Source organism: Antennarius striatus, chromosome 15 (assembly GCF_040054535.1).
Source record: "Antennarius striatus isolate MH-2024 chromosome 15, ASM4005453v1, whole genome shotgun sequence".
Taxonomy (NCBI): domain Eukaryota; kingdom Metazoa; phylum Chordata; class Actinopteri; order Lophiiformes; family Antennariidae; genus Antennarius; species Antennarius striatus.
Window position 1 is genome coordinate 19,299,482 of NC_090790.1, and position 69,146 is coordinate 19,368,627.

Genomic DNA, 69,146 nt, shown 5'->3' on the forward strand with positions numbered 1-69,146 from the left:
CACTGATACACACTGATACACACACTGATACACACTGATACACACTGATACACACACTGATACACACTGATACACACCTACACACACCGATACACACTGATACACACCTACACACACTGATACACACCTACACACACTGATACACACTGATACACACCTACACACACTGATACACACCTACACACACTGATACACACCTACACACACTGATACACACACTGATACACACTGATACACACACTGATACACACTGATACACACCTGCACACACTGATACACACCTACACACTCTGATACACACCTACACACACTGATACACACCTACACACACTGATACACACCTACACACACTGATACACACACTGATACACACTGATACACACACTGATACACACTGATACACACCTGCACACACTGATACACACTGATACACACCTGCACACTGATACACACACTGATACACACTGATACACACACTGATACACACCTACACACACTGATACACACACTGATACACACTGATACACACACTGATACACACTGATACACACCTACACACACTGATACACACCTACACACACTGATACACACTGATACACACCTACACACACTGATACACACCTGCACACACTGATACACACCACGTGACGACCTACAGCCACAGACCTGCTTGCAGACTGTTGTTTTGCGCGCCATCCCTTTAATGAGGTGACTGTTGCGCTGCAGGTGAAACACACTCTACAGATTGATGATGACACACAGTTGCCACGGCAACCACAGAATGTTGTCATGTGAACAGAGAGAGCAGAACGTTTGTCTGCAGCTGGAAGGCTTTCAGCTGAGCTCGGAGATAAATCGCTGACACGGCGAGAATCAAGCAGGAGGGGGGGGGGCTGGGAGTGTGTGTGTGTGTGTGTGTGTGTGTGTGTGTGTGTGTGTGTGTGTGTGTGTGTGTGTGAGTAACTGGGGGGGTCAGGATGTCCTGCTGGTGTTGACCTTTCCTCAGAGGAGATGATTCTTGACACCAGTGACAGGAAGTCAGTGTGACTTTCAAACGTGCTGGCAGGAAGTGTCCCTTCAAAATAAAACAACGAGCTGCTATCTCAGTTCTGATTGGTTCACAGGTATAAACAACCCCTCCTTCAACCCCCCCCCCCCATGTTTTCATTTGTCTGTTTCTGAGCCGGATGACACAAAACTGCACATCCATTTCCTAGAACTCAGTGTGTGTGTGTGTGTTTGTGCGTGTGTGTGTGTTGGGCGGAAGAGGGGGGGTCTCGACAGCTTCAGGTCACATGATCATTTCTCTCTTCTGAAGCAGTTTAGAAATAATGACTGTGTGTCTGCTTGGTGTTCATTAAGGAAACTTTTGTGTCCTATTTCTGTGTTTGAATCCAAACGAAGCTCAAATGAAGCAGCTTTAAATGTGTGTGACAAGACTAATGAGTAATCCAGCCAGTCACACACACACACACACACACACACACACACACACACACACACACACACACACACACACACACGCACCAAACTCGACAAACAGAGCATAGCCAATTAAGTGAGATGGGCGAAGCTTGGGGTTACTGGAAGCACACAAAAGGCTTTTGTAGAAGAGTCCAAAACAGACACACACAGGCTGAATGTATGGGAATAGATGCACACACACACACACACACACACACACACACACACACACACACACACACACACACACACACTGTTAACACTAGGGACCGGTCCACGCTCAACACAGCATGTTGTAAAATAAAAAAAAAAGTACAGAAATAATGAGGAAAATGTCTGAAAAAGTCTCACATTAAGGGAGGAAAAGGAGTTTCTGTAAGGATGAAGGGAGGGGGGAGGATGAGAGGTGGGGGGGGCAGACAGAGAGAGAGAAGGATAGACAAAGACTGACTCCTCCACACAAAAAAAAAATCATTGTTCAAGCAGAGAAGCATCATTACCTGAAACAAAGGAGAGGAAGAGGAAGGAAGAGGAAGGAGGGAGGAGGCCGTCTGTCCTCCAGGCCGACGAAGATGACGATGAAGAATAAATAAAGGAAGTCAGACATTAGCCGTTTGCTCCTATAACCTTCAGCTCACAGTTTTGAGTTGATCAGTGTAAGAATCGATTGATCGATCAGAACCAGAAGGGTTCCTTCGTTTTCTCTTCTTCTTCACTTTGTTTTCTCGGGTTTTATTAAATTATTATTTATTTATCTATTAACTCTGCTGCTCTTTCTTACATCCGACCTGGACAGACTTCACGAATCCATGAAGGACGGGAGCTGATCAAGATAATGGATCTAATATATGAGAGGGAAAATAATCAATATTCCCTTCATTAAATTATTAGAAACTTCTTCCAACACATTTTGTCAGATTTATTGGGTTTGTCTGTTGGCTCGTTTTATTTTATTGATCATGTCTGGAGACCAAAAGCAGCTCCATGTGGATACATATTTATACACACACATATATACAGGATGTGTGTGTGTGTGTGTATAAAATGTGTGTATGCACACACACAAGGCCAACAGGCAAACCACATAAAGGTCCAGAAAACACTTAATAAATTAATCTGCAGGTTTTATTACTCACTTTATATATTCAAACGTTAGCATGCTGGCTAAGCGCAAGCGAGACGGAACCCAGAACTTCCTGTTCCTCCAACTGCTTCCTCAGCGCAGCGGGTCATTAAAGGTCATCAAGGTCATTAAAGGTCAAGAAGAAGAAGAAGAAGATGATGATGAAGAAGAAGATCTGCTCATCTGTCAGCACAGATTCCCAAAAAATGCCCCCCCATCACTTTACGACCGTGGGGACAAATGCAGCCGTGAGTTCAGATTGATGACGGTTATTAATCACATGTGTTATTATTATAATACGGTGTAGTATTATTATCATTATTCTAAGGTGTATTATTATTATAATCCACGCTCACACGGGGGGCAGCTGTCGTTGTTCACAGAGTAAATCTGTCATTATTCTTCCTCTACGCCTCGCCCTGTGTAATTATTAATCATCCTGTTTTAATTGGCTGTCATAAACTCCGCCTCTTCCCTGTGTCTGATAATACCTGGGGGAGAGCAGGTGCTGCCTGCGCCGGCTGGTCATGTGATCTCCTGGTAGACAGCGGATGGCTTGATCGCCACCTGAGAGCTTCATCAGATCCGACTGGGGCGGAAAGGAGGCACCTAGAGGTCACGTGACTCTATTTGTTTGGGGAGGGGGGCAGAGGGGGTTGTTCACCATGACAACACGACAACATGTCAACAGATACACAACATGTCAGAGGTGAGAGGGCGAGCAGAAGTGACTAAACAAGAACAAGATCAGCGGAGACCAGACAGGAAGTGTGAAAGAGGAACTGGGACTATCAAAATAAAAGTATCAGGACCGGTTTAAGGTTAACCTCCATTCCTCCTCCATCCCTCCTTCATCTCACCTCCACCCCTCCTCCATCCCTCCTTCATCCCTCTGTCTGCCCTGGGGCAGGTGTTCGGGTGCAACAGAGGTCAATTTATCCTCCTTCCAACTCCTCTGGGACCGACGTCTCCATCTCCGTTTGATACCATTAAAAAGCAATTGTGATTAATGCACACACACACACACACACACACACACACACACACACACACACACACACACACACACACTGACACACACAATGCATAATGCCTTAAATCTTGTTTGTTAAACCAATTATATTTTACGGACGTTCCAAACAGTTTCACTTTGTTGTTATCTAATGATAATTCTGAGTGCTCGACAGTAATATGCAGATGACACCCTCCCAATGGGGGTGGGGGGGGCTCAGAACCATCACCCTGAACCAGAGACTCATCATTAACAATCTGTTTTTATTCCACAAAAACAGATAGTCTTTCTATCTTGCTCCACTTCTCTGCGCTGGAATAACCCAACATATTGATTTCCTCTGACGTTTCTGCAGCAGCAGCTTCATATTCTGATTCAGCCGTTTGCTGCAGACCCTATGGACCACATGAATATTTTATATGATCCCACTGTCTGACTCAAAAATCTTTCCTTCTGGTTTCTCTGCTCATAACCGGGCTGAACCCAGATCCTTTGACTCTGGTTCTGGTTCAACACACTCCTGTCAGTCCGCTTCCTGCAACCCGACCTGACTTTAGCTAACCTGTGTGGAATTTCAAGGTTTAGTTCTCGGCTTGTGTTTGAGGAGCTCGGATATGAGATGTTTCACATTCCTCCAACTGCTGCCTTGAGCGGGTCTAATACTATTGGAGTCAACAACTCCATTAGTATTAGTATAAAGATGAACCCTGGTTCCTCTATGAGAAGATCTGGTCATAATGTCAGAGCCTCCTGACCTCTTGGAGGTCACCAGGGGCTGTGGGCGGAGCAACGGGGTGTGATTGGTCTCCATCCGGCTCCGTCCCGTATAGGCTGAGGTTGGAGCGACACCTCATCCTTTGTTCAGACGGGCGTTTCACTCGTGACAGGAAGTGCATGAAAACAAGTCGAAGAGGGTTGTTGTTCAACCGCCAGCAGCTAATTAAAGCGACGCCTCCGCGTCTTTACGGCGACCTGAGGGCGACACGGTGGTCAGAAAGATCACAGCGACGTGCTAACTGCATCATTCACACGCTCAGGCCTTTTAGAACCAGTGGCATTGTGGGACGTTTTATTCCATCCCTCGAACCCACGAACCCATGAACCCCCTGCTGGCGTCCTGCTATGATAGCTGAGGGTCAGCTGACCTGAGTAGCTGTCGGCTAATGTGTCTGGCAGATGTGTGTGTGTGTGTGTGTGTGTGTGTGTGTGTGTGCGTCTGTGAAAACCATCCCGTGTGTGTGTGTGTGTTAAGTATTTGAGCAGAGCAGCAACACAATCCCAGGTCAGAGTGGGTGCGAGGTATTAGCATTAGCATAAGCAGCATGTGTTCAGGTCTGTCGTGACCTTTAACCCCTAATACAGTCTGGACCCAAAGGGGCGCGGCCCCGTCTGTAGGTTATGATTGAACCACCCCCCCCCCCGGTATCTCCTACTGTCGTCTGGGTGACTTCATGGAAAACTGCATCATTCCCTCCATCTCCATAAACAAATGATGAGTGTGTGTGTGTGTGTGTGTGTGTGTGTGTGTGTGTGTGTGTGTGTGTGTGTGTGTGTGTGTGTGTGTGTGTGTCATAATCCCAGGTGAACCTGCAGGGACAGGTAAAGGAATGCAATGATGGAGGAAATATCGTCATCTGACACCGTGTAGACGATAGAAAGTAAACAGGGTGGGTTTTATGAGTGTGTGTGTGTGTGTGTGTGTGTGTGTGTGTGTGTGTGTGTGTGTGTGTGTGTGTGTGTGTGTGTGTGTGTGTGTGTGTGCGTGTGTGTGCGTGTGTGTGTGTGTGCATGCGTTATCTTTGCATTCCTGACCACACTAACTCCTCTACACGACTGCCATGGCAACCCAGGAGGGGAAAGCTCTAAATCTCACCCCCCCCCCCCCCCCCCCCTTTTGACTCTCACATTAGTTCCTGGCTCTCAGAGGCATACGGTTACCGAAGGGTGGGGGGTGGGGGGCAGAGTTAGTGTGTGTGTGTGTGTGTGTTGGGGGGGGGTTACCTTTGAATGCTCAGGTTTTAAGAGGGGGCGACCCGCAGAGAAGAAAGTGCCTCCTGAGGGGGGTGGGTTGGAGTGGGGAGGAGGGGGTCCGTTCAGACAGACGTTTCCTGCATTCATCCGACGCCGGCTGAACCCCCCCACCCAGAAGAGGAGTTTCACTATCAGGAGGGCTTGATTTCAACATCTCCAGCTGACTCAGAGTGTTCCTCACGGGCAGACAAAGGCCTTCTGGTGGGGCCACAGCAGATCCTTTATGCCCCCCGCGGGGGGGGGGGCAGGGGGGTGGTGGGGCATAAAGGAACCCGAGACGCCGGTTAGATCAGCCCAAACAAACTTCTCCTCTGATGACGACGAGGTGCGTTCGATGGGCGTCGACCTGCGTGGTCCTGTTCAGGCGTGTCCCAATTAAGACTGACGAGGAGGGCGGGGTCGTCTAGGCCACGCCCCCTCACCTCCATCACTCTGGACCCCCATACAGGTAAGGAGTTTACATGAACGAGCCAGAATGAAATCCCAATCCTGAACCCGACTTCTGACCCCCGGAGACGTCTGGGTCGGACAGCCTCACCCGTCGTCGTCGTCCTCCAAGCGTTCCTGGTCCAACAGGTGGTCCACGTTCTTCTGGAGGTCCTCGTGTGGCGTTCAGGGACCTGCTGGAGTAACATGGAGGGTTGTGCTCCATCTGAACATCATGAATGGAGGAGGAGGAAGAAGATTAGGGTGGGGGGGGGGGTTGCATTTGTTTATTTAGGTTTAATGTTGTTGTTTTTTACATTTCCTCCTCCTCCTCCTCCTCTTCCTCCTCCTCCTCCTCCTCCTCCTCCTCTTTGTGGCTCCATGACAAACAGAACAGCAAACATCACAAATAGAAAAAATATCTAAACGCAGCAGTTTCTCCGGGGGGGGGGGGGGTCGTGAGGCGTTCAGGGACAATCCGATCAAGCCGATGAAGGATCATTAAATGAGAATCTGTTAATGTGGCCGAAAGCCAGAACGCGTGATTGCCGGGGAGCTCCTCCCACCTCCTCCCGTGCGTCTCCCCACGCCGCAGCAGAGGGCTCCTCCTGCGCGCCTCCCCACTCCACCTCTGCACCGCTCCGCCAGCAGCTGCAGCAGGAGCAGCGGCGGGACCCGTTTCTCCCGGTTTATCACCTGTCACCCGTGGAAAAAAACGAGAGGTTAGGAAGTCCGGACCTCCTTCTGCGGGAGTCACGTTGGTTTTCCGTGGGGGGGTTTTTTTTGTTGTTGTTGTTGCCACGCAGGAGAGTCCCGCAGGTAAGCCGCCAGGCGCTGCGTAACCTTGGCTGTTTTACGCGTGTGCGCGCTGAGCCTGTGTCCGTTATAACGTGTCAGTTCAGCGACATAGATGGAACCAGGTGGTTGTTTTTGGGGTCCTGTTTGAGTGTAGGTGACGGGATTAGAACCCGGATCGATGCGTGATCGATCCCCCCCTGATTGGGTTCTGATACAATAACCTCCCGTTACGCAAACTTGGAGGCTGGCGAGACGGAGTGAAAGCAAATTGTCGTTTGTCACGTCTGAAAATGGAGCTTTAGCCGAAACACGCGGTGTGTGTGTGTGTGTGTGTGTGTGTGTGTGTGTGTGTGTGTGTGTGTGTGTGTGTGTGTGTGTGTGTGTTTGTAAAACATCCGTTTCAAGGTGTGGGTTTTGAGATATTTGCGAAAAGTTTTCAAGTTTTTGGCGGAAATCCCACAACCAGAACAGGTTGAGACCCCCCCCCCTCCAATGAATGGGCGGAGGGGGTGTTGGGGGGGGGTAGGCGTGACAAATGTTGGTGAAAGAATTTCTATTCAGAGTGTGTGACCACAAACCGACCCGGTTTTCGGACCGTTACACGCGCTGCGCGGATGATGAAGGATTGGACCGAGTTCCGTTTGGTGCATTTATGAAAGGTACAAAAGTAATAGTGTGTGTGTGTGTGTGTGTGTGTGTGTGTGTGTGTGTGTGTGTGTGTGTGTGTGTGTGTGTGTGTGTGTGTGTGTGTGTGTGTGTGTGTGTGTGTGTGAAATGTTGGACCTTGAGCTTGAGGAGGTGTGGGGAATGTAGACACCAGGGTCCATCTCTGTTCAAACAAATTGAACCTGACAGAACATTTAGAGACAAGGTTTAACTTTATAGACAAGCCCAATATTGTTATTATTATTAATATTATTATTATTACTATTATTATTAATATTATTATTATTATTACTATTATTATTATTATTAGTAGTAGTAGGAGTAGTAGTAGTAGTTGTTGTAATAGTAGTTGCATATGATTATTAACAATAATACTATAATTCTTATTTTTGCTATTATTGTTAGTAGTAGTAGTAATATTAGTTTTAATAATAGTTGAATATTATTAATATTAGTGGTATTACATTTATATTATTATCAATATTATTATTATCTCAGTTTGATAAAACTGAGATAAAAGTCTGTCTGTATATATACATATATATGTGTGTGTGTATACATATACATATATATAAATATATATTATATGATATATATATATATATTTTATAGGATATACATATATATCTGAATTGAAAAGCCGAAAGGAAAAGAAGACTACTACTAATAATATAATATGATATTATTATTAGTAGTAGTATTAGCATTATTACAAGTACTAATTTTATTTTTATTAGTATTATTAATATTAGTATTAATATTTGCATTATTGTATTGTTAATATTATTGTTATTATTGTTAGTAGCAGTAGTGTTAATATTAATATTATTAGTATTATTATATTATTAATAGTAGTGGTATAATCAGATTATTATTTGTAAGCCCAGGGTACCTCTCGTCTACTAACGTCTCGCTAATCCGTCATCACGTCATGTGAGTCACGCTCGACGCCATAAGATGTTGCAAGGTTCCGTTTCCTGCGTTTCCTGTGCTGCAGGAAGTCTTAAGCAAACAGGCTGTCGGGGGTTTCCTGCCCAAACTGAGTCAGACAGAACAAAGAACCGTGCAAACAGGCATTATCTGTGCCAACAGCAAAACTGTTCAACGGAATGTGAGGTAGGAACACCTGAGAGGTGTGAGCCGGGTTCCTCCGTTCCTCACCTGTCAGGTATTTAACTCATATATAATTAAAGTTAGCTGAAGATTAATTAGTGGCTTAAAGTGACTATCATAACAATATTTAGACTGTCTGCATGCATTTGTGAAACCATCGTTCATCCTTTGTCCCTCATCATGAGTTTGGATGGGGCGGGGGGCGGTGGGGGGGTCGTGTGTCGTTGCGTCACCTTGTTGAGAGGCAGTTAAACGTGTAAAGGACATAAAGAAGTGACACCAACACGGTGTTGGTTCTCGCTGTCAGTCCAGTTAAACAGGTCACAGAAGGTTGGGTTTGGGGGGGGGGGGTCTGTTTGTGAGGGGAGGAGGGTAGACGTGTGGGTTGGAAGGTTTGTCTCTCTGGAGGGGGGAAGGGAGGGTGTGAGATTCACCCTGGTTCCTTTAAACATTCCTGACATTCCGACCTCCGGGATGTTTGAGGCTCCTCCGTGGTCGTTTTGCTGGTTGGGGGGGCTGCCGAGGACTTTTATGTGGGGGGGAGCTCACACCGGCGGGCCTTTGGTGGAGGAGAAACCACATGCCCTCTAATTTAGGAGGCCATGGGAACAAGTAGAAGAGCAGACGGGTCTCCTTAAGTTACATCTCCAGAAGTCTTCAATGAGACACTTGTTGGGTCGGACCCTCTCAGGTCCACCATCCTGTAGGTGTGGCTCATTAGAACCAAACCCAATCAGCTTGAAGTCAGGGAGCAATTTTCAGTTGAGTCACTGACCCGCATGTGTTAGCATTGAAGCTATATCTCATGTGGATCTGTCTCTTCATGGGTCTTCAAGGTGTCCAGGATGGACAGCTCGATGATAAGTTCGATCTTAACAGGTGCATCATGACTTCATGGTTCTAACACTGTACCTTGTTCTTCTCTCCCTCCTTGCTGTCGGGTCATCATCGTCTTGTGACGGCGCTACCTTTCTGTGGACCAGACATCATGGTTCATCTCATATCTGTGACATCAACCAACACCCACCTCTGACCAAAACCCAATTTAGCAAATCAAAGATGTCAGCCTGCAGCGACTTTGCTGAACACGTGTGGAAACCTGGCTCCTGTAAGAACTGCTTCCACCCACTCAGCGCCCACCGCAGGACAGTCGGCAGTGCGGGTGGCAGCGAGCCAACCGCTTGTTCGAAGAGCGGCCCGGGCGGCGATGAAGAAGCTGGGCTAACGGCGCCTTTGCCCTACAGCAAGCCAACCATCGCCGTCAAACCCACAATGATGAGCCTCGACACCAACGAGTCAGTGGCCGACGTCAACATGAACATCGAGCAGGTGGTTCTCACTGTCGCAATCCTTAAGGTTTAGTAGCTCTCAGAATGATGCCTTGTTTAATTTGCCCTTCTGTTTGTCTGACAGGAGAACACGAAGAGCCCAGCTGACCATCTGGGTCTGAAGCTTTTGAATCTTTCATCACTCTACATTGACGGCAATGGCTGCAACAAGATAGGCGGTCCTCAAGAGGCGGTCCTCAAGAGCCCCGAAACCAAGACGGACTACAACAACTGCTTCTCTCTGACTTCTTTATCCCCAAACATCCAGCCTAAAGACTCCATGGTCATCAGTAATATCTTTGTCACCCAGGAGGAAGGTAGAGGGTCTCATAGTTTAAAGAAGAATGCCACTGGTATGCAACGGGACACAAGAACCAAGATCATTTGTAATGGACCCAGTGTTACTGCCAGGCTAAATGGTCAGGGTTCTGTAGGCAAACCTTTTCCTGTGGGGGTTGTCCCTTCCAGTCCTGCCAGAGTTCACAGTAACAGTAGGAGCAGTGGGAGTTCTCCAGATGTCACAACTAAGACACCCAACACTCTTTCCAACTCGGCTTCAAGTCCTGACACATCCAACCACAATCCCCCGACATCCCTGAACTCACCCCCCCTGTCTAAACAGACCAGCCTGTCAGACTCGTCCTGTTCTTTCCGGAGTAGTACAGATTCTCTTCCTGGGGAAGAAGGGTTGGGACAAACACAAGTTGGATCAAGAAGTCTCCAAAGCCCAACAGCCTTATTGAGTTCGCAGTCAATCCCGAACTCTCCCAGTGGACGGCCAGATGTAGAACCCATCTATGCTGAGAGCACCAAGAAAAAGCGCCCGCCGCAAGGACATGGGGTTCAGTCCAAACCCGAACCTCTAAACCCGCCTAAGACCTCACCCCAGTGTTCTGAGCATCAGCATTCGGGAGACGGTCAGTGGACCACCATCACGGTAATGGCTGCTCACACAGAGGCTGATAACAAGACCTTCTACCTAAGCAGTCCAGATTCATCCATCAGCACTCAAAGCCACTTCAGCCCCACAGGGCGCAAAGACCCCAGCAGCCCGGCGTTCCGCTGGCCCGCCCCCAACACGCCGTCTTTGGTCTCTGAAGCTAGCCTTACCCCACCTCTGCACCCCAAACCTCAGTCCAGCCCCCCAGTTCCACCCAAAAGGACCAACCGTTCTCCCAAACTGGGTACCTCAAGTCTCTTGCCGTGCATGTCTTCTCCTGTACCTCTTCCCAATCTCCCGAAACTGGATACCCCCACCCTGTCACCGTCCATATCATCTCCCGTACCTCTTCCCGATCTCCCCAAACTGGGTACCCCCACCCTGTCACCGTCCGTATCATCTCCCATACCTCTTCCCGATCTCCCCAAACTGGGAACCCTCACTCTGTCACCGTCCGTATCATCTCCCGTCCCTCTCCCCGAACCTCCCATGCTTTTCCTAGTCTCTGCTAAAGAAGGCCACTTCAAGGTTCATACAGACAACCATACCGCGGTGTCAGAACGCTGGCACAAACCCCCCCACCACAGCCCTGGCTGGAACTGTCGCATTGAGGAAGAGGAGGAGGATGAGGAAAGGGAGAGAAAAGAGGGGGAGAAGAAGAAGAAACTGCCCCACAGCACGGGGACAACTTATAGTTTGACAAGCCTGGTCAATGGTGCCTCTGTCTGGAAGGAGAGCAGGGACGTGAAGGCCCACAGAAGCCCCCCTCCAATGACAGAGCCAGGCACGACCCCCCCGGCCCCCCACAACAATGGTGCCTGTCAGGGGGAGTCTAAGGACTCTGGTGGACAGGAGGAGGGCCAGCATAATGGGAGCATGCCGGCCAGGCAACGGCTGCATGGTCGCTCGTCGGAGCCGCTGGCAGCGGGGAAGGGGTCCGCCACCAACGAACCCAATCCACCTCCCCCACCACCAAAGAAACTGCACAGGTAAGAACCACCAGAACCAGACTCCAGATCCAGGTACTGACCCTCAAACCGGGTCAGACACCTGTCACCAATCAGGACTCTCGTTCGTGTTTTTATTCCTACTATTATCCAAACGTGTTGTTCGACCCCCGACCCCGGGGTCACGCGTCGGTGGGTTCTGATTGTCGCCGTGTGACCCCAGATGATGAAGACGAGGATGACCTTCTGTAAACTTCACGCAGAACGGGGGAAGGCCTTTGATAGAAAGGCGGAGCTTAAAGCTTGTTTCTGGTAGCGATGCGTTCGAGTCTAACGGACGTTTCATTACCGACTTTTTGTGCACTCGCTGCGATTTGAATGAAGCGACCATCAAACTACAGCTCGTGTTCGAGGCTCGCATCACAATTCCTGCAGCTGTAATCCAGATTAATTCAGTTTAACGCCGGGCGTGATGTCGAAATAACGTGTTCCGCGTCCATCTGCAGCTGTTAGCCGTGTCCGGCATTTATCAGCCTCCATTCGCTCGCCTATTATGGGATGTCCATTAATACGTGCCTTGTTCTATTCACGCGTCTTCTCCTCATTAACACAGAGCGCTCTGTGAAGTAACCTCGCCGCGTCACATGACCGCTGAGTCGTCTTAGCGGAACAGAAGACGAAACTGTTTGCTGATGTCACCACGGAGACAAAGACGATTAGCGGAGGCTCCGAGGCGTCTTTACAGGTTTTACTGGATGTTTGCATGTTGATGCTGAAGTCCCGGTAACGGTCTAGTTCCTGGTCCTGGCACCTGACACCCCCCCCCCCCCAGCCAACACAGCCACTTATTGGCAGCATATGCTTTAACCTGAGTGTGCTCCAGGCTAAGAATACACTCCTCTGAGCGTCAGAGCAGAAATAGAGCCGCGGCCTTGTGTTGCAGCGACTCCTGCATCAAGTGGCCTAAAAATAACGATTGTATTGTCTGGGACGGCGTGACGTGGCGTTGTTTCCTCAGCAGATGTTCGACCATCTTGAGCCGCCGGAGAGCAAAAAAGTCGACTGAGATTGTTCAACTGTCAAAAACACAAACTGGCGCTCGGATTTCAGGAGCCCTTATGTTTGTGGTAACTCTAGAGAGGACGCGTTACGACACCGCCGACATTCTGAACCGATAAAAATACACGCAGAGGGGGAGCACGCTCGGACGCAAACGGAGACCGTCACGGCTTCCCAAGTTTATCAAACTTTTTTTTAATTTTTTTTTTAAAGTCAAGGACAGAACCCTCAGGAGGAGCGGCGACATTGTTTGGAACGAGGGCAGGATATCGTTTCAGCATCAGCGTCGTCTCCTCTCCAGCCTGAGGCCGTTCAAACGCGTCGGTCCACTTCTGTTGCTGCTCCGCACCAAAGAAACTCTCATGGTTCTCGTTTTTCACCACCGATCAACATGAGAAGTCCCTCAGAGCATCGTTTCGTTCAGCAGAAATACATTCTGGGATATTTAACCCTTTAAAGCCTGAAATATTTTTTAAAAAATAGCCAGAATATATATATATATATATATATATATATATATATATATATATATATATATATATATATATATATATATATATATATATATATATATATATATATATATATATAAAGCCTGAAATATTTTTAAAAAATACCCAGAAAAAAAAAAAAAAAAAAAAGTATATATAATAAAAGATGCGTATAGCCAAAGGAATAAAGTTAAAGTTTTGCATCGCTCACGACGTTTCTGTGTGAGAGAACATTTGAAAGAGAAACGACGCTGCGTACATTTATCAGTGGAACCACACCAAAGTGTATGGACACACACACACACACACACACACACACACACACGTAGAGCCAGCCCGCCAAGTTAGTTTCAACTGAACCAAATCCGTGAAGAGCGAACGCTCCCTGAAGGCGTCGCATGAATGAGCGTTAATAAACATCACCATAACTGCATCGTCAGCTTTTCCCAGCATGACGCAGCTTTTTTTTTTCAAACGCCATTAACCTCATCCTGCAGAGAAACATTTTGATGCTGAATCATTTAAAGACCACAGATGGCTCCAAAAAAAAATAAAAAATCTGCCCCCGGAGCTCAAGTGTAAAAAAAAAAAAGTGTGTGTGTGTGTGTGTGTGTGTGTGTATCTGGAAGGTGTGTCAACTGGTCATTGAAGGCTGCCAAAGGGAGGGGCTTCAGCGAACAGATTGTTGCCCCCGGCAACTCCCAAACTGGCCCCAGCCTGACAGTCGGTTGCTACCAATAGCAGCAGAATTTATAGCTCAGCCATGTGGATTCAGGGGTTAGAACACACACACACACACACACACACACACACACACACACACACACACACACCCCGTCAGATCCATCCCGCTCCCCCCTGAGCAGCCAGTCAGCATCCTGTAGCCGCTATAAAGCGAGCTGCCGGATGCTAAGTGTGAGCTAACGGCGCGTTCCTTCTTCCTGCTGAGACTCTGAACACACACACACACAGCTGGTGTGTGTGTGTGTTCCAGTTCTACGCGTGACTGGGTGTGAACGAGCCAACCGTCTGATCTGGGGGCGCCGTTTGACCCCCCCTGCCGCTTTGCCCCACGCCCAGCGCTGGCGTCCAACTGTCCAGCATGAGGTAGGCACCTGATGACAGGTGATGACACACGGAAGCTGAGGAGGATGTGATGCCTTCGCTGGTCGCTGTTTCCTGTGCTGTGTATCCGTGGTAACCATGGAAACAACAGGCGGCGTCGGACTCTGAGAGTAAACACCTGTAAGGCGGCGTCCAGGGCAATAAAACCGTCCTGTGAGTTCAGACCGACGCTCCTCCGAGGTTGTGGATTCGTCACCGGATCGCGTTACATCATAACGCCTGAGTCAGTGTGTGTGTGTGTGTGTGTGTCTGTGGGTCTGTGTGTGTGTGTGTGTGTGTGTGTGTGTGTGTGTGTGTGTGTCTGTGGGTCTGTGTGTTTGTGTGTGTGTGTGTGTGTGTGAGCTTGTAATAGACGTGTGGTGTTTCATCTCTTGTGTATTTACAGACTGTACGAACCATGATCAGAAATTAGTTGTGAATTCGATCCACAGCAACAACAAAAACAGCAACAACAACAAAAACAACAACAACAACAAAAACAGCAACAACAACAAAAACAGCAACAAAAACAACAACAAAAACAACAACAACAACAGAAACAACAACAGCCCAGCGGCTCTCGTCCCGTCTCACACACACGGATCCATCGCTTGACTCTCTGGGGTGGGATCGTGGCTCTTTATATCAAGACTGTTGTTGTTTGTTGTTGTTTATTTTTGTCTATTGTGGGCTGATTTCAGTAGATTAATCATGTTGGGTTTTTTTAAGCAAAAGGACACAAATCAGTGTTTTGTGAGGAATGGAGTCATCAGGATGTGGAGTCTAAAGCAGGGCGTTTCTGGGTGGGGGGGGGGGTTCTGGTTCTGGATCTGTCTAACGTCTGGAGTCGAGCTGAATGTTTCAGGGTTTGCTTCGAACACCCGTGACCTTGGGTTTCACACCACAGCGATAACAATTCAAATGGTTGTGAGAATAAAAACACACTTGTTGTTGAAAAAAAGTCTTCTGGCGCTGCTCGAACCCGAGACGAGGGGTTTCTGCATCGCCGGTGATCGTCCCTAGACGTGAGACACGAGACTGAGTAATCTCATGTTTTGGAAACAAATCTGAGCGATCCAGCATGAGACACACACACACACACACTCACACAGACACACACACACATACACAACCGTTTCCTACATTACCCATAATGCAACACAAGTGCAGAAATGAAATGCCAGCATCGGTTAGCTTGGCCTCAAACCTCCAGTCGAATCTAATATGCGGTGTGGTTACCTCACATTTTACGTATGTCGAACCTTTCATCAGACCGACACCCGAAAAGTTCTCAAACTGAGGTTATTATATTATTATATCTCACATTTTAAAGGTGCAATATAATAACATAATAATATATAACTGATTTAATGCTGGGGGCAGATGTTTCAGATACAGGTTCCAACTTGGCGGCTGTATCAGATCTAGTAAGTCTGGTTTGTCGCAGCTAAAACTCTGAAACAGGAAGTCAGCATCTCTAACCAGGAAGTGGAACTTCTGCTCTTCTAAGTGCTCTGTTTGTAACGTGTGCTGCCAGTAAGACCAGGAGGAAGTGGAAATTATTCCACGTTCAACAAAAAGAGAATGTCAGAGACACAGGGACCTGAATTCATTCTGTTGTGACCGTGTTGATTCACCTCGTGCGCCGTTGTCTCCGTTAGAGTGTGTGGCGGTAAGATGAGCGGCAGCAGCCTGGAGCTGGACCAGCAGGGGCCGGTAGAGAGCCCCCCTCCATCTCTACGGGGTCTGGGCAGCAACAGCCTCTCCATGACCTCCTCCGACTACCCGATTTCCGATAGAGGTAAGAAAAACTCTTATTTTTTCCAGCTTCAGGGGATTCATTTAAATTCCCAGTCCCGGTGCAGCAGAAATATTCAAAAAAGCAAATAATTTGTAGTTTATTGTGGAACTTTTTGCACAGACTGTGCACCAACACGTCGGTTTTATTGCTTTTCGAACTCTGAACCTGCGCTGAGAGAAGCTGTTTTATAGCAGCATTCCATCAGCCGTCACCTCCTCCTACATCATCTGCTCCTACGCCGGTCGTTGTCGACCAGGTGTTGACGTTCGTGACTTCATCCGCCTGGACGTGACTCGGACTGACGGACAGAAGCGTCACCTCGGCTGGGAAATGATTTCCTGCCCTTCAGCGTGGAACGTCTGCGGCGCTCAGACGCTTGTAATTGCTGTGACTTCCTGTGAGCGTCGTTTGAAGAGATAATTATGGACTCTGATTACGAGGGTGAAAGGGCTTGGCTTCACTTTAACGTCTCGGTGAAAGCAGCCATTCAGAGCGTACAACCACAACTATCTGTGTAGGCCTCCTCTAAAGTTCCAACTTCAAGAAGCAATCTGCTTGTGATTGTTAGCATCAGATAAACCTGCTGAAGGTAGGATTTGATCTGGAATAGACGTGGAGATGCTATCGCCTTGTGAAGAGTTGTTTGATACCCTGAGACCTTCATCCAGATCTCTTGACGCCATTGATTTGCTCTTGTCTTAGGTTCTCGGGATGCTACACAAATGTCCTGTTCGTCTCCATGTGCCAGAAGTCCGGTGGCCTCGGCTCCTGGGTCTCCTCTCCCGCCCTCCTCCAGCTTCTTAACCAACCAGCCTCCTCCACTCCCAGAGAAAAAAATGGTCAACCGTACCGCATCTGCTCCGGATAGCTCCAATGGAAAACCGTTTATCCAAGCCTACCCACGCCTCATGTTCACCGGCTCAGAGAGCAATGTGTGCCAACCTGCTAATGTCGGCTCCAGGTCCAGTTTACCGTCCAGTCCTGTCGATCCACGCCCCATGTTCTCTTCCAACGAGTCTCTGGAGCGCTGCCAGGGCCTGATAGGGAGAACCTCCAGGTCTCGTACTCTGGATGAACCTCTGAAGACTCAAGGGCGTCTTGGTGTCCACTGCCGAGGCAGCGTCACCTGCTCATCTTCTCCACAGCTAAGCGTACCCATCACCACCGCAGAACCGGGTCTGGCACCAAATCTGGGCTCCAGCCTGCAGCTCCAAACCCTTTTGAGTAACATTGACAGCAGGGAAGGGGTTTACTCCAAACTGGGAGGTCTATACGCCGAGTCTCTGCGGCGATTGGCTCTCAAGTGTGAAGACCACTTCACGCGCTCCCAGAAGAACCCTTTGAGGTTTGAGGAGAGCAACTGGTCCTTGTTCAGGCTGACGTCCAACAAGCCGAGCTGCATGGCCGGAGATGCCGTCTACTACTCTGCCGCCTGTGCCTCGGACCCCAGCCACTCCTACGCCGTCAAGGTAACAGTACAAACATCTGGGTAGGGTATCAGGAGGTGTTTATACCCCACAACCTCTGGGCGACATTCACAAAAACGCCAAAATGACCGAGTTGTGTTTTGTGGACAGTCTTTACATGTGTGTACAAAACAAGACATGGAAGTCAGCAGTTACCTCGGTAACAAGTACATCCTGTGTGTTGCAACAGTTTCACAGTAAAGGTCAACGATCTGTTTGGGTGTGAAGGTTCTGATCGCCTTCAGCTGCACGTTCAGTCTTTACCGGACTGCTCGTTCTTATCTTTATATTTAACGCTGGGTGTAAAACGATAACAGTCCAGTAAACTGGTGGGGGCTGTGTTCGATTGGGGGCACATGTTGGGGTTGTTTGGCAACCCTATTGGGGCCGTTGTTGAAGGAACACTGGAACCAGTGGGTATTCAGGTGGTTTTGTTTGTTGTTGGGCTCCAAATGGGATGATCTCACAGCAGCAGTGACCTGGGGGGAGGGGGGCAGCAAGTATAAACCAGGAAGGAGGGCGTGGGCTCGGCCTCATTGACCTTTGTCACCACACAATGTGGCGGCTGTTTGTACAGCATGATTTGTGTGGTTGTATTACTTAACATCCCCAGCCCCAATGAATCTTTACATTCCAGCAGGATTAACAGATGAACACACACCGTTAGCGTGTTAGCATTAGCACTGAGGCTGAGGGTAAATCTCATGAAAGCAGGTATCAGTAGCAGCTTTAAATTTACACAATGAATCAAACGGAACTGAATTTTTGCTGCCCTTGAAACCTCACTAACAAGAATTCCTTTCTCTTTCTTGGCTGCGTTCCATTCCCATCTGTCCCTGTGGAAACCCCCCCCCCCTTTATTTATTTCTTTCTTCTCCTTCTGTTCATCTTTTCTTTCCACTGTCGCTTCTGTTCCTACTTCCGCAGATCTGTAAGAGTCCATCCATGGAGGCTAAACAGGGTCATCTCTACGGGTTGTCCGTCCAGCAGAGCATCCCCCCCCACTTCAACCTCCAGCAGGACTGCGGCCACTTCCTGGCCTGTGTCCCCCAAAGCATGTTGCCCTCCGATGAAGCGTCTCCGTCCGTCCCTGGGCCGCCGGTGGACCGGGAGCGGGTGGTGGTCATCACCTCTGAGATCCCGCAGCAGACGGCGGCGGACTTCGTTCAGGAATGGGAAGCGTTCCATAAAAGTCAACCTGAAGTTTACGAGCGACGAGTTTGTTTCCTCCTCCTGCAACTCTGCAACGGTCTGGAGCACCTGAAGGAGCACGGGGTCACGCACCGCGACCTCTGTCTCGAAAACCTGCTGTTGGTGCCCCATTACCGCAGGTCTTCCCAGTTCCCCCAACAACACATCACCGCTGACAGCAACAGCAATGGCGTAGACACCCAGCGCCACCTTCCACGACTCCTCATCAGCAACTTCGCCAAGGCCAAGCGTCGCTCCTGCGAGGACGCCGCCTCGACCACCGTGGATCCTCGCATCAAACGGGACCACGCAAGACTGGCACCTGAGATCGTCTCGGCAGCCCAGTACCGCAAGTTTGACGAGTTCCAGACGGGCATCTTGATCTACGAGCTCCTGCATCAGCCCAACCCGTTCGAGCTGAGCCCGGCCCTGAAGGAGCAGGACTACCGCTGCGAGGACCTGCCCCCCATCCCCTCCGTCTCGCTTTACTCAGCCGGTCTCCACAGACTGGCCCAGCTGCTGCTGCAACCCGACCCCATCAAGCGCATCCACATCCAGGAGGCCAAGCGCATCCTGCAGAGCCTGCTCTGGGGCCCCAGGAAGGACCTGATGGAGCAGCAAGCGCAGAGATACGGGGGTTTCGTAGGGGGGCCTCGACACGAGGGCCTCCTGAACTGGCTGGACGTGAAGCGGGCCCTGCTGATGATGAAGTTCGCCGAGCGTTCGCTTGAGCCGGAGAGGAACGCCGAGCTGGAGGACTGGTTGTGCTGTCAGTACTTCTCCTCGGCTCACCCCATGTCTCTGTGCCACACAGCCGAGCTGCTCTACGCACTGAAGTGACGTCACTGCCTTAAAGACGTGAAAAAGTAGTGATTCCATCCAGGAAGTCCAGACACCGTGGAGTCTTAATGGCACAACCCGCAACCTTCCTGCTGACCCGAAAGACTGAATCACTAAATCGTCCAATCAGAACCAGGTTGTGCCGGGGCTGTTGGGTAATCCCTTTCCCAACGCGACTCTCCAAAAGCTTCATGTTCAACACTGTTGTGTATTTATTAAACACTCACTCCCAAACCGGTCGTGTTCGGATGAGCAGCTGGAAGCAGGACTGGTCGGTTGATTGGGGAACGCCCAACGGAGAACGCTGTGATTGGACGATAGCAGCCAATAAGAAGCGTATTTTATTTCCATAACCTTGATACACAATAGCGGTTGAATAGCCAACCTTTCATTTGACATGTGAATAAAAAGTCGCGGTCCGTGTCATGTCCGTTTATGGACTCAGTTTTGTATGCTGTGTAGACATCTCACAGCTTCCTCTGCAAACAGGAAGTAGAATTTTAAACACGTCATGATGACAGTCTTCAGTGATGTTCCCCGTGTTGAAGCCGGCTGTGAATACTGCACATCACCGGTCGTTTGTGAAACTGGCCTTTCACAGAATGTTTCAGAAACTATTTTGTACAGTCGTTTGAAGCAGGTCTTGAAAAAAGTCGCCGTTACTGACTATTTATGACAGAATTGTGTTTCCTGTCGTCGCCACTGGATCGTCCTTTGTGAACGTATTTGTGTTTTTTTGGCAGAGCAGCAGCTGGACCTGCCTTTTCTTCCTCCTGTGTTCCCCTAAAGGAGCAGGGAAAACTACAAATATGGCTGTTTTTATTAGCAGCGGGGACTTCCTGTTTGGAAAAGTCGGGTTTGAACCGGTTTCTGTTCGTGTTTGACTTTGAACTCCCAACTGATTTGATCTGGAATTTTTTTTGTGTGCTTGACTTTTCTTGCATCTGTCAATAAACTTCATATTTTCTGCAGTCGGGGTCGGTTTCTTTTCCTCACATTTACTTCCACAAACACATTCGTTCACGATGAAGAGTCCGGTCTCCACCTCCGGTCCGGTCCTGCCAGGAATCACACAGTCTCCTCTTCACTCCTGGTCCGTTCCCACAGAACAGAACCGGTGAAAGGTGGGAACGTGACCCAACGGAATAACAAACAGAACGGAGGAAGGCTGGAGCAGATCCGCTCCCGGATCAACACAACAGGTCGTACGTGTCCTGGAAACCAAAGTGGAGTTTGGAGCCTGGGGCCAAAAGAGACCCCCCTCCACCCCCCCTTACTTCAAAACCACCGGCTGCTCCGCTGTCATAGGTGGAACAATGTTGCTATGGTGATTGGACCAATGGAATGGTTCGTCTCACCCCCCACCACCACCACCACACAACAGCACAGCCGGTCCGGTTAGCATTGACTAGTATTCCGTTAACGTGGTTCTGACAGGAGCTCCTCCCCCCTCAATAGGAAGCACTTATGAGCTTCTAGACTGGGGGGTGTGGGGGGGGGTCATCCCTCCCCTTGTCCTTGAACGTGTTCTTGTGCTTTTCTGCAACAAAAAGCTCCCTGAATCGTTAAATGGAACAGAAGGCAGTCTGATCAATAACTCACAAAGGGTGGGGGTGGGGGGGCACAAAGCGTGGCAAAGCAGCATCAAGTCGTCTCTAAAGGGGCTGCTGGCTGCTCAGTTTATTGATTAGTTATTGGAATCATTCTTGTTTTAATCACAGAACAAAGATTTTCTTTAGATTTAAAAAAAAAAAAGAATTTGTGCTTCAGAAGAAATCCCCCTAAATGTTTTGGTAACATCTGATGTCTGTATTCCTGGTCAGTTTGCGACCCCAAGTGGTCAAACGTCGTTATTACATCCAGCATCCAGTTAAGTAAAATCAGTTTTCTTACCCTATTCGTGAGAAAATTAGACCAGATTAAAGTGTGTGGATCTCCAACACACACACACACACACACACACACACACGATATTAACTGCCCAACTTTATTTCAAGATCAAAACAAAGCACAGCCTTAAACGTGAACAGTGTCATGACATTCATCCACTGTCCTGTGTGAAAAAAGATGCAATCAAGCACTTTGGGTTTAACTCCATGCTCAGAACCAGCATTAAGTCTTCAGAACCAAACTACTTTAACAAACCCGCCTTTTGAGTAACCATATCAAAAAGCTCAACTTTGCCGATGCAGATGTGAAAGATACACAACTTTTGAGTTGGTGGAGCTGAGAGATGCGTTTGATCACTTTGTTTTCTGATCAATGATGGATCAAGTTATCAATATGCCACTTATGTATAGTGATTTTAGTGCGTCACCAGGTCCTCGTCTCGAACACAGGTGATATCAGCCCGGGGTCAAGGGGAGGGTAAGGGTTTGGGGAAAAATGGGATATGGGGGGGTGGGGGGGGCTGATTTCGAGGCTTTGTGTTCATTTCTTCTTGGGTTTTGATTCCAGGGGTTGGCCAATATCCTTCCCACGCAGCTTCAACCCTGTTCAGACAAACAAACATCCGTTTGTCACTTAGTTAGTCGGTTAGTTACCGACCGCAGAGCTCGACCGTAGTCCAGACGACGGATCGCTTCACGCCGGGCATCCTTCTTACCGATCGCTCTCTCTATCTTGCCCATGACCTGGTTGTTGGGAATCGCTCGTCCACACTCGTAGTCGCCGATGACCTGAGGCTTCTCATTGATTTTCTGAGGAGCAGACAGAAAATCAGTTTGACGTTATTTTACAGTGCATCGTTTTCTGCATCCTGTGTGTTTAAACAACAGAATAATGTAGAACATGTGTGTTGAAGGACTTTACAGACTTAAAAATTTATAATTATTGTAAAAACTAAAGCCGAGTACTTCGTGGATTTTGCGTACTGCGGGTTGTCTTTGGAACGCAACGCCTGCGATAAACGAGCGATCGCTGTATTCTATATTAACACTCAATAAACGTGATTAACGAGTGAATTTTAACAACATGAAAGGAAGACAATCTTTTGTCTTTAAAAAGCAGAAACATTCTAAACGCCCCCCCTAAAGACCTGCCCTCAGCCCAGCGCTAGCGTTAGCATGACGCTGGGCTGCGATGGTTCAGAGGTTGTTTCATGTTTGGAGAGGCTTCAGTCGGTTCAAATATGAGAGTACAAACTAGAACCGAGCCAGATGTTCGTCTGGTTCTGCTGCATGATACTTACTTTAAAATGTTTATCTTTGCGTCACCCGTGAAGTACAGCCCAGTTCCAGTGGCGCTGGTTCCACTCACTAGAGTGTCGCTGGGTTTGGATCTGCTTCAAAATCATAAATCCATCCCAAAGGCACCGTATAGAACCGGTTTAACCCCGTCGTGTTTGGGATTGAGGTTTAAAACGGCTCATTTCTAGTTTCTTTGCCAACTAGTTTTTCTCCACTGAAACCTAAGCTGCAACTCACACACACACTCTTGTTTGTCAGGACTGGCAACAACAGCATGACGCCACACAAATGGGACCGGTATCACCTGAAAACCACCTGTAATATTAAAAATATTTTAAAGGCTGCATTAGACAGCTACTTGAGACGTTACGCCACTAGTCCTGGAAGAACTACCATCTTAAAAGTGAAATTTAACACGTTTTAAATGCAATACTTCGACATCTTTAATATTAATATGCTTTCTGGTACTCTAAAACACCAGATCCGTCTCCACATCACACACCAACGACTTTAACGTGTGTTTTCCTTCAGCTTTCTCGTGACGGATCAGAACACTCACGGTGGCCAGGTCCTTCTGGGTCATGCCTTTCTCCTGCCGGCCCTGCTGGATGACTTTGCCCACCTCCAGAGGGACCCTGTCGTGGTGCAGCTCCTCGGTCTCCCGGTCCAGTTTGGCCGTGTTCTTTGACACCACGTGCTGTTTGTTCTGCCCTGCAGACCCTGTGGGACGAGCAGCCATCGGTGAGACGAACGACAACCGGGTCGAAGGGGAGAACTTCCGTCAGGCGTTCTCACACACACTCACATTTCTTGGTGGTCTCCACGTCCTCCCCGCGTCTCTGAGCAGAAGTGATGGCCTGCGAAACAACACAAGCAGGTGTGAACAGGCTGCACTGTGCACCAGAACCGGATCTGGACTCACGATCACGTGACCCCAGACGCTCATGGGCGGGCTCTGACATATTGATCCGGGTCCACGACTCTGTCAACACGGGATGACGTCATCAGACATGGCGTCTGTCCACACACGGTAACGACTCGAGTTACCAATCCACACCTGCAGCTAGCTAGTTGTTATTTTTGGTAACAGGTAACCAGCGATCATATTAGCGACCCCAGGCTATCAGTTCCTGGGGGGGGGGGTTCGGTTTAATGAAGGGAGCAGATGATATTCTTAGTTCTGAAAATATGTCATCGACTCCCAGCGAGGCGGAACATCGCCATTTCTTAGCTAAAGCTAAGCTAACAACTACAACTTTGCCTGCGGAGTTCACCCCATTAGCACCGCGGGTGGAGTCGACGTTTCCACTCAATAGGAACTAGTTAATCTCGCTAGTTTATACTAAAATTACTTCATCTTTTTCTCCTAACCTCTCTTTCTTTCTCCCAAGTCTTGTTTTATCTCCACTTTATCTCCCGGTCGCGTCCATGCTAACCTGCTTGGACTTGGACTGGGCAGCCGTCGGCCCCTTCTTCCTCAGAACAGTCACGGTGTCCCAGTCGCTCTCTGCCATCCTTTTTCGGGGGGTTTCGATCGCTACCCGCAAACGTTCAACTATACGGGAATAAGCCGACTCGGTTGGTTGTAGCTCAGCCCCGATCGAAGGCTAGTTGGGATAAAAACTGACGCTCAGTCCAGAAGTATCACCCACGCGACGGCGAAAGCTTTATTTATAACAGATCGACGAACAGTGGCGTGAAAGGAGGTGCGACAGCGACCCCTGCTGGTGGAGCACGGCGACCTGCATGCGAGGAGGCTTCCGCCTTACGTACGCGTTTGTGACGTAATGACGCCGGAAAAACAACACCAGAATTAAGACTTCTGAACTGCAATTTCATCGGATTTATCAACCAAGAACTCGACAAGAACTTCTCCTTGAAACAGGAAAATGTTGTAGTTTGTTTTGTAGAAAACAAAAGTGTTTTTCTTAAATACAAACCTCAATTTTATTAGCAAAGTTCTATATCCATAAATGTAAATATAAGCAAAGACATTCAGTTATACAATCATTGCACACTATTAGTATGTTGTATATGTATATATTGTATACTTATATATATATATTTTGTTAATTTTGAAATAAAACATTTAAAAAATAAGAACTGCAAAAAAACAATAAAAGCTTGTCTTTATTATTAAAAACAGACAAAACACTATTTCCATCATTTATCTGAAAAAAACACAGAGTATAACAAGAAGTATACCATGTTTTTAGAAGAGAACAGATGAGAGAAAAGGCAGCACATTTTTTTCTTTTATTTAAAACTTATCATGATCATCAACCTAACAATACAGTTTCTAAAAAAATCGCAGTTACACTGTATGAAACTTACAATGAATGTAGTAATAAAAGTAAACACATGGAGAGTTTGGTTTTTGATGATGAATTAGTGGCGGGATGAATTAGTGATTCCAGCTGACCCCCGGGCTCCAGTCCTCTAGGTCACCAGTTACAGGACATCTCTGAGGCAGCGTCGCTGTTTCTTCGTGTGCGGATGGGGGACCAGCCATACTCTGAATGGGCGTTGTCCGCCTGGTGGACACGCCCCAAGCGGTAGGCTTGTCTGGAAGCCTGTTTCCCCGCCCACGTACGAGGCTTGGGATTCATCTGGGGGGGGGGGGGGGGGGGAATCACGCTCATTTCTCAGCCATAGAAATGATACCTCAAAGAATAAAGGAAACACTTCCAAACAAAAACAGCAGCAGGTCTCAGGGGTTAATCTCTGATTCTCACGTTATGTTAATAATTCTTTCCACAAACTGAAACCTGCTCTTCTATATGTCGTTTTAAGTTTATTGTCACCTGAACAAACACAGCTGTGTTCATGTGGAGGGTGTCCACTCGGTCTGACAGGTGGCTCAACCAGTCCAGGTGGTCACAGATGGACTGGCTCAGATCCCCGTCGCTCTGTATCAGAAGGAAAACACGTCAACTCCTCCTCAGACCGGTTTTATCAACGACGCGTGACTGTTGGCAGCCGAACGCACCCCAGACAAGCTGTCCCTCAGCTCCACGGCGGCGAGCCGAACGTGCTCCAGCTTGTCGATCTGCTCTTTCAAGCGGTCGTCGAGCTCCTGCATCATCATCAGGCCTTCATCGCGTCTGACGCCTCCCTTGGTGGTCATCCTGAGGAAGAGGAACACAACCGTTAACACGCCGATGAAGATGAAGATGAAGCAACGATCGCCCACAAACGATCCTTTTCGTCTGAGACTCCAACTGTTGAAATTTAAATAAGCTTCCCTGAAAATTCTAATGAAGTATTTGGATCTATTTATCTGGGTCACGTGACATCAAATCCGCATCCTCTGTGAATCCAAAACATAAAACATGACACGTTTAAGATAAACAAAACAAACAAACAACAACGTGAGCGATGACGTAACCCTAAATACCAAAACATCACAAACACAAACAGTACAAGTCAATCAATCAATTAATTAATTAAGTAATTATTGATAAAGCTGTCCATTGTGACTCAATAATTATGTATCTACTCAATCAGATGTGACACATCGATCCGTTCAAACCGATCGATCCTCACCAGCAGGTCTGACCGGGCGGGTTTCACACGACCTCCGCGGATAATCGATCATCCTGATCGAAAGTTCTTGCAGTGGGCAGCTTCAGATCGTTCCGATAATCGATCAATAATCGTCAGATCCAGCTGTGAAACATTAACATTAGCTTACAGCACTGGATCAGAGCTAGCTGTGGCTAGCTAAACGCTATTAAAAAACTTGTTTACGCCGTTTTTATTTGAATTAATGCTAAGGCTGAGAGATGACGTCACCAATCAGCGTGATTAATATTCATTATCGATCTTGTGCGACCAGTTTACCGGAAACAAAAAAACAAAACAAAAGAAAAGAAAACACGCCTCAAACCCATGCAGAGCGAAGCCAGAAGCTAACAGGTTATCAATGCTAATAATAGCGCGAGCGCGCGCACGGTCACGCGCTCGCTTCAACTATCGCGGTACTTTGTTTCGGACATCGAATTAAAAACAGAAGTCACCTCGTCGGTCCGGAGCGGAGACGCCGAGAGCAGCAGAATCCCGTGAAGAAGAGCCTTCCTCTTCCTCATCCCGCCCCAACAGGAAACACAGCACGGGCTCGCGTCCGGACAAGCCCCCCCAGTCCCGGAGGAATGTCAGGAATGTGAACCGCGTGACGTCACGCATCCGGGTTTGTTACAGGCGCGCGATTTCACGGTATTACGGTACTATTTACACTACAGTACAGGAAATCAAAGCGGAAATGACGTCAGATCTCTAGTATTTTAATTTAAGGGAATTTTTTTATTTTTTAATCTTTAATTAAATTTTTAAAAATGTTTTAATTGAATTATAGACCTAAGCAATTTTTAAAGAATTTATTGATATTAATATTTATTTTCCCTTCGGTTATCAGACCAGTATATAAACTTAAACTCGAAGCCTGGAAGTAAAAAGTTTCCTCACAAAAGTAAATTTATCATTTATTATAAAAATTGAACGTTTTCATTTAAACTCTCGTGTCTCCACATGCCGGAAACACTAAAATCATTTCCTCATACCTTCTTTAAGACTTTGTGTTTTTTTTAATATGACAAAGTGAGAATACAGAAGTGACAGTACATTTAAGAAATGACAACTGCTTTATTCTTTTCTTTCAATAAGCTTTTTTTTTTTTTTTTTTTAAACAAGGGAGAGACCAAATATCTGAAAGGATAAAGATCAAGTAGGATAAATAGAATGTTTGATCAGGTGTAGAAAGCACTGGTCCTCTGACAAAAAAATGAAATATGCATCTTAAAAGGTACAAAAACAAAGTCAGGGCAACATTTTGGTGCAGGAATAATGTGATTAGCATCGAGATCTTCTGCAGCGAGGAATGAGAGGCAAAACACACTCCCAGCTGGATTAAACCGATCCACGGGTGAAACGCAGTCCATTCTGAGAACACAGTGAACATTTTCCACGTTAAATCCTTTGTAGTGCCACAATATCTAAAATGAAATGTGGGTTGGAGCCTCGCTCCGCCGGCGAGGCTGGACTGTACATCTAAGGATGCATGTACTGTACATACATACCAGTGAAACACTGTCGAAGAGAAATCCAAACATGTCGTAGTGTCTTTAAACATCGTAAGCAGTAACATTGAACCAGTTATGATAAATGCGTTGTGAATTCTGAAAACAAGCGTCCGTTACGGGAACAAAATAGAAGTGAGGATCCAACAGCTTCACATTTTTTCAAATAGAACACTTTTTAAAAAGTCCTTCGTAGCCCGCTGGAACTGCAGTGCTCACACACACACACACACACACACACACACACACACACACACACACACACACACACACACACACAGACAAAAAAAAAGAAAAAAAAAAGCTTAAGCAAAGAGCGAAAATCCAACAAACGACGCTCGACACCCCCGGATCGTGATGGTCTAACGGAAAAAAAGTGGGCGTTTGGTGACCTCCGACTGATGGGAGGTGGGCTGCTGTTATTGCTAAAGCCGCCTCAGAGACCAGACGCTAAGTCATCGAATTGGGTCGCTGTGAACAGGAGGAGACCCCCCCCCGCCGCCCCAACGTCAAAATCATCACTTACATCACATGTTCATGAACAGACACCTTGAATAATTACACTCCATACAAAGTGATATGAAAGCAAACATTTCAGTTTCTTTTTTGTGGGGGAGGGAGGAGGCATCCTTTCATGCCACCGTGAAGAAGACACCCCCTTTCTCCTCCCCGATCTTTTCGAACCCCTCTACCCCCCCAAAAAAAACAAAAAAACAACTACCAGCTTGGTTGATCAAGACCCCCCCAGAGGACAGCAGCGGTGTGAACGCTGCGTTCAGGTACAGTCTGTAAAAACGCTGTTCGGTTCTCGACAGGAGTCCCGCAAAAAGATTCAAGGAAACACGCTCAGCTGATCATGCACACGGAAAGCATCATCCACCTGCTTCAAGTTACACACCGAAGACAGCGCCAGAACGCAAAGCAGAAGGAAGGGTTCGAGAAAAGACAAAAATAAGAGTTCTATCGGTCTACGTTCTGCACCGGATCACGACCCCCCCCCCCCATTGAAAGGAGGAATGGATGATGACTTGAACGTTGTTTTTTTTAATTTACCAGCAGAAATGAAATACGACAAAATGTCCCACTGCATTCCAGGTTCACCTAAAATAAAAAAAAAACATTTTTAAAAATGGAGCAGATGTCGCTTCTCGCTGCGAGTCGTGTCGAGCGTGGGGGGCTTGGGGGGGGGGGCTACCATCCATCAGCAGGGACAAAAATACAGTTTTGGCAAAATGGTCAAGGAAACCACGCGGGTTGGCCGCTCCTTTCCCTCCGCAAACAAAACGCACAGATCAACAGAAATCTCTTCTCTTCCCCTTAAAAGTGACGAATAATAAATTAAAGAGGACGTGGAGGAGATACGCTTAAAAGACCGTTTGTGTCTGTGTATATATTTATATAATCTTTATATATCTCTATACGTGGTGTGAAATAATAATTCTGACAGTTCCGGATGGGTAATTCATGACGATGCCCGTTTGTTTGCCCGTTGCCGTGGCGACACGAGATGAGGAGGGTTTTTCCCCAGGAGGCTCGTGTCGGCGGGGTTGAGGGTTTTAAAGGTCCGGCATTACGCCTTGCCCTCCTCCACTTTGATGGCCTGGGGCTTGATGGCGCCGGTGCGTGCTGGTTTGGCCGGCCCCGGGGGGGGCAGGGGCTCCTGGAGTTTGCTGGTCATGGTGGCCCCCGGTGGCGTCTTGCCCTCGCCCACCGCCTTGCGTACGTCTCGTATGGTTTTGTTCTGCGCGAAGAAGCAGCGGCGTTACCGAGGACGACAGTGGACGAGCGTCGCACACACACAATTAGAAACACGACACGACACTGGAGGGTTCATGCAGGTGGGGGCATCATCAAGACTTCATTTGGGAGGGGGAGGGGGGTTCCACAGTCATCCGTCAGATCACAAACACAGAACAGGCAAATAGAGAGAAAGAAAATGGATGAAATTAAATTACCTATATTTACAGTGGGTGGCTCACCTTCATGCCATCCTCTGGCCCTTTGACGGGGGGGTCGGGGGCAGAGGGAGGGGTGGAATGGGAGGGGTCGCGGCCGGGATTGGGGTAAGGGGGGGACCGGATGATGACAGGCTTGTTCACCTGCATGATCGGTCTCTGAATGGGATTGGGGAAGGGGCCGGTGGTGGGGGGCCGCATGTGCATCACCATGCTGCCCTGAGCGGGTGGGACCTGTTGGGAGGGGCGGGGGGGAGGATGGAGGCAAAAAACAGAGAATTAGCTCCCCCCAAAAATAACTGAATACCAGTAACGTGTCTGGAACGAATGACAAACTGAATAAATAATATCTTCTAAACGACGGAGGAGTGACGCCTTGGTCCAATCACGCGACCCTGACAGGAACGCAGTCAAAAATCAGTTACCTGTTGGGCAAAATGTGTGGGTAGAGGGCCCACGGGCCCCCCAGGACCAGAGGGCTTCCCGCTGGGGCTGGCAGATCCAGGCCTGAAGAAAACAGAAGAGGTTTTTTTTGTCTTTTGATCCTTTGTTGTGCTCAAGTTTGTGTTCCAGAGCGACGCTGCCGCTCCGGGCTCCCACACGCCTCCCGCCTCACCTGTACGACGCCCCAGGGATGCCGGGGGAGTGACTGGACTTGTCCGAGAACTGGAAGCCTTTCATTTCCATCTGAGAGCCCTGAGGGGGGAAAAGAAGAACAAACGCGATCAAAGGCTTTCTGACGACAGAGAAGTTCAGAACGGGATTGATTAGCGCCGATCGCTCGGCCGTACCTCCCGGCTGCCGCTCATGACGGGCTGAGAGCCCGGCGGCAGGATCCGACGGGGGCCCCCCACCGACAGGCTCTGGCCCTGCTGCAGCTGGATGGACTGGGGGAGGATGAGGTGCTGCTGGGCCGAGCCGTAGCGCAGCTGGGAGCCCGGTAGCGGCATGGTCACCTGGGGACGACAAGACGCGTTAGCGGATGAAACACGTGAGCTCGGGCAGCGTCGGGTCTGAACCCCCCCACCCCCACCTGGATGAGCTGGGAGTCCATGAGCTGGGAGGAGCCCATCCCGGGCCCCTGGTTCATCTGGCTGTCGTAGACCAGCTGCTGGCTGCCGTTCAGGGGCTGGTAGTGCGAGCCCGACTGCGGCTTCACCAAGTCAGACGGCTGCATGCCGGGGAACGCCGAGTAGGGCCCCTTGAGGGGGGCCCCGCCGGACAACACCAAGGGGTTGGGCTGCGACAGGTTGGGGTGCATGTACACCTGGGATCTGAACGGGGGAGGAGGAGCAGAGTGAGACAAAGATCACGTGGCGCCACAAGGTGAGGCGCTGGGGGGGGGGGTCGGCGTAGGGTCGTACCTGAAGGGGGGGATGGAATTGAACATCTCCTGGGACTGGGACACGGGGAGGCCCCCCCGGAGCCCCAGCTGAGCCTGAGCCTGGAGAGACGTGTGCAGAGAGATGGGAATCTGTTGGGCCGCAGCCGCCTGGTGGACCGACAACGAGAGCGATGACAACTCAGCGTGTGTGTGTGTGTACGTGTGTGTGTGTGTGTGTACGTGTGTGTGTGTGTGTGTGTGTGTGTGTGTGTGTGTGTGCGTGTGTGTGTGTGTGTGTGTGCATCTACCTGCTGGTACGTCTGCTGCTGAGTCATGGTGGGCGGGACAAGGCGTGGCTGACTCGGAAAGACGTGACCATCCAGATACAGCGGGGGGATGTGATTGCCTACGGACAGGAAACGGGGGGTGGGGGGGTGTTTAGGTTTTCATTCTTGGAGGCGGTCAAGTCGGGATCGCAACGCCGCTCTTACCCTGCATGGACATGGAGGGGGCCACCGACGCCACGGGCATGGGGGGCATGGAGACGCCCCCAAAGGAGCTGTAGCTGACGCCGGTGGACGAGCCGACGCTGCAGGGGGGCTGAGCGCCCGAGGCGCCCCCGCCGGGGGAGCCCTGCTCCGGGAGGGACTGGGAGTTCTCCCACGCCTTCCGCGCCGACTCCATCTGAAAACATGGACATGGGGTGTCGGGTTGGAACTGTCCCCACACACTGTGCCCCCCTCCCTGAGAAAAGTCCTTCTAATACCTTGAGAGTGAGATCGGCACTCGGGAAGGAGATGGGGTTGAGGTTGATGCCCGGCTGCAGGTGGGTGGAGCGCAGCATGGGGATACTCTGGTTGAGCACCGTCTGTCGGACAGGAAACAGGAAGTCAGAGTCTTTCTGGGAGGAGAATCCACTTCCTGTACCCAAACTCAACCCCTGACTGGTCACAGGTGCAAACATCTGGCGCCTCACGTTGGTGGCGAGCGCGTCCTGAAGCTTGTTGACGGGATTGGACGCCGGCACGGGGGCGGAGCCCGGCGGGATGCTGAAATCCGAATCTTTGGCGCTGACTCCAAACTCGATGGGGGGCACGGGCAGCACGGCGTCCACGTGGAGCTCCACGCCGTTCACCGGGGTGATGGGGCCGCCCTCCAGCCGGTCCACGGCTTCCGATCCTTTGCGGTGCTTCAGGGAGCGCTCGTTCCCGATGGGGCCGGGTTTGTGCTGCTCTTTAGTCTGCTCCGGGCCGGCGTCCGAGTCCTGGGACGAGACGGGAGGGGGAGGGGGGGGGGCAAACAGTTTGTAGAGGTTCTCATATCGCAAACACACACAAAAAACGTGTCTTCATGCATTACCTCCGAGTTGGGCTCGCTGCCGGTGTAGGACACCTGTTTGGTCCAGGAGTCCCCCCCAGACGACTGCACCGACAGGGCTGCACAGGAGGAGCACGCCGTCAAACATCACAAAATAAGAGTCGTGCGTCAGCCGACAGACGGATGGAGATTCCCGTATTTTCTGGACTATAAGCCGCTACTTTTTTCCTTGTTATTATTTTCTCTTGGTTCTGTTTCGTTTTAATCGGCAAAGTTTCTGCCGTGTTAAAGGGACAGTTTGGAAAGAATCCGTTCAGGTACATACGTGTACATTTACAGTACAAAATACGTCTTTACACGCAGTAAATATTAAATTTTACAACATAGATATCTGCGGCTTAGATTCAGGTGCGCTCTATAGTCCAGAAAATACGGTACTCCCCGTGTTCAGGGGTGTACCTGAGCTGTTGGTCTCCCAGATTTCCGTCCCCAGGTTGTTGGACGACAGCCCCTCCTCCGGCTGCTCCAGACTCATGCTTCCTTGCTTCTTGGCGAAACGCGGTGGAATCTTGGACGTGATGGTCCTGCTCTTCACGGGCACCTGATGGGAGGAACAACCAGATGCTGAACCAGCTGAACACGTGAAACGTCCGACGCCGTCGCGGAGAACACGCTGACGCACCGCAACGCCCTGCTCCTTCCTCCTCCTGTCGTCTTCCTGCGGGCGGCGTTGCTTCTTGGACAGGGCGTCCTGGTATCCGTCTGGACTTGAAATCGGTCCTCCTGGGTCTCCCTCCACTGGGGAAAAAGCAGGTGTGATCAGTGTAGAGCGTCATCAGCATATGTGAGTACATAAGTCCCAACTGAAAGGGGGGGGGGGCACAAACTCACATGTGTAGCCGGCGAGCTCGTACTGAGACAGCGGCTCGGCCAGGTCGGCCTTGACGGGTCCCTGCTTCAGCTCCTTGTCTGACTTCTTCCCGGGGGCCTCGGCCGACTCCCTCTCCTCCGCCTGCTCGATGCCGTAGGCGGGGCCCACCTCGTCCGGCCCCCTGCTGACACGGAGGGAGGTTTCTGATTGGACGTTGAGCTCCGCTCACACGTTAGCATTACAAACCCACCAACGACCATCAGCTCCTCAATCTGAAGTTCATCCCGTTCAAAAGCCACACCGCTCCTCACCTTTTACACGACGCGCCCCCGTTCTGCCAGGCGTCGCTCCTGTTGGAGGAGGCGGCGGCGGTGGGGGGGTTGTCCGGCGTGCGCCCCATCTTGCTGGCCTCCAGCAGCGACGGCTCCCCCTTCCTGTTCTGCCGCTCCACCAGCGGCCTCTGGCTGGAGAAGCTTCTCTTGCAGAGTTCTCTCTTCTCCCCGGATCCCGCCTCGCCGTGGGAGGGGTCAGAGGTCGCCTCGCCGTGCCCCTGCAGCGTCACGCCCCCCCCGACGACACGCTTCTCTCTCCAGTCGCTGAAGTCGCTGTTGTCCGACCCGGTCTCCCACTCCTCGGTCTGACCGTGTTGGACGGAGCGTCCTGCGGAGTAGTGGCCCCCGCTGGGCCAGACGTCGTCCCCCCCTCCGACGCCGGCTTTAGGGCGGCTGGGCCAGGGGTTGGCGAAGTCTCCCCCGTTGACGTATTCCTCGCTCGTCCACTGGTGGGCGCCGGGCTCCCGCTCCTGTCGCAGACGGCGGAAGCGCGGGGGCTTGTCCTGGCGGGGGGGGCGCCGTCTCCTCAGCATCTGCCTGTCGGGGTTGTCGCTGTCGAAGTAGAAGTCTCCCTCGCGCTCCTCCGCGCCGTTTTCCACGAAGGAGCCGCTGAACTTGGGGGGGTACTTGAGTGCCTCGCGGTCGACGGGGTGTCTGCGGGCGTAGGACGCCTCGCCTCCGGGGCCGTAACCGTTTTCTTGTGCTGGGGGGCCGCCGAACTGGGGCCCGCGGCCCCTCCACGTGGGGACGTCCCTGGACGCAAAGCTCCGGCTGTAGCTCCCGTTGGCGTTCAGCCTGGGGGGCAGCGTGCGGCCCGTGAACCCCCGGCCGGCCTTGGCCTTGTCTCGGGGGTCCGGGGGGGTCTGCTCGTCGGTGTACACCTTGTTGGACCTCCAGGAGTCCCGATCGGCCCTGCAGACGTCAGACTCGGCGTGGCCCTCCCCGTTTTCGGACCCCTTCTGCCGCCGCCGTTTGGGCAGCTCCTCGTACTCCGACGCTTCGCTCAGGGTCTCGCTAACGTTCCTCCTGCGGGGTTTCCCCCTCTGGAACTCCGCCTCCGCTTTGAGGTCCCTCGGCGGCGGTTGCGGGGGCGGCGGGGCCCGGCCCCTGCGCTGAGCTCCGCCGCTGCTGCTGTTGTTGTTACTGTTGTAAGACCCCCGGAGGCCGTCCCCGCCTCGCCCGCGGGTCCCGCCTCGAGAGCTGAACTCCCTGAAGCCCCTGCCGCGGCCCCGCCCCCTGACGGCGCCGAATGCCTGCTCCTCGTCGATGAAGATCCAGTTGTTGCGTCGCGGCGCGTGCGGCTCCCGGGTGTCCTGGCCGTCCCTCGCCGGTTGGCTCTTCCCGTTGTCCCAGGCGATCTCCTTGAGGGAGTCGTCGCTGTGGGTGCTCAGGGGCCTCTCGGCTTTGGCGGGGGCCGGCGACTGACGCTGCCTCTCTTCGGGAGGTTTCTCCACGACAGGGGACGCCGAGCGCCTGCTGCTGGCCGGCTGGTTGTCTTTCTTCAGGTCGTAGACGTTGGTCAGGACCTCCTTCTCCAGGCGGTACGGGACCACCTTCTCCTCGGGTTCCGCTTTGGGCTTCTCGTTCTCCTTGTCCTCCACCTTCAGCGCCTTGAGGACGGGTTTCTTGATGGGTCCGGTTCTTCGAATCAACGGCCGCCCACCGGTCTCAGACGGCTGATGGCTGACGCCGCTGCCGGGACAGGAAGTTGGTTCGGACCACTGGTTCTGAGCGCTGCCGAGTCCCGCGTCCTGTTTCTGGCCGCCGTCTCTTTTCCAGGCGTCTTTGCAGACGTCGGCCGTCTCGCCGTGGGGCTCGGCGCCGTCTGTAACGTGCCTGTCCCTCGACTCGTGTTTCAGGTAGTCGCCTTCTGCGTGACTCTGGGGCTGGTTCTGGACGGTGGTCAGCAAGCCCTGGTCGGCATGTTGGTGATCTCTGTCTGGACCTCGGCTCTGGTAGGCGTGATGGTGGAGCTCGCCCTGCGGGGGGTTCAGGCCCTCGTTGGGTCGCTCCTCGTAGGAGTCCTGCTGGGCGCCGCCGTCACCTCTGGAACGAGACAAACAGGATCAATGTCAGAGATGCCTTTAGTGCTGCTGGACCTGCTGCAGGTGCAACGGAAAAAAAATTAAAATCATTCCTCGTTGTTAAATGTAAAACATAGTTGTATATTCATGAATAAATTATTTTTCCATCTAAAACCTTCTTTTCAGTGTTGTTTTTGTTGTTTTATCGAAGTAAACGACTGTTGAGATCTTTGAGGATCACTAAAGCTAAAATATTAGCGTCCAGATCGTTCTTCTGTCTTTTTGGTCAACAACGGGTGTGTTTTGCTGATGTTCTACTGCTGGTAAGTAAAGAAGATAGAATTTATTTTTTCCTGATGAGAGGAGAGCCTTTGTGTGTTTATAGTCATAGAATATACTGATTCTATTAATCCTCTAATATCTGCGTGGGGGGGGGCTGACCGGTCCTCAGGCTGGCCGCTGTCTGAGCTGTCGTGCTGTCTCTGATAAGGAGGTGTGAAGCTGCGCAGGGGGTAGCCGTCCTGGTTCCACAGCGGGTAGGGCTCGGTGGAGGGGGCCCTCCTCTCCTGCTGGAGGTTAGGGTGACACCCCTCGTCCGAACCAGGGCTGTTCAGATGGTCCTGATGCATCATGGGTTTCATCATTCCTGTAAAGAAAAGAAGTTTAACATGTGTTTTTTTTTCTCCATGAAAGCTGACTTTTAGAGGTTTGGGGGGGTTGGGGGGTCTCTGCTGACCTGAAGAGTGGACCGTCCCGGGGTAGAAGTCCACTGAAGACCGGCTTTGGGTCATACGAGGATCCATGAACGGCGGCATCATCATCCAGCGGGGATCGAACCCCAGGACGTGTGGGGGGTAGTACCCCCGCTGGGAGTGGCTGGAGCCGGATGGGGGGGGGTGACCGGACTGCTGCCAGTGCTGCATTTTATAGACGGGTTCCTGAGGAACGCAGGAAGAAACACTTAAACAGAGAAGCAGCGGTTCCTGTTCCGTCAGCTCCTCTGAGCGTCAGCATTAACGTCAAGCACTCGCCCCCCCCCCCTGAGAAACTCCCTCACCTGCTTCTGGAAGCGGGCTGGGAGGGGTTTGGAGGGATGACGCCCACTGTGGTCCCCTGAGGGGGAGGAGGGCTCCTGGCCTTCGTCGTCGCTGCCGTGGTAGTTGGAGAAGCTGGCTTCGTCGCTGTAAGCGTGACCGGGGGAGTTCCTGGGGGGGGGGCCTTCGCTGGCATCTGGAAATCATTTGTTTGGGAAACGGTTTAGAACGTCCGGTAAAATCCACGTTGGTGTTTTCATGGGACTCACGTCCAGCGTTACCTTTCGTGTTGTGCTGCCAGCTCTCATGTTGGCCTTTGCTCTGGTCCCGGTTTGGAGACAGCGGGACGTCTTTGCCCTCCCCCTCCTTGAGGACCTCCTCGCTCCTCGACGTCGGCCGTTCCGTCTTCCTGAACTTCTCGTCCAGTTTCTTGAGCTTTTCGGCGCAGGCGGCCAGTCGTTCCTCGCGGGCGCGCCTCTCCTCTTCCTCCCTGCGGCGCCGGGCCCTCTCCACGGCCTCCGACAGCTCGGGGGACACGTACTTGGCCCTCGCCGGGCCCTGAGACTGAAGCTGACGCTGATGATCTTCCTGGTCGGTCAGGGGGTCGGTCAGGCCTTTCTGCTGAGCCTGGCGATGGAGCAGAGATTCGTTAACCCTTAGGGGAAACATTTAGAAGACAAGGAATTCCTCTAAACCACAGAAAACAGGAATCATCTGAAGATTCACTTCAGTGGAAGTAAGTCAGGCACGTCGCTATGGTTACTGCAAGGACACCTCTCCCGGTACACAAAGATAGTCTCATTGTCAGTCAGGGGAGGACACAATGCTTTACGTATCCCCGGTAACTAACGCGCTGCTGCATCCGGCAGATGGACGTGTTTTTTAACTGTAGGTAACATCAGGAGTTCATCTCAGAGCAGTAACCCCCCCCACTGTGGGACGGAAGGCGCGTCGTTACCGGGGCGTCTGCTGAGATGTATCTTCCGTTTGTCTTCCTGGGGAGCTCGTGATGACGATGTTGGAAAGAGTAACTGTCCTCTGGGCCCTCCTGGAGGTAAGACACGTCGCCGGAGCCGAGGGAGGACGGGCCGTCGCGATGGATCTCTCGCTCCCTCTCCCACCCGGTCCTGAAGGACGGAAAAATGAAAGCAGGAAGTCTTTAAATGAAGGAAAAGTGAGCTTGGAGAGACCAATAAGAAGCTGCGAGGAAAGAGATCTCACCACATCTTGTTTTTCTCACAGTGTTCCTCCTCATCGTCACTGAATTTGAGCTTCTCACTATAATCCACTTCCTCATGGAGTCCTGAAGAAACACAAACCGGCTGACGGTCACAGACAGTCCAGGGATGTGATGTATCTCAGTACGATAAATTACATCATCTGTTCTTGACGTGGTTCTGACTTGAGGTCGAGGCAGCGGACGACGACAAACAGTAAAAAAGACAAACAAGCCTGAATAAAACTCATCAGTCTGGTCGTTTTGGAGCCGCCAACCACGGGAAAGTGTTTCTGTGTCACGAAGAGTTCACCGACAGATCAAGCATTTAACACGAACAGTATTATCCATTCCTGTCACCCTGAGGCCACAGAGGAACCGCTCAGGTGGAGGAGATACCGACCGGCCCATCCGTCCTCGCAGTCGTTGTCCAGCTCGTCCAGGTCCTTCAGGTCCTCAGGGTTGATGATGGCCGGGCGCTGCAGTCGGTCGCCGGGCCTGCGGATGGGCTGCGAGGAGAGTCGAGGCGGGACGCGGGTGAAGCGGTTCTCTCTTTTCACATCGCCGCTGCGCCCACAGAGAGGACGAAAGGGGACAAATGAGTTACGCTCAGACGTCACAAACACTAGAAAGGCGGTTCTGTGACTGCTCTTACTTGACGAGTTCGGGTTTGGAGTAGCTCGGTCTGAAAGCGGGCTTGCTGTCAAATCGGGCCGGAGCCACCACGGCGGCGGCGGCGGCGGGAGCGTGGTCGGCACCGGGGGCTTCACGCGTCTCTTTAGAGCACATCTGGAAAAACAACAGCGGGGATCGTGGAACAAATGCGGCGAGAAACAAACGCACACGGTCTCTCTCTGCTCGGGTTATGGGACTCACGAATGCAGGCAGCATGTCGTGGTAGACAGCGGTGGAGGTGTGGTGAAGCTGGTACTGCAGGGCGGTGGGGACGGCTCTGCGGACCGGCTGGGCCGGTCGCAGGAACGGCTCCCTGGGGTCGGGGGTCACTGGCGACGGAGCCGTCGGTACGCTAGCGGTTGTGCCGGTGGTAGAGGAGGGGTGAGGCGACGTGGAAGGGGCGGCGGCCTCACCCAGGGCAGTGATCTTACCCTCAGGATCTGCTGGCAGGCCGAGGGTCAGGGATGAGGGTTGAAGGTTCCTGCCACCACCTTCCCTCCAGCTTGTCACATCTGTAAGAGAGGGGGGGCAGAAACTTTCATTAAAAACCCCCTCAAAGCAATACATCACCGTTTTTAATCTGATCGCTGCACCGCAAGTTAAATCTGTGACCCCTTTCTTCCACTTTTATATCTGGGCTTTTGAAAAACATTGACCCGAAGGAACTCTTTCATCCAGGGAAATGAAACTGCCGTTGGAAATGGATCTCATGAAACTGGAAACCAGTTCTTAAGACTGGACACTCACTCTGGGGGCGGAGGCTTGGTCCGGGCCCATACGACGGATCGAAGCCGCTTCTTTCCTTGCCAGCCCTGTCCTGTTCGCCAGCTGCCTTCAGGGTGGGAAATTCCTCGTGAGAGAAGGGCTGAAGTCGGTTTGAGGCCCTTGAACCTGAGTCAACATGGAAACACACGTTAACATTCACCAGAAGCGTTCCTGATCTTAACACACGTGACTTGCCGGATGGGCACTGATAGATCCGACAGCTCGCTCACCATCTTGCTCGACTGCCTTTCCATTTAGCTGGGCCCATTGCTTTGGTCCACCTGTGTTGGTGTTCTGTGTAAAAGACAAATCCAAGGTCAGTCTGACGGTTGCAGAAGCTCTTCTCATCTGATTTTGAATCCACTCAAAGTTGACAATAAATTAAGACGTTGTCACTTTATCTTCTCAAACTACAGCAACCAGCGATTGCTTAATCTCAGGCACTCTACTCAGATTGTTAATCTAATAAAGAAACTCTTCAGACACAATTTATTGTCTACATGCCACTGATAAAAACCTCTATTTGATCTGCAGTTTCAAGGAGAGCAGCTCAAAGATCAGATCGGAGAAAAACATTAAACACAATCTTCATGATGTCAACATCAGGACCACTAGCTGCTCAGACTCACCTCCTGGTTGGCTACTGGTGAGGGCTTCTGAAGATTGGAGACAGATTTCTGTAAAGCCAGCTGTGGCTGCAACTCCGGCAGCTGTGGTATTGATGCAACAGAACTATGAGGAAGAAAGATTTAACTGTTAGCTGTGAAAAAGTTAGTCAAGGTGTTAAAACCTGAAGCTGACCCTCTAGGTTGGTGTTAGGAAACATTTTAGATGTCTCCTCATGCTGCCAAAGGGGAAAGCTCTTTTGTTTGAAGGGATGCTGGTCTCTTCATTAAACCCTGCACAGTTAACTGGACGTCCTACATTTTTAGTCTTGTAAATGACCAAGAAGAGATAACTAAAACTGCTAGATTACATAAACTAGATTCCAATGTGAACGGTATAGCAGTGTAAACAGCAGATCTTCCACATGACCACAGGGAGTTCACAGCATTTTCTTTTTCTGTCTTCACCTCTTTTGATCGGGTTGTTCCTGCTTGTTCGCCCATCCTGTACCGTCTTTAGGCACAATAATCACGTTGGGATCGTTTCCTTTGTTTTCTGACTTCAAGCTCGGCAGGTGAGCAGGTGGGGGCATACGCCGGGCTGTGGCCACTTTACCAAGACTCTGCAAGCCATGTCGCGGAACTACTAGAAGAAACGAAGCAGGGGGGCTAAGATCGAAATGGTACTGAAACACAGACAAGAGAGTGCTAAAAACAAAAGAAAACATTACCTGTGTTTTTCTGAGTTTCTATTGATTTTCCCTTGTACTTGTCAAATAGGCTGAGTGAGGAATACTTGCTTTTCCCATCCTTGGACTTGGTTATTTGCCCCAAACGATCGGACATTGCGATGTAATGTCATCGAGTAAGGAAATTTTTCTTTGCTCCTCTTCCCAGTGCCTTCTGATTCTAAAAAAACAACAAATCCTCACTTAACTACGGACCTCCAAGCTACAACAAAATATGTACATCCCAAACTGTGTGATGAACTGTTTAGATTTCAAATGGTGATTTTAAATCATTGTCATGTCATTTGAAAAAAAATTATACAGCAAACCAAATGTACGTGACCTTTTTCTGTTCATTTTCAATGTGTCACAGAACAGACTAGAGGGTAAACAAATAGATCTGGGTGAGTCAATAAATGTCTTAATCTGATCTTATCTTTGTGACATATAAATAATAAAAAGAGACTTAAAAAATGTCGCTATGTTCAGATAAAAGCACAGTAGAGCTGATGAATACTACTAGGCACTGGTGAAATACTATTACACTGAAACATTATATGTGTACCCAAACTATTAATAAGGTTTACAAATTGAGTCAGTCAAATGTGAGATGTGAGATTTGAAATTTGTTTCCCACAGAATCTGCAAGACTTTTACTACTACTGGAGATATTCATGTAACTAGTCAAAATCAGACTTAAAATAATACATGCAAACAATATATGCTCTAGCAACAAAGTGATTACAAGCTGATTTAGATTAATTCATCCTAAATTAACTTAACAAAGAAGTAGGGTCTTCAAGATTCAGTGTGGTGGAACCAAACGTGTTTTTAAGTTAAACATTATTTATGATTGACACTTGCTGTCAAGTGACTGAGCCATGACAACACAGGAGATGAACGGAAATCACGATTCACTGACCACTGTTTTGGTTCGTTGATATCGTCTTAAATGAATTATAGCAGTCAAAAGGGAACAACCAAAGGGAATTAATCGTTTTTAAGCCACAAAAAAAAATCGACAATCCAGACACTCAAACATCAGAATTCGCTTTGGCATTTTAAACAGAGCTTTTTATCAATAAATATACGTCCATCGTGGTGGATGTGATCTGGTATTGGAATGACAATGACCGGCCTCATTCTACTTCAATCCAGGACATAAATAGAGGACAGACATTCCAACTAAAAACTTGTGTTGGTTAAAGCAGAGTCGGGATGTGGGCGAAAAGGCCTTGACGATTAATGTGATCATAATCAAGACTCTGTTTACATTAAAAGCGCGACTTTTACCCAAAAAGAATGACATGAGATCTATAATAAATCGATTGTGTGGATATTTATGTCCAGACTCCATAACAGCATGTAACGCCTCGGATAACGACGTTAACTGTCATGTTTTGGGTCGGTGTCGATGCCACAGCTAAAGCTAGTTGAACATGAAACAGACTACAGGAGAATAAACAGGACATCATAGCACTAGAGATAGAATATTAAACTGATTGTGGTCGACTCTGAGGGTCACAGGGGACAAAGTTACCCCACATGACCCTGGGGTAAGAGCGAAAACGTTGAAAACGAACCTTGGTGTTAGCGATTAGCCGTTAGCATCAAATACCGCAGCTGGTGGTTTAGGATAAATGCTATGTAAACAAATGTTAATTACTGGGATTCTGTCGGATTTTTTTTTTCATATTTTTCTGTTCTGATGTGCAAAAAAGTGTCAAAATGACATATTCTGCTGATTCAAGGTAATATAGGGCAAGAATAATTAAAATACAATAAATTGCTCTAGCTTAGCATTAGCTAGCTAGAGAACTGGCAAAACGGCAACCCGTTTTATTTTTCTAGCTAGAATTGAAGCGGCCTTGACAATTCGGGCTTTTCAGTGCTGCCATATTGCACATTTTTAAACACAGTATTTTGTAAGGAATATATAAAACCCTGAAACACATGCTAACATTTTTCTTGGAACCCAGAACGGTCAGACGACAGGGATGGGAATGTAGGACAGGGCGATTAAAAATGGCCGCTGCACAGAACAAAGCAACAATAAAACTGGGCAGCGGAGAAGACAAGAAAACGGGAAGATTTTAAACATCATCCACATCAATAACTCACCGACTCAACGACCTAATGTTCCTTCTGATCAGTGTTGATAATATATTTCCAAAAAATGTCGTCTAATTAAAGGATGGATGGCGATTGTAGAGCCCAATCTTCATAGGTCGAACCGATCGCAGTACTTTCGCAGGGAACCTACCCGGCCTGGTTATCAACACGGCTGTGCGTTGACGGCTCTGCGCGAGACAGCATCATACGTCATCAACGAGTGTCGGGAAACGTGAGGGACGCCCCTGGTGGTCGCTTTTAGCAACTACAGAAACACCCACATTGTTGTTGAGGGATACAGTAGTCTTCTTTTTTAATTTTAAAATTAGATCGCTAATTTTCAAACTATATTATATTATATTATATTATATTATATTATATTATATTATATTATATTATATTATATTATATTATATTATATTATATTATATTCATATTATCATGTTATAGTCAAACTTTCAACCAACTTCTTTGTTGCTCCTCTTAGAAACATAAATTTAGCTTAACTTGAAGTTCACGTCTCTGGATCGTGTTTTATATATCTAAGCAAATATGTTTTTGTTTAATTTAACTTTAATTTAACCTTGACATATAGAATCTCTCCAATCCAAACGCCAGAGTAAAGATTATTTTTCATTAGCTATGCTGTTTTAAAAACAAATAAATAAGTAATTGATGGCCAATAACGCATACTTAGTAAAATAAATAACATGAGAAGAATATACAGTATTTTAATTATGTATATTCACTTGAAAAATTCACTTGACTGCGACTGATCCCTGGAGATGTACCTTTTCTCTATTTCCTGTGTTTCCACTGATGAGATTAAGACAAGTAGAGCGCTCATCTTAATGTTAATGTAAAGTTAGGTCCTGCTTTGTACACTGCATGAAGCCCATAATGGATGCAAAGCATGGGTCTTCAAATTTCTTTTTATATGTTTACAAAATGTAACTTAATCACAAAGGAAGTGTTTGAAACGTGGGGAAGAAGTTATTTCTGAAGCATTTTGTTCATCTTATTTAGCCGTCTGTTTTGCACAAGTCACTATTAAATAAATTTAAACACATTCTATCTGAATCCTGTTGGTCACCAATCTGATGGCAGGTTGATGGTGACCTAGGTATGTTCTTCCTGCAGGGGGCGCCCTCGTTCTTCAACTGTTTGCTTGAATGCATTGAAGGTAGTGTAGTAACAGCAGAAAACGTCACTCAGAATTGTCCTGTGATGAACTGTGCAAACATTAAAGTGATCTGATGAGTTCCATGTCGCTGCAGCAGGAATGACTCACACACCTTCAATCACCTGAGCTTTCAAACACTCTCCCACTGCATCGCCCCAACCAACACTGAATGTTCTACAATAATGAACAATCACCAGATAGCTCTGTTGGACCATAGCGTGTTCAGGTCTACACGCCTGCATCACGCACTGAGGTGAGCTGAACACACAGGACAGGGCCGTCTGGTGTCTGTTGAGCCAGTGCAAGTGGATCCTGCAGAAACGGGCCTGCGAACTCTGTCAACACTTACTCACAGGGGTATTTTGGGTGGGTGCTATTTAGCGCTGCAGAGGCCTGGAATGTGTTCATGCAACCTGCACCGGGACCAGCTGTAATCTGGCTAACTTGTTGTTTTACTGCATAAATCCAGCTTCTATTTAGAAACCTGACATATTACCAACCGCTCTGTCTTTCTATAAATGATCCTCAGCTTTTTTGTGTTTGCTCTATTTCTATGTCTTCATTGTCCTCTGAACTTAAACTCCATCCACTGGTTCTCAAACTACCGTGGGTCATGTGATGCTGTTCAAGCCTCAAACCTACTAGACAGTTTGTCAGAGCAGTAGAATATACACTATTATACCAAAGGTCACTCAGCTATACAAATTACCCAAAGGTAGGGCTTCAAATCCCTTCCATGACCACAGGTGTACTGCTTCTACCTTCCTAGAGGAGTTGAAGCTGTCAGAGCTTAATCTGGATCAGATTAAATCCTTTGTATCAGGAATTAGATGCATCTGAAGTTATTGTGTGTGTGTGTGTGTGTGTGTGTGTGCGTGCGTGTGTGTGAAGGCAGGTGAGCGAATACAGTGTGTGTGAGAAACTTTAAAACGTGTAGCCTGTGGTGTTTTTATTAATGACTCCATGTAGTCTTTCTCTTTCTCGGAGCTTCTTTCTTTTTACTGAAGAGACTTTTGGTCCAGGAGACATTCTTCTAATGACTAACCAACGCTTCCCTTATGCATTTAAGGCACTTTCAGTTCCTGGTGTTTCGCTGCTGAACACACACCACGGTCGTTTCCTGTCGCGGCTTTGTGCAGTAATAAGAGCGTGACAGGAAACCAGACAGAAATACTGTCGCGCCATCAGTCGAGCTCACAGTAAACTGGACCTGCTGGTTAGAAACCCCTGCAGCTTCAGGTCACGTGAATCTTTGCATATAAATCAACCCCCTTGTTACTGCTGGGGTTCCGTTTGGGTTCAGATTAGTGTGTCTTTTTATTTAATTTTTAAAAAAATTCAGTTTATTTATTTATTGATTTCCGGACATGTTATTACAACAGACTTCACCTTCATCACTTTTGCAACATCAACAGCATCTGAAAAAGAAAAAAAAAGAGCTGACAGCTAGAAAACATTTGGCTTGTAAAATTCCCACCCCCAGAATTAGCAACATTTTTATCATCAAATACCATGTGATATTTTTCACATGTAGCCATAACAATCTGAGATATTAAACATCATTTAAATCCAAAATATAACCTTGCTAAATCAAGTTTTTAAAAGCTTTTTTAAAGGCAGATAGAGTTCCTAGACTCCTAACTTCATCGTCCAGTTTGTTCCAAAGTTTGACACCTGTAAAATATAATTTAAAAAATTCTAATGTAGTTCTTGTAAAATGCTGTTTCCTCTCAATTATTATGAATGTGTGCTAATATATTTTGTGGTAAATAATTATTGGCTGCTTTATACATGAGCTAAACAGCTCTATTATGATGTCATGAATTTTCAGTAGTTTAGATTTACTGAATAATTAATTTGTGTGAGCTCTATAAGGAGCATTGTGGATAATTCTTATGTATCTTTTCTGGGTCAAAAATAGAGGTTATAAACCACTTTAATATGTGTTTCCTCACACCTCAGCACAGTCGTTCAGATAGAGCAGAACTAAAGCACAATAATTCATGTTGAACAAGCATGAAGTGTCTTAGAAGTGTGAAACGTCACCCGTTGGTCGGGTACAAACAGCGTCACAAACCTGTAAAGATGGATCCTGTAACTTTAGTTTCAGGCCTAGAAATAAAAACAGACGTCCACGTTCTCATTTTATTAATGAGGTGGGGAAACAGTAAAAACACAATATCCACATCCCTGCACGGAAAGCTGCACAAAACTGTCAACAAACCAAACCAACAAGCTGCAAGAAAACTGCTGGTTTCATTCAAAGGCTCGCTAAACACACACACACACACACACACACACACGCAAACACACATATTTCAGCATTTTTAGGGGCATAAAATCTTACTGATTTTACTGTAATTTAAACTCATGGAAGCATTAAGTTCACATGTTTTTTCATGAGAAAAAAAAATCATAAATTCAACAACTATAAGTTTGGAAAAACACAGTAAAAAGAACAGAATCCCCATTGCAGATGTACAAACACATTATTCATGCCAATAAGGAACAATGTGGAATATCCAAACAAGTCACTTTAGATACTTTAGAGGAACATCCGGCGTTAAATTCACAAGTTTTTTCCACCATCCTGTAAAATTACAAACGGTTAAAAAGAATTATGAGGGAACAGAGAATAGAGGCACATGGAGGGGGGGTTGGAGTCACAGAACTAGACCAGAAGCTTCTACTCCGACAGGTACGTCTCCATCAGACCGTCGTCATTTTAACGTGACCTTAAGGGCAGCGGAGGTGTCAGATTGGCTGAAGGCGCCAGGATTTGTCCGTCTGCATGCAAGCCAGCTCCTGGTTGGCTGCTGGTTCAAACCCTGAGACGAGAACTTCACAGCACCCTGATACGGCGGAGGTTTGGGGGCGACCACGGCGGCGGCAGCTCAGAAAAAGGGGCTCCAGCTGAGGGTGCTGATGGAGATGAGCGTCTGACAGGTGCTGGACGACAGCCACACCGTCTCCATCAGGCTGAAGTGGAGCATTCCCAGCGCGAAGCCGCACGCCATGTCGGTCAGGTGGTGCCTTCCCAGCAGCACCCGGGACACGCCCACCAGGAAGGCCCACAGCACCAGCAGGATGCGCAGCGGCACGGCCAGCACCAGGTGGGACAGCAGGAACTTTGACACCATGGCGGCGCGGCTGGCGTGGGCTGCTGGGAAGGAGTACACGTCCATGGCGATGCAGTCCAAGAGCCCCGGGGTCATTTCCCAGGGTCCTCGGCGCTTCACCAGCCGCTGGACCCCGGCCACCGTCATGATGTCCAGGATGAGGGCTGTCGTAAAACAAACGCACCACAGATTAAAGATGCACGCAATAAAACCTTCATCACAGGTCAGGGTTCCCTCGTGAACACCTGAAGTTCAGGCAGTATTAAATATTTAATCCACTTAATCCACTTTGAGATTTAATCTGGAAAAAACTTCAATAAATTATCCTGGATTGAAAACATAACAAACATTTCACAACACAAAACACCAGCGTCACACATCCACAGATTAACTGTCTGGAGATTTATGACGCTTTTTTGGAGGATAATACTGTATGTGTTTGGATTAAGACACACACACACACACACACACACACACACGTCTGCGTATTTAAAGGTTTTGTGAGGGAACACTGATCGGTTCTTTCCCACCCCTGGGGTCCAGAACTGGCTGAACTTCCGTCTCCCTCCATGGGGGGGCAGCACCTTTATAACCTGTGGGTTATATTTGGACATGAGGCCCCCACCAGCTGACCCTGGTCTAAGTATTTATACTCCTTCTGTTTCTGGACACTCAGCTGAGCATCTGTGACGTCACTGATCACACCGATCAGTCACGGATTCACACACAATACTGCGCTGTGATTGGTCCATTCATGACGGGATTGAAATGATGGAGGTGGAGCTCCAGCAGATTATTATTTGTGGTTTATTCTGGCAGCTAACATTGATTCAAGAATAAATATTTAATATTAAATTTAATAATGTAATTCATACAGTTGTGGATCTGTAACCCTGAAAGATTCGTTTTTATTAAAAATGACTCCAGTTTTAATTTAATTTAAATTTAATTTAAAATTTGAGTTGAAATTATTTTACATTTTCTGAGCTTTTATTAAATTTCAGTGCAAAATTATCAAAAAGTACCTTGAATGAAAAAACGTAACGTAACGTAAACTTTGTAATCGAGTAAATGTACTTCAATTGATTTAAATTAACTGAATTTCCCAATTTTGGGATCATTTAAGTATATCTAATCTAATCTAATCTAATCTAATCTAATCTAATCTAATCTAAATTACTTTTAGCACAGCCTTGATAAAAATGATCGTTCCTTTAGTTTCAGACTTTTATAAAATAGATGTCAACCCCACTTGACGCGTCACGCGTGTGACGTCACTATCTCTGTGGGTTAAAACTGAGCCGTGGAAGCCTGACTCCTAACTTCTGGAGTGGAGAATCCTCCATCCGGTGCCACACCGGTGTGTGTGTCGGTGCCGGTGTGTGTGTGTGTGTCGGTGCCGGTGTGTGTGTGTGTGTGTGTGTGTGTGTGTGTGTGTGTGTGTGTGTGTGTGTGTGTGTGTGTGTGTGTGTGTGTGTGTGTGTCGGTGTGCGCGCTGTGCCGTTTACCGAGCAGCAGGTTGACCAGGACCTCCTGCCCCGCCAGGGTGTTGCTCCTCGTCAGACACACGATGGTCCCGATGATCCACGTGATGCCGTGACCCGTCAGAGCCAACAGGGACACGATGGAGCGGCAGCCCCCCCAGGACGACGACGTGTTGGCGCACACCCCCATGCGCTTGGACAGACAGATGTCGATGGCCAGGAGGGAGTTCATGGCGATCCCCTTGAAGGAGGGGTTGAGCTGCATGCAGTCCTCCTCCGGCATCTTCCCGGGCTCCCTCCGGTCCCTGCTGCCGGTGTCGGCGGCCTCTTCGCTCGGTTGGCTCGTCGGGTGCTTCGTCTGTCCGGATCTCCGTGCGCCGCCGCCGCGGCCCTCGGGGGGGCCGCTCCCGGCCGCGCTGCGGAGGGGCTGGTTCAGGGACATGAACTCGGGCCTGCTCAGGACGCTGCTCCTCTCCCGGGCTCGGGATCTCGCGTTCTGACTCGACGGCATGTTGGACCCGGGGCCGAGCTCTCCTCCGATCGTCGATCTCCACGGGATGATCCAAGTGGTGCGGGTTCCACCACGGAGAAATGTCCCAGGATAAACCCCGTACACCGGTCCCCCCCCCCTCCCCTGGCCTTAATAGATATATTTAGAGCCGCTGGAATGCGCGATGGCCACGCTGTTTATACCGGGACCCGCGTGGACAGGGGGGGGGTGCAGTGATTGGCATTTGTCTCGGCCAATCCACCGGGACGGGATCTGGAGCAGGGAGATAGAATAACACCGTGGGCATCCGGTTACCCCCCAACACGAACAGGTGGCGCACTGCGTGGAGCAAAAAGACGCAGAGTGGAGAGAGTGCGCGAAAAGACACGGGGCTGTCATCTTACCAGAAAGAGGATGAAGAGGAGGAGGTGTTGCTTCATCCCGTCATTCCACAGCAGGGGAAGTGAGGGGGGGCGGGGGCAGCTTACAGCAACGGAGGCAAAACGGCGACCGTTCGTAAACAAAGGCAGTCCAGGAGGCGCAGCGTTTGGATCGTCCGGATTTTACGCACGAACGCGATTCAACATCCGCTTTACGCACGGTGACGGAGCGGAGTTCTCCATGGTGCTTAAAAGGGAGCGCAGCGGCGGGGAGGGAGGAGGGGGGGGGGCGACCGGCAATGGGGGGAGGAAGGGAGGGTCGAAACGCCTGATAGTTGATTGATTTATTGATTGATTAGCGAAAAAAACGGTTTAATGAAGGATTGATCACTAATAAACTGTTTTTATGTTTTCTTCCTTTTGTTGACTCATCTGTAAAAACAATTAAAAAAATAAATAATTTTAATTTTAATTTTAATTTAGTATACTTAGTAATCCCCGAAGGGAAATTAAGAGATAAAGATTAAATAAATAAATAAATAAATAAATAAATAGGATGACGTCATGCTATGAGGATTCACCACCCTCAGGTTGACATAATTAATATATAATATATTTAATTTACCTCCATCTATCGCCTTTTTTTTAAAACCACCTCCTGTCTGATTTCTCCACTACGTTGCTCTGCCTACATTTCCCAGCATGCCTGCCGCCCGGGGAGCGGAAGTGTCGTGTCCCAGAGACATATAAAGCAGCTTTCCCAGGCAGCTGATGCAGAGCCCAGTGCGCAGCGCGGTGAACCTGCCGTGGCCGCGATGGGACGGACGCGCAGGAACGACAGGACGCGCAAGGATCTCAACTGAAGCGCGTTCCATCACAGACAGGAAGGCACGCGTGGAACAGCTGGGAGCGCGCCCCCCCTTACCCCCCCACAGGACACAGGAGACCTTTTTTTTTTTTTTTTTTACCCCATCTAAAGCATGGACCCGGTAAAATGGGTGCTAAAGTTGACCCGGCGGTGTCCTTTTGAATGTCGCGGCGCTCCGCTTCGAACTGGACCGACAGCCAACGTGGAGGAGACGCTGCCTCTCCGTGGGGAGGGTGAAATAATCTGCAGCTCCCGCGGGGAAATAACGGAATCACCTCTCTGACCGAGGAACGGAACTGTGTGAGCCGGCGCGTCCACCGAACCCCCCCCCCACCACCTCCCCCCGGAGACGCTGGAGACTCTCCGGTGGATTGTTTTATAGGTAGATCTCCCTTTTTGCAATGCTTTTTATGTCGGCTAAAATAGAACCCGCTTTACGCACCACTAACCCGCACAAGAGTAAAAAAAAACCCGCAGAATAAGACGTGCGTAAATGTGGAATTGAGGTTATTGCGGATTAAATGGACAGCGTCACCTTTCAGCATTTTTTTAAAATTAGGATTCTACCCACCGGCGTGGCGTGGAGCTTTATGAAGTGGGGGGGGGGGGGAGTAAAGGGATTATCTGTTAATCACACGAACAATTAAACAAAAGAGAGAATATGACGCCGAGCTGGAAACGTTAGAACTTCTGATGAATTATTAATCTTCCTCTTGAACTTGAAACTTTTTTTTTACGCGCAGCTTCTCCAGAAGTTGTGGAGTGATATATTTAGGAGACTTAAAAACATCAGAGCACGGATAAAGAAAGTTGCGCCTGTTTGGCGAATTTGGTTTTTACGCACAGAAACGCATAGGCTCTGCATTTAGAAAGAATTTCACTTCTTTGTCTTTGCTAAAATGAGTTTCGGATCAGAGTTGCGTGGGGTTTTTTTTTTTTTTCACGACGCAGTCAGCTATAAATAAACACTTGTGAATCTGATCAGGTCTTTCTGTGAGGAACACGCTGAGGACCAAACTGTGGTGACCGTCTGGCTGTTATGCGTCTGTCCTCTCCTCCAGACCTCCGGACGCTCTCGTGGATTGTGTTGCTCTTTAATGCGATGGGCTGCATCCAGAGTATCAGGTGTAAGCCCAAGAGTTTCCGAGACAGTATCATCGTTCTGGAGGTGAACAGTTCCATCGACCCGAACCCCACCAGCATCGACGAGTCCTCCGGTGTCGTTCTGCGTTACCGGACACCGCACTTCCGAGCCTGTGCGCGCGTCCTGGTGCCGCCGGTGGCCGGTAAAGAGACGTGGACCATCGGGTGGATCCAAGCCTGTAACCACATGGAGTTCTACAACACGTATGGTGACAAAGGAATGTGAGTGTTATCGATCAGCTGATCATCGGATGGGGGGTTGGGGGGGGGTCCTGGGTTGGACGGGTGAGGAATATCACGTTCTGGGATGTTCTAATGAATAAATGAGAATGTTTGGCAGACAGGAACTCCAAATTTATCGGTTTTCCTATTATTTTTTGGCAAATGATCGATTATAAGATCAATGTTCTCGTGATTATTGATTATTGATTCAGGAATATTGGATAAATGCATTGGAATCATGAAATTCTGAAACAAAACAAAAAAACTTTTTACCAAAATAAAACAGACAATAATAAAACAAGGGAGTCTGCTGAGTGTGGCAGCACATGCTGAACCTGGATGACGTCACACATGACGTCACTCCTAGCTTAAAGGCAGCAGTTTGGGGGCTCAGCCCTGATGGTTCTCCTGCTCATCCTGTCCCCTATTTCCACAGGATGAGTACAAATGTGAGACAAATCAGTCAACAACAACAAGCAGACACACACACACACACACACACACACACACACACACACACACACACACACACACACACACACACACACACACACAAAACACCCACAACAAACTTTATCTGTGACCAGCTGAGGATGTTTGACTGCTGAATGTCTAAGATTAGAGAAACAGTCCCCTCCCAAACACACCCACCCCGTGTATGTGTGTGTGTGTGTGTGTGTGTGTGTGTGTGTGTGTGTGTGTGTGTGTGTGTGTGTGTGTGTGTGTAGGCCCAAACATGATGCCTGCTGACAGCGGAGGAAACAGAAAACCAACACTGAGCCTTTCTTCTCTCGTTTTTCAGACATTCTAAAGAATAAAAGATGAGATCTGAAATCCCACCAACACACTGATGAATGCAGACAACACACAAGCCGAGATGCAACTGATACGCACACACACACACACACACACACACACACACACACACACACACACACACACACACACACACACACACACACACACACACACACACACACACACACACACGTAGCACTATATATAGGGGTGTTGGAATGCACCCCCACCTTTGCAGCGGAGCGAAGCACAGAACATTTCATTCATCATGTTAAAGTCATGAGAACCGAAGAACTGATTGTGATGTTCCGTTTTAAACGTGTCTCCTGGGAAGCAGGAAGTGACATCACCGCTGACATTTTCATACTGACGGTTCCTCTGATGGCGGCGTGTGATTGGTCCGAAACCAGCAGCGGAAGGTTTTTCTGTGGCTTTTGATGTGTCGATTGTGGAGCCGTTCAGCACCTTCATCGCGACAGTTTATGCGTTTGTTTAAACAGGTGTGACTCACAGGTGTGACTCGCAGGTGTGAGTCACAGGTGCGCCGACACACGCAGTGTGTCTGGTGATTGCACAAGGCTTCTTGTGTTGGAAAGGAGTTCAACTTTGGTGAAATTTGCACCACGTATTGCAAAGCGCGTGATTGTGTCACAAACAGGAAGTCGCATTTCTGCAAGGTTTCCCCACTCATGAAGGTTCCTCAGTGGGGGAGACGCCTCCACAGTGTCCCTGTGTCATGCACACACACACACACACACACAGACACACACACACACACACACACACACACACACACACACACACACACACACACACACACACACACACACACACACACACACACACACACACACACACACACACACACACACACACACACACACACGTTGGTTTAGTAATTTTTTAAAAATGTTTTTGGCTCTAGTTTTGTTTTATTAGAACCTACAGAAACGGTGAAAATTGATCAGAAGACGAGTACAGGAAGTCCTCAAGATACGAACAACTGAGCTCCACTGTGTCTGACTACTGTAGTTCCCTTTTCTGCCACAACACCCTCCGAGCAGCATGTAGATTCAGATTTCACGTGTCATGTTAACATGACTCATCAAATGTCAGACTCAGTGAACAGTTTACTCTGATGTCACTTCCTGTGGTTTTTCAGTCTTTCCTGTTGGCGCGTCAGTCTGAGGGAATAGTACTTTAGTATTCAGAGTAGTAATGACATTACTTTAGTATTCAGAGTACTAATGACATTAAAAAGACCTCAAATGGAGATTAGAGATTGAAATTCAATGAATCACGACTTACAATCAATTCAGCGTGCGAACAGCGTCTATGAACCTATTATGTTTGTAAGTTGAGGACTACTTGTCTTTAAATCCTCATTTGTAGTTCTTGTTAACTTCCAGGTCCAGCTGGGAGCTCCCAGACCTGCGTGACGGGACTATCCAGGCCATCAGCGACTCAGACGGGGTCAACTACCCGTGGTACGGCAACACCACAGAGACCTGCACCGTCATCGGTCCCACCAAGAAGGACAGCAAGTTCACCATTAGCATGAACGACAACTTCTACCCCAGCGTGACCTGGGGGGTACCGGTCAGCGACAGCAACGTGCCTCAGCTCAGCAGCATCCGCCGCGACCAGAGCTTCACCACCTGGCTGGTAGCCATCAACCGGGCCTCGTCAGAGACTCTGGTCCTGCAGACGATCCGCTGGAGGATGAGGCTAAACATCCAAGTGGACCCGGAGAAGCCTCTCGGACACAGGGCCGTCCTGAATGAGCCCCTGGTCCAAGACCAGCCCTACATCCTGGGCAAGAATGAGCCTATCCCCACTAACGCCATGGTCAAACCCAACGCCAACGACGCCCAGGTGCTGATGTGGCGGCCAAAGAACGGAGACCCTGTCATGGTCATCCCACCCAAATTCTGATCTCTGTCCCCCATCCTCCAGAACCTCGACAGTGTCATCTCTCGTTTCGTCTCCGTTTCTGCCTCCAGCTCACCCTGCTTTTACCTTTTCCATTTCTTTTCTCTCTTCTGGTTTAAAAAAGAGAGAGAGAAACCAGCGACGTTAGAGACCAGCTGTTCCTGAACCAACCGCAACCATTCTACCTTCAAACTGGGACGCACTGTGCTAAAAGAAATCGTCCCCAAAGAGGAGGAACCAGGATTTCTTTCTTTTTTTTTTTAACTTTGATTTTATATGTTGGCTATTTGGGCCAATTGAGTGTGGGTGGATTTACGTATTGACATGATCCTTTATGTGCACATGCTATTTACATGGAATAACTAGGCATTGCGTACAAATTGAAGTTTTTATTTATGGGCTGGGAGAGAGTGCATTAAGTTTGTTTCTTGTCGTATGCGTCCCAGAACGAGTCACGTCTGGTGACGTTACTGGATTTTAATGTTGTTGTTTTTTAAAAAACATGCAAGACATTCAATCCATGCTGCCTTAAGTTTGCGTTGCTTTCCACTCCAAACGTTTGAGCCTTAAACCAATTGCAATGCAGTATTTGCTCCTGATTCTTCCAGACTGGAGGTGTTGGCAATTGGGGTTTAGGACAGGATTCATACCACAGAAGAAGACCAAGGCCTCCAGCTTCCGTTGCCTGAACGATACCTTGACCTGAAGGTACAGCTAGCGTTATGCGACAGAAAAGAAGCTCTGATGGCTAAACGGAACGCCAGCACAGGCCAACCTGTCAGCCGTGGCGACACAATAATGTCACAGAAAGCCAATCAAAGTCGAATAGTCGCAGGCTTTATCATCGTTCAGCGCCAGGAAACAAGCATCGCTCCACCTCAGGGCCGCTCGTCCACTTCCTCCCCTTCTCGCCATCCATCCTGTCTCGCCTTCTCTCTCTCGCCGGGGTGAATAAATAAGTTGTTTGCACTGAATAATCAATACTTTGATCGACACGTCTTCACAGAAAGGATGAACGACTTCAAACTGGAAAAATAAAAGCAGCAGGAGCGCCTCAGACTCCTTCCTTAAACTCAGATATCCTTGACTTCCTGTGGTTTTGAACTCTTCCTCCCCCGTCCTCATCTTTCCATCATCGTCGTTCAGGATGAAAGAGCGAGCAGGGAGTGTGCAGGTTGATGCTGATGGTTGATGAAAATCGCCCATGAAGGAAACAGGGTTCATATCCGGTGTTAAACACCATCTCAATGTGGCTGAAGCTCCGTTTGCACATGTTTTATCTTCTCATTAGTCATCCAAGAATCGGCATCATCGACGCCTGTAGACGTACAACTCTTGGCCACTCATTGGGTCTGCTGAGTCCCAGCGTTCCAACCAAAGAAGTCGTTTGCATGCATGTGTGGTACGAAGGTTTCAACGATTGGCCGCTGCCTCTCCTTCAAGTGTTAGCTGGGTTCTCCAGGCCGCCCGTCAAGAAGATGGTTTGACTCTACAGTTCTTCAGAGGTGTGGAGGAACAGTCTGACATTTCAGACCTAGAACGGCATGAGAAGATTGATTCCACGCTCGTGTCCCCAGGCGATGCCAAATATGAAGCTCCAAAAGAAGCATTAGCTTAGCAACCACCTCTGAAGCTAACAGGTTATATCTCTTCGACCCATACAGATACACAAAACAAAAGAACAAGTATTGGTTTCACAGGAAGCGTTGACAGGCTTAAGGCTTACGACATCTAACACTTGATGTTTATCGTATAATTATGAGAATGATAAAATGATCCTCATTGTCTCTCAAGTACACAGGAAGTGGTTCCCAAATCGTGTTCAGATTCCTTTTAGACAAATAGATTCTGGTGTGGATCCAAACATATGAGAAAGATTAGCGACTGTCGCTAAACATCAGGCTGAACAGAGCAGTAGCAGTATGTAGTTGGTATATTATATTATATATTATATATATAAACATATACTGGTATATAATACAGTAGTGTATACTGGTATAATATACAGCTTTATATACTGGGTATATTATATAATAGTATATACTAGGCATATAATATAGTAGTATATTATTACATATATTACATAATAATACACCTAGTATATACTGGAAATATTGTTTAATAACATACACTGGGCTTACTACATGGTAGTATAAATTGGGTATAATATACTGTAGTTTATATTGGGTGTATTATATATTAGTGTATACTGGGTAATTATATAGTAGTATATACTGGGTAAATAATGTAGTATATACAGGGTATATAATATAGTAGTATATACTAGATATATTACATAACAATACACCTAGTATACACTAGGAATATAGTATAACAATACACACTGGGTTTACTACATGGTAGTATATTATGGTTATAATTTAATACTGAAGTATATATTCAGTGTATTATATATTAGTGTGTACTGGGTAAATTATATAGTAGTATATACTGGGTATATAATATAGTAGCATATATTGGGTATATTATATAGTATATACTGGGTATATTATATAGTAGTATATATCTGGGTATATTATATAGTATATACTGGGTATATAATAAACTAGTATATACTGGGTATATTATACAGTAGTATACACTGGGTATTTTATATAGTAGTATATAAAGTGATACTGCATTGAGTCACTTACACTCCCAATGGACTGAACTTCGCTGATGTGTGCTGCAAATCAAGGGCTTCCATGTTGGGGGGGGGGGGTTTAAATAATGGAGGTCGGGGTCAACGCACTTGTGGGGGGATGGGGGGTGGGTAGTTTGGGTCTAATGCAGCCTGGGGGGCATCTTCACATCCTGAGCTGCCTTGTAGCGTATTGCAATAAACCACGGAAGGTACGCTAACTCTACTGCACACACACACACACACACAAACACACACACACACACACACACACACACACACACACACACACACACACACACAAACACACACACACACACACACACACACACACACACACACACGCTAATAAAGCCATATGTAAACACCTGTTTGCTGACAAACAGGAAGCAGTACGTCTTGTTTGATTATATTTTGATGTGGGGGGGGGTTGAATGGACGCCTGTCAGCAGCTCTTCTTGTGTAGTCGAGATGTGTGGTGTTAAAGGTGTGTTAAAGGTGTGTTAAAGGTGTGTTAAAGGTGTGTTTTACGTTCAGACGGATGCTGCATGTCCTTCCTGAACGAAGCCACAGAAAAACAAAGTCGCTCTTTGTTCTTTTGATGTATGGAGGGCAAAACGTGCCAAAACTGGACTGAGCCAAAAACTATGCAGTAGCACATCGTGAACACCTTGACTTGTTGGGGCTGTTCTCCTTGTGTCCTAATCACGACTTTGCATCGAGGATATTTGTATTTTCATCCCACAAAAAGTCAAGCTGTGCATCGGATTCTTGTGTTTTTCTCCTTCCAGGACCGTAGAGGTAAATCCATCTCGTGGACCCAGACGTCCCAGTTGTCCTTTAATCCTCATAATCATCATCTCCTTATTTAAACAGGTGAAGCGTCCAGAGTTCTCGAGCATCATCATCCTCACTTTCACTTAAAGTAGAACATGAGATGATGCGAGCGACTGTTTGTTTGTTCTTATTCCGCTTTGACACCAGTACTTGAAAATGGGTCCGTTGTAAATATTTAAAACTGTGAAAATGCACAACCTGAAGAACAAACCCTCAATAAAGACATTTTCATGACTGAAATTGTGAAATTTTCATCTTCTTTTTCTTTTTTTGAGTCCCATTCAGTTACAATATTTGTGTCCTAGAATAAAATAATCTCACATTTGTCTCCCTGAATGAGGCAAAACTTGTTTTTCACTTATTTTCTTCATCAAATCACTAAAATAATGTTTTTAAATCAACTTAATGTGATCCAATTTAGTGATAAATTTTTTTTATCACTAAAGTTAGTTTTCCTTCAGATCCTTTAGAGTCAGACATTATCGGATCTTTGTTTTCAAATTCATTTATATTTATGTTTACAACACATTTTCATGACTCGTTAGACTGATGCATTAGTTTCATCTCTACATGTGAACGTTCAGATGAGAGCAGGAGTTCAACACCGGATGAGGAGGAACATTCAGGTTCTTTCAGGAACGTCCTCCATCAGCTGGGTGCTGCTGCATCTGTTAGGAACTATTTTCAGATGCGGATTAATACGCATTTGGCGCCGGTGGGCATCTGAAGTATGTGGGATTGGCTCAAAATAAAGTTCAGCACCCGCGTGCCCCCATGATGGAAGAAGAACCGACTTTGGTCTTTTATAGGATGAAGAGCAGCCTGAAAAACAAACGCTGTCCTGTGCTGCTTAACTTTTAGTGACATCAGAGGGTCAGAGGTCAAAGGTGAGGCCCCACCCAGACTCTGAGGTTGCCTGATGGACACCACAGAAGAATCCGGACCTCCAGCAGTTGCAGCGTCTCTGGACGGACTCTGATCTGGATCCTGTCTTCCTACTGGTCACATGTCTGAGCTGCTATATTTACTGCCTGTGTCCACCTGCCCCCCCCCCCCCCCCCAAATAATTACTGTCCCACCGTGTCTCCGGGACCGGATGGTGCTATGAATAGATCCCTAGCATTCTCTGACAGCTCTGGGGTTCATGAGCTGCTGATCCTCAGGAATCTTCTGGTTTCAAAGGGTGAAGGGAGGGGGGGGGGGACAGGTACTAACATCGATCATTAATCAGGAATAAACCCTGCCCCCCCCACCCAGTAGCTATCATGATGGATCAGCGGTGGATCCATATACAGCCACATCACCTTCATGTGGAACCAGTCTCCCTCCTGCAGTGGAGCTCATGGCCCAAAGGCATTGTGGGTATGAACTCCTGCATCAGAGCAGGAGGAGGAGGTCGGGGAGGGGCGGCGGGGGGGGGGTTGTTTCGCTATTTCTGTCGAGAAAAAAACCCTCATCAGCTCTGGTGATGCTCTCAGCTGTTCTCCTGACATCCATGATCAAGACTGTGAGATTAGACTTAATCCCGTCTGTAATCCATCACAGCCAAGTGTTGAATGTCGCTGATAGAGTCCCACACGCTAGTGAAGAGCCAAACCCCCCCAGAGGTGGGACTCTGAGCAGTGGAGACAAAACGTAGATTAAGAATGTGTTTACAATATATTTACACTGTATTTACAGTATGATTTCTGTATATTTACAGTATATTGACAGTATATTTACTATATATTTCCAGTATACTGTATATATCTTCACAGTATATCTACAGAACATTTACTATATTTTTCTAGTGTATTTACAGTATATTTACAATACATTTACAGTATGTTTTCTGTATATTTTCAGTATAATTACAATATATTTGCTATATTTTTGTATTTCCTATAACTTTACAGTGTATTTATAGTATGTTTACTATGTTGACAGTGTATTTACAGTATCTTTACTATGTTTAGTGTATTTATAGCATGTTTACTATGTTTACAGTGTATTTACAGTATCTTTACTATGTTGACAGTGTATTTACAATATCTTTACTATGTTGACAGTGTATTTACAGTATCTTTACTATGTTTACAGTGTATTTACAGTATCTTTACTATGTTTACAGTGTATTTACAGTATCTTTACTACGTTGACAGTGTATTTACAGTATGTTTACTATGTTTAGTATATTAACATTATATTTACTGTTAAGTGTATTTATAGTATATTTACTGTTTAGTTTATTTACAGCATGTTTACAATGTTTAGTGTATGTACAACATATTTGCCATGTTTACAGTGTATTTAATAATAAGCAATGTTCCTGTAATGCTACTATATTAATGACCAGATACACAGCAGGGGATAAAGCCCCCCCTACCCCAACTCCAGCAACTCAGCAAACAACCTCCCCCCCCCCGCTTGGTGGATTATCAGATTGGGATTATGATGCAGACAAACTGCCCTAATGGGTTGTTTTGGTTTTGCTTTATTTGTCAGACGATCTGATGCTCATCAAAACCCCTGAATACCAGACGTACGACAGCATCAGGACCAGAACCAGGACCAGGATCAGGACCAGGACCAGGATCAGGACCAGGGGAATCATGGACAAACCCCAGAACATGCTCATGCTGGGGGACATGATGTCATCAGAGGAAGTCGGAGACGTGATGAAGAGCTGCTCATCACACAAGAGTGGGAAAAACAAACAAACAGGGAATAACGGGGGCTGGGGGGAGGGGCTTAGCTATTTTTAATCCCTCTATCTCCCAGCTGTCATCCTCTCGAGTGTTTGGGAGACTTTCCTGTCCTATCACCCCCCCCCCCCCCTCGGATCAGGGCGGCAGAAAGTCAGGATCTGGATCTGAACCTGGTGGACGGAGGTTGAAGGTCATACCGAGGGCCAGACTGAAGGCGTGGACCCCCCCCCCCCATTCCTCTGCCGCCCAGTTTAGGTCCGAGTCCACCAGATTCAACACAGGAAGCGAATCATGTTCATTCATGACCCGTTCAAAACACGACACCCCAATCTGTTGAGATTCAGAAGCAACTTCCTGTGCAGACAGGAAGTGGTAAACGCGAAGCTGTGTTGGGCTCTAAAATAATCAGATTATCATCAAATGAACGGTTTAACCATCAGGACAAAATGAAGCATGAAATCTGAGCAGCTGATTGGTTGAAGAAATTTATTTACCGCTAATTTCATGTAAAAATATACATAAACAGGGTTTAATGCGAAACCACATTGAAAAACAAAACATCTTTAAATTTCATCACTTCCTGTATGGATGCAAATGTTTTTCCAGAACACTTCATTCATTCTGTGACAAACTTTTTAAAATGTTCTTTCAGACTTCCAGTCAGACTTGAGTTTTCTCCACTTCTGATAGTTTTGTTTTACTTTGGTCTGAAATCTTTCCGCTTCTGACCCGTCGGTACCGGAGCTGCAGGAACCGGTTGGGGTCGAGCTGCTCTGATGGAATCAGCTTCTCCAGCTGGAAAATGTTTCAGGACCTGACCTGGAGGACGAGAGGGAAAAACAAAGAGGAAGAGTCACCGGGCGCGGAACCACAACCAGAACCTCTGCTTTACGGGCCCAACGTCCTGTCTTTGAACGCCTCTCAGAGAGCGATGAAATGACGCTGAACGACCCGCTGACGCATCAAAGGTCAACCAGGACAACGTGAGAAGAATCAGAGGGAGAACGAGGTAAAAAATAAAATTTAAAGATAGAATTTCTTTCTTCAAATTCGCATTTTTAGTTTTTTGTCATTAAGGCTTGTTTGTTTATTAGCAACAAAATAAGCGGATGTTTAGAAGAACTGTGAAAATAAAGCTGGAGATAAAAAAGCCAAGCTAGGCTAAACTAAGCTGAACTAGGCTGAACTAGGCTAAACTAAGTTAAACCAGGCCAGGCTAGGCTAAACTAAGCTGAAGCAGCTCTCCATTCAGGATTCGTTCCACTGGAGGGGAGCGGGGAAACGAGATCTAGGGATGAGATGCAGATGAGAAAGTAGGAGGGGTGAACGACAGGTGAGTGTGACGAGAGGACCGAGAGGGGGCGGCGGCTTGTCTCAGGTGTGTTCTGCACCCGACAGAATTGTTTCGTGGCTGAGTTGTTGATTCGTTCCAAGCTGAGCTGGAGGGAAACGTGTGTTGAACTTACTGGTTAGCAGAACCGAAGGAGCTTCCAGAGAAACCTGAGGAGAAGGAGGAGAAGGAGACCCGAGTGAAGAAGAGCAACACCAGCGCAGACGTGTCAGACAGACAGGTGGACACACAGGTGAACACACACAGGTGAACACACACAGGTGAACACACACAGGTGGACAGACAGGAGGACAGACAGTCTGTCCATGAGCAAGGCAGTCTCACCTCCTGCCTGGGGCTGCTGTCCGAAGCCCGAGAAGCTGCTGGGCTGACTCCCAAACCCAGAGCCCTGCTGGGCGAGGCTCCCGAACGACGGAGGGTTCTGATTGGCTAGGCCGCCGAAGGAGGGGTGGCTGGGGGGCGACGCGAACCTGAAACCCAGAGAGGCATCGAGAGATGAAGCAGAGCACACCTCCTGCAGAACCTCCTCTACAGGACGCCATTGGCTCTAAAAGGGGGGGGGGGCAAGGGAGGCATGGCGAGGGAAGGGCGGAGTCAAGCAGTTTAATCTGTAGAGATTATCGGAGGAAAATAATCCTGGTCCTGAGATCCACAGTTTGGCTCCGAGCCGAGATCAGGGGGCCAAATGCTGGATTCACGTGTGTGTGTGTGTGTGTGTGAAGGACCCGTTCGGGGGGGGGGGGGGGGGCAAGTACAGAATTTAAATGTTTGGATCATGACCTGCTGGGGGAGGAACAGGAAGTAGAACAACCACACAGATGTGACAACTAGCATGAAATAAATCACGTCACGTTTAAATCGAACTCCCCACTCCCACACCTGACCCCCCCAAGACAGAAAACAGCTCCGCACCCGAAGCCTCCCATGTTGGAGGCCGTGGTTCCCTCTCCGAACACCTTGTTGGCGGAGGAACCCATGTTGCTGCTGAACGCCGCGCCGGATCCGAACGACGCCCCCCCCCCGAAGGCCTGAGTGTTACCAAAGGAGGGGGGGCTCCCGAAAACTGGGGCGCTTCCGAAACCACCTGGGGAGACAGAAACAAGAACTGAGATGAAGACAGATGGGGGGGGGCGTGTCAGCGCCACAGACAGGAGTTCCGGATCGGGTCTCGGGTGCTTCCTGACCCCCCCGGCGGTACCGGTACCGAACTGTCGGGACTGGCACGGAGGGGGGGGGCGGGGGAGCTGTACCTGGTTTTGCCGGCGTGGAGAAGGATCCGAACCCTTGCGACGCCACGCTCCCGGCGCTGGTGCTGAAGGTCCCGCCCGTTTTATGCTCGTCGAAGGCGGGCTGTCCGAAGCCAAAGTTCTTGGCGCCGCTGCCCCCGAACAGACTGTTGGTACCTGGAGGGGGGGGGGAGAAGGAGGAAGAGGAAGGTGGAGGCTTGTTTCACGCTTCAGGAGCGTGTTTTAAACGGCGTGCTTCACCGTACCCCCCCCGGCGGGCTGGCCGAAGCTCCCGGCGGTGGCGCCAAACGGGTTCTTGCTGGCGGCGTCTTCGCTCGGCTTCCCTCCCAACCCGCTGAAGAACCCCCCACCGGCGGCGGAGTTGGCGGTACTGGATGGAGCGGAACCGAACAGGCTCCCCCCAGATGATGGCTGCTGCTTGGGGAAGGGGGGGGGGGCATAATGCAACCTTTATTTTAAATTTTAAATTGTGAGACATTGGGAGCAGGTGGGCGGGTCTTACCTGTCCGAACAAACCGCCGCTGGGTTGGCTGGGCTGCTGTCCGAACACGGAGGTGGGGGTGGAACCGAACGCTGGAACGACAGGAAATGATCAATCGAAGCGCTTCCTGACTGTTCATGTCACATGACTGCTTCTGAATCAGAACCTCCTGTTCTCATTGGCTGTAAACGCCGATTAAGTTCTTCAACAAGGAAGGATGGGCGGAGCTTATCAGTGAAAATCGGGCTTCTAAACACGGAATTTATCGTCATGACGACTGATCCAGTTACGGAACAGAGGATGGAGAATCGGAGGAAGACAGATTACGATTAATTATGTATGTCAGTGTCGCTCTGAGCAAAGCATCATGGGAAAAAAGACACAGATAAACGTTTAATTCTCATTGGATGTCAGACAGGAAACGCGTGCGGCGGGGGGCGGTCTCACCTGACGGCTGTCCGAAGCTGAATCCGCTAGACGTGGACGTGGTGGTGTTGCTCCCGAACCCCGCCCCCTGCCCGAAGCCGGAGCTCTGGCCGAACGCCGGGGCGGTGCTTTTTCCCAGCATCCCCAGCGATCCGGTGCTGCTGGCCGTGTTGGCGGCGCCCGAGCTGAAAGAGAAGGAAATGGCACCGCCCCCACCGCCGCCGGCGGACGCTCCGAAGAGACTTCCTCCGGTCGTGGCGCTGCTGGAACTCGCTCCGAACGCCGATTGGCCGAAGGAAAATCCGGCGGCCGTCCCGGCGCCGCCAGTGGGTTGACCGAATCCGCTCGCCTGGCCGAACACGGGCTTCCCGAACCCGGTTCCGGTGGGGGCGCCAAACCCGGCTGAGCCGAACGCCGTTGACCCCGGGGTCGCAGACGCCGCGGCCGGCTGCCCGAACACGGCGCCGCCAGCCGCAGCAGCAGCAGCAGCAGCAGCGGCGGCGGCGGTTGGCGTCGTCGTTGGGCTGCTAACGACGGTTGGGGTGGGAGTGGTGGTGGGTGGAGCCACCGCGCTGATGACGGGTGCGACCCCCGCGGTGCCGCTGTCAGTAGTCGTCTGAGCCGGTTGGATGAAAGCAGAACCGGGTGTGTCGGAGGCGGGAACCTGGAACGCTGCGACCGCCACCGGAGGCGCGGGCGCCGCCGCCGCGGGGACGGCGGCCGCATCCGAGGGGGTCGTGGCAGCGGCTGCAGTCGGGGTCGTCGTGCTGTCTGGGGTCGTGTCCGACGTAGGAGCTGCACTGGACGGTGTCGGGAGGGTGGGTTCAGTCGGGGGGGGGCGTGGAGGAGGAGGAGTCCGGTGGAGGAGCGGCGGGGGCCGGAGTAGGAGGAACGGGCGGCGCCGCCGTGGTCTCCTCGGGGGCGGGAGCCGCCGCCGCCGTGGACTCCGGCACTGCGGGAGTCGTGCTGTCTACCACTGGTTCAGCGGCGGGTTCTTTTTCAGGGGGAGGGGTCATTTCAGACGGCTGTGGGGGGGCCTCTGAGGAGTCCAGCGAAGCGGCCAGGAGGCTGCTGAACGATAACGGCAGCGCCGCCGCGACGCTCTGGGGCACCGAGAACGCCGGCTTGGGGTTGGATTCGGGCGGCTTGAACAAACTGCCCGCTGCTGCCCCCTTGGAGAAATCTGCCCCGTTAGAATCCTCTGCAGACTTCTGAAGAATGGCGCCGAAGCTGAACTGGGCCCCCCCTTTGCCCACCCCTAGTCCGCTTTCCCCGAAGGCGAACGAGGCGGCGGCCGGTTTGCCCGACGCGTCTTTGACTTCCTCTCCCGCGCCCACACGCAGTCCCGAGAAGCTCCCCAACGTTTCTCCCCCCGCCGTCGCCGCCTTCGGGGGCTGAGGCTCGATCCTGGGGGCCGACGTGGTGGAGGGGGGTTTGTCTCCCACTGGCTTGGGAGGGGGAGCGGGGGAGTCGGGGCGGAGAAGAGGGGCGACGGACTCCTCTCCAGGCTGGCCGAACTTCCCGTTTCCTCCGAAGGAGAATTTACTCATATCCTTCACTGGGGAGACACGAGGAGAAAGGTCATGATGGGGATGGGGGGCATGTCAGACACCATCCTGGAACTATCTGATGGTGCTGGATGAGTTTACCTGGGGGGATTCCAGATCCTTGGCTAACCGAAGCGAAAACAAATCCTGCAGACCTGCAGGAAATTTAAAGGATGATTAAAGGACAAATCTCCACAGAGATTGCGAGAGCCACGATTGGACGATACCTTTAACACCCCCAATACCCCTGGATTCAACATTTTACCCTGACCTACACATTTTTGTGCCTCTGGCTTCCTGAAAATGTTGCTTGTTGCTTTGTGATTACATCTCATCAGGTTTCAGAGATGTGGACCTAAAATAGGTATAAAAGTGAGAATTTGACCTTGACCTAGTTTTTAAGGTCAAGGTTGTGATCAATTTTCATCTCCTTTGCCTCCTTTGCCTGAATGTAACGTTTTAAGTTGCGTCTTCCTATCTTATCCGGTTCCTGACATATGTGCAAAAAAGAAAAATGGACACAAGTTGACCTTGACCTAGTTTCCTCAAGGTCAAGGTCATCCCACTTTCATCCCCTTTGCTGCCTGAGTCATGTGCTTTTTGTCTCATCTCTATCTGCAACACTGACGACTCACCCGGGGGTGAAGGAGAAGCCTTTGCTGCTGCTTTGCTCTGCAGGAGCTGCAGGAACGTCCGTTTTGGTCGACTGACCTGAAGGACATTTAGAGAACATTAAAGAAAAGGTGAGGTTCTGCTTGTTCTGGGGGGGTTGGTGGGGGGTGGGGTGGCGTCGCTGGTTTCTGTGGGAATAAATGCTGACAGGAAACAAACACACGACTCACCAAAGACGAAGCTCCCTTGAGTCGTCGTTAAACTTTCAGGCGGCAACTTCTGGACTCCTTGGGTCGGATTCTGAACAGATTAAAACTTTATTCCACCTTTATGCAGGACAAACCGAGACAATCCCTCCCCACCCAAGTGCAACTTCTGACATCAATGTGGGACTTCTTCCTGGACATTTCTCCTGCGTGTCGTTAACGTGTGACTTCACATATAAAACTATCAGCAAGCTGTGAGTTTCACTCACTGCTTACTCGTCATATTCTGGGTCAAAGTTTAGAAGAGAGATTAAAACCCATCCAAGTTGTTTTTGGACATACGAGCAAAAAATCCGAGATTGGCGGATGGATACCACATCAGTGAGACCGTATCTCGTTCTTTACCGCGTGTTGGCGGATGGATACCACATCAGTGAGACCGTATCTCGTTCTTTACCACGTGTTGGCGGATGGATACGACATCAGTGAGACCGGATCTCGTTCTTTACCGCGTGTTGGCGGATGGATACGACATCAGTGAGACCGGATCTCGTTCTCGTTGGTGGAGTAAAGACGTAGCTCGTGTGTTCTCCTGACTTTTGTGTTTCTTTTCATTCTTTACGTAACTTATATATATTTATACACAGGTAAAATCTGCATGTCTATTGGTTGATAAAAATATGTATTTTTTTTTATAATTTAGGGGGTTTCACTTATTCTATAAAGCTGGAACGGATTAAAATGATTTTTAGTTATTTTAACTGGTTAAATGTTTGAATTAAGAGTTCAGCCACGGAATGGGTTAAACCCGTATTTCTAGGTTCTCCTATAGGTTCCATTGTAGGTTCTACTGTAGGTTCTACTATAGGTTCCATTGTAGGCTCTATTTTAGGTTCTATTAGAGGTTCTCATGCACAGAGAAAGACAGATGATGGCTGGAGATCAACAGACGAGCAGAAAACTCACTCGTTTGGCCAGGTTGGAAGAAACGGTGGCAAAAACCTGAGCCGCTGGATCCGGGACAGGTTTACTGGGAAAGACAGGAAGAGAAGTCAGGTTCTCTTCACACAAACTCCTGTTAGGGTTCAGAGGTCATGAATTCCGACTGAAACCACGAGCAGAAACCTGGTCTGGGCTGTCAGACACGTTTGTGGTCAGTCACACAAACCGCTGTTATTGTTCAGGTGTGAACGAACGACCTGGAGCACAGCCGTCACGCCGGTGACCTGACTTATAATTTAAATTCTGAACTGAAATCTGCAGCTGTAGGAAAATAAAATCATAAAATAAAACGTACGTAATAATCGTCTATAGAAATCATATGCGCTGCTACTGATGTGAGCGCTTTCACAAGGGTCCGTCGCTCTTTGCTCCTATGAGCAGGTTTTGTCTGGAAAAAGCCCCGAGCAGCAACGGCCTGCCGACAGCTCAGCGAAGCAGAAGGAGTAGGTCAGGAGGCGGGGGGGTGGGATGCAGCCGCCGTCTTTCAGAGCGTTCCTCGGAGATGACGTGTATTCAGTGACACCGAAACGAACGCGGGACGCCGCGGGCGACAGACTGACTGCCGACCGCGTTGCAAATAACAACCGGCGTCGTCGATAAACAATACAGAAGGAGAGGAGAAAACCTAGTGGGGAATGTGAGGCGTATGGATTCAGTAGGTTGTGTTTAACATGTGTGACTAAAAGAGATTCTCCACCATCTCATTAAAGCGCCTGCGTTCTGATTATCTCTACATCTAGTGTCACGTGACACCAGGGAGGAAGAGGAGGAGTCGCCTCATCGCTGGAGTTTACCTGATGATGCTGGAAACCCCCCCAGGAGCTCCTTTTTCTCTGAGCTCCTGGACGTTGACCACCTGAGGAACGGTTTTCAACGTGGACTCAGTCAAGGAAGCACCGACAGCAGCTGCAACGCACACACACACACACACACACACACACACACACACACACACACGCGCGCGCGCACACACACACACACACACACAGTTAAATTTGATTAACACTTTTGTGTTACACAAAAGTGTGTAGGAACCAATGTTGTCCTCCTGTAGGAACTAAATGATGTAGGAACCAATGTTGTCCTCCTGTAGGAACTAAATGATGTAGGAACCAATGTTGTCCTCCTGTAGGAACTAAATGATGTAGGAACCAATGTTCTCCTGTAGGAACTAAATGATGTAGGAACCAATGTTCTCCTGTAGGAACTAAATGATGTAGGAACCAATGTTGTCCTCCTGTAGGAACTAAATGATGTAGGAACCAATGTTGTCCTCCTGTAGGAACTAAATGATGTAGGAACCAATGTTGTCCTGTAGGAACTAAATGATGTAGGAACCAATGTTGTCCTCCTGTAGGAACTAAATGATGTAGGAACCAATGTTGTCCTCCTGTAGGAACTAAATGATGTAGGAACCAATGTTGTCCTCCAGTAGGAACTAAATGATGTAGGAACCAATGTTGTCCTCC

General features: G+C 48.8%; 6 protein-coding genes across 19 annotated transcripts in view; 2 read left to right on the forward strand and 4 right to left on the reverse strand.

Annotated features, from left to right (window-relative positions):
* The first annotated feature begins 5,954 nt into the window (after window positions 1–5,954).
* LOC137608229 (inactive tyrosine-protein kinase PRAG1-like) lies at window positions 5,955–20,771 on the forward strand. 6 transcript variants are annotated; one of them, XM_068334431.1, is made up of 6 exons: window positions 5,955–6,078; window positions 9,617–9,962; window positions 10,047–11,890; window positions 16,164–16,303; window positions 17,006–17,772; window positions 18,697–20,771. In XM_068334431.1, the coding sequence occupies exons 2-6, from the start codon at window positions 9,693–9,695 to the stop codon at window positions 19,798–19,800; spliced, it is 4,125 nt and encodes a 1,374-aa protein (XP_068190532.1). In that variant the 5' UTR covers window positions 5,955–6,078; window positions 9,617–9,692; the 3' UTR covers window positions 19,801–20,771. The 6 variants fall into 6 exon arrangements, with proteins under 6 accessions (XP_068190532.1, XP_068190529.1, XP_068190527.1 ...); XM_068334428.1 differs by lacking the exon at window positions 5,955–6,078 and adding an exon at window positions 6,684–6,778; XM_068334426.1 differs by lacking the exon at window positions 5,955–6,078 and adding an exon at window positions 6,692–6,875.
* A 1,002-nt stretch (window positions 20,772–21,773) lies between these two features.
* On the reverse strand, window positions 21,774–24,694 carry edf1 (endothelial differentiation-related factor 1). Its single transcript, XM_068334651.1, has 5 exons — window positions 24,425–24,694; window positions 23,794–23,845; window positions 23,548–23,708; window positions 22,406–22,499; window positions 21,774–22,292 (listed from the first exon to the last, which is right to left on the reverse strand). Exons 1-5 carry the CDS (start codon window positions 24,500–24,502, stop codon window positions 22,231–22,233), a joined length of 447 nt encoding a protein of 148 aa, XP_068190752.1. The 5' UTR covers window positions 24,503–24,694; the 3' UTR covers window positions 21,774–22,230.
* A 2,762-nt stretch (window positions 24,695–27,456) lies between these two features.
* On the reverse strand, window positions 27,457–43,193 carry prrc2b (proline-rich coiled-coil 2B). Of its 6 annotated transcripts, none has more exons than XM_068334156.1 (31): window positions 43,031–43,193; window positions 40,913–41,090; window positions 40,650–40,824; window positions 40,206–40,308; window positions 39,807–39,870; window positions 39,559–39,702; window positions 39,013–39,323; window positions 38,792–38,925; window positions 38,540–38,703; window positions 38,142–38,223; window positions 37,879–38,047; window positions 37,202–37,547; window positions 36,944–37,116; window positions 36,623–36,824; window positions 36,328–36,532; window positions 33,842–35,908; window positions 33,551–33,714; window positions 33,342–33,457; window positions 33,119–33,260; window positions 32,702–32,778; window positions 32,319–32,606; window positions 32,109–32,210; window positions 31,834–32,026; window positions 31,651–31,748; window positions 31,383–31,510; window positions 31,052–31,292; window positions 30,810–30,974; window positions 30,635–30,714; window positions 30,444–30,525; window positions 30,043–30,252; window positions 27,457–29,804 (listed from the first exon to the last, which is right to left on the reverse strand). In XM_068334156.1, exons 2-31 carry the CDS (start codon window positions 41,025–41,027, stop codon window positions 29,634–29,636), a joined length of 6,711 nt encoding a protein of 2,236 aa, XP_068190257.1. In that variant the 5' UTR covers window positions 41,028–41,090; window positions 43,031–43,193; the 3' UTR covers window positions 27,457–29,633. The 6 variants fall into 6 exon arrangements, with proteins under 6 accessions (XP_068190257.1, XP_068190255.1, XP_068190254.1 ...); XM_068334154.1 differs by having other exon boundaries at window positions 40,650–40,827; XM_068334153.1 differs by having other exon boundaries at window positions 33,119–33,457.
* A 3,142-nt stretch (window positions 43,194–46,335) lies between these two features.
* LOC137608513 (inactive phospholipid phosphatase 7) lies at window positions 46,336–49,940 on the reverse strand. Its single transcript, XM_068334957.1, has 3 exons — window positions 49,702–49,940; window positions 48,832–49,570; window positions 46,336–47,487 (listed from the first exon to the last, which is right to left on the reverse strand). The coding sequence occupies exons 2-3, from the start codon at window positions 49,316–49,318 to the stop codon at window positions 47,099–47,101; spliced, it is 876 nt and encodes a 291-aa protein (XP_068191058.1). The 5' UTR covers window positions 49,319–49,570; window positions 49,702–49,940; the 3' UTR covers window positions 46,336–47,098.
* Window positions 49,941–50,434: 494 nt separating this feature from the next.
* On the forward strand, window positions 50,435–57,342 carry fam78ab (family with sequence similarity 78 member Ab). Of its 4 annotated transcripts, none has more exons than XM_068334432.1 (3): window positions 50,435–50,927; window positions 51,531–51,910; window positions 54,118–57,342. In XM_068334432.1, exons 2-3 carry the CDS (start codon window positions 51,585–51,587, stop codon window positions 54,641–54,643), a joined length of 852 nt encoding a protein of 283 aa, XP_068190533.1. In that variant the 5' UTR covers window positions 50,435–50,927; window positions 51,531–51,584; the 3' UTR covers window positions 54,644–57,342. The 4 variants fall into 4 exon arrangements, with proteins under 4 accessions (XP_068190533.1, XP_068190535.1, XP_068190537.1 ...); XM_068334434.1 differs by having other exon boundaries at window positions 51,607–51,910; XM_068334436.1 differs by having other exon boundaries at window positions 50,435–50,845; window positions 51,607–51,910.
* A 3,932-nt stretch (window positions 57,343–61,274) lies between these two features.
* The window catches only part of nup214 (nucleoporin 214), a 19,314-nt gene continuing 11,442 nt past the window's right edge, over window positions 61,275–69,146 (reverse strand). Inside the window, 14 exon segments of the mRNA XM_068334392.1 lie at window positions 61,275–61,624; window positions 62,272–62,305; window positions 62,481–62,626; window positions 63,069–63,240; window positions 63,407–63,559; window positions 63,649–63,817; window positions 63,906–63,976; window positions 64,332–65,139; window positions 65,141–65,868; window positions 65,960–66,012; window positions 66,493–66,568; window positions 66,700–66,769; window positions 67,642–67,705; window positions 68,472–68,583. Of these exon segments, the coding sequence (XP_068190493.1) occupies window positions 61,588–61,624; window positions 62,272–62,305; window positions 62,481–62,626; window positions 63,069–63,240; window positions 63,407–63,559; window positions 63,649–63,817; window positions 63,906–63,976; window positions 64,332–65,139; window positions 65,141–65,868; window positions 65,960–66,012; window positions 66,493–66,568; window positions 66,700–66,769; window positions 67,642–67,705; window positions 68,472–68,583 (2,693 nt within the window). The 3' untranslated portion in view covers window positions 61,275–61,587.

Coding starts and splice junctions, on each gene's coding strand:
- LOC137608229 (XM_068334431.1), top strand. CDS start 9,693: ATGTCAGCCTGCAGCGACTTTGCTGAACACGTGTGGAAACCTGGCTCC. Junction 11,891..16,163: donor CCACCAAAGAAACTGCACAG/GTAAGAACCACC, acceptor TGTCTCCGTTAG/AGTGTGTGGCGGTAAGATGA. Junction 17,773..18,696: donor GCCACTCCTACGCCGTCAAG/GTAACAGTACAA, acceptor CTACTTCCGCAG/ATCTGTAAGAGTCCATCCAT.
- edf1 (XM_068334651.1), bottom strand. CDS start 24,502: ATGGCAGAGAGCGACTGGGACACCGTGACTGTTCTGAGGAAGAAGGGG. Junction 23,709..23,793: donor CGTGGAGACCACCAAGAAAT/GTGAGTGTGTGT, acceptor CTCGTCCCACAG/GGTCTGCAGGGCAGAACAAA. Junction 22,500..23,547: donor CCCAGAAGGACCTGGCCACC/GTGAGTGTTCTG, acceptor TCTGCTCCTCAG/AAAATCAATGAGAAGCCTCA.
- prrc2b (XM_068334150.1), bottom strand. CDS start 41,027: ATGTCCGATCGTTTGGGGCAAATAACCAAGTCCAAGGATGGGAAAAGC. Junction 33,715..33,841: donor GGGGGCGCGTCGTGTAAAAG/GTGAGGAGCGGT, acceptor CCTCCGTGTCAG/CAGGGGGCCGGACGAGGTGG. Junction 31,511..31,650: donor AGCAGCAGACGTACCAGCAG/GTAGATGCACAC, acceptor TCGGTCCACCAG/GCGGCTGCGGCCCAACAGAT.
- LOC137608513 (XM_068334957.1), bottom strand. CDS start 49,318: ATGCCGTCGAGTCAGAACGCGAGATCCCGAGCCCGGGAGAGGAGCAGC. Junction 47,488..48,831: donor CCTGGTCAACCTGCTGCTCG/GTAAACGGCACA, acceptor GTTTTACGACAG/CCCTCATCCTGGACATCATG.
- fam78ab (XM_068334432.1), top strand. CDS start 51,585: ATGCGTCTGTCCTCTCCTCCAGACCTCCGGACGCTCTCGTGGATTGTG. Junction 51,911..54,117: donor ACGTATGGTGACAAAGGAAT/GTGAGTGTTATC, acceptor GTTAACTTCCAG/GTCCAGCTGGGAGCTCCCAG.